The sequence below is a fragment of the Diadema setosum genome, chromosome 15 (genome assembly GCF_964275005.1).
Source record: "Diadema setosum chromosome 15, eeDiaSeto1, whole genome shotgun sequence".
In the NCBI taxonomy this organism is placed as follows: domain Eukaryota; kingdom Metazoa; phylum Echinodermata; class Echinoidea; order Diadematoida; family Diadematidae; genus Diadema; species Diadema setosum.
In genome coordinates this window covers 22,106,409-22,178,497 of record NC_092699.1, presented here as the reverse complement: position 1 = coordinate 22,178,497, position 72,089 = coordinate 22,106,409, and the positions used below count along the sequence as shown (strand labels likewise).

The 72,089-nt window shown below is 39.0% G+C and overlaps 2 protein-coding genes across 3 annotated transcripts; one reads left to right on the top strand and one right to left on the bottom strand.

The window, feature by feature from the left end:
* Positions 1-17,463: 17,463 nt before the first annotated feature.
* On the top strand, positions 17,464-30,164 carry LOC140239327 (succinate dehydrogenase [ubiquinone] iron-sulfur subunit, mitochondrial-like). Its single transcript, XM_072319199.1, has 9 exons — positions 17,464-17,584; positions 20,265-20,345; positions 22,612-22,670; positions 23,840-23,983; positions 24,664-24,742; positions 24,983-25,099; positions 25,931-26,032; positions 26,936-27,058; positions 27,750-30,164. The coding sequence occupies exons 1-9, from the start codon at positions 17,519-17,521 to the stop codon at positions 27,837-27,839; spliced, it is 861 nt and encodes a 286-aa protein (XP_072175300.1). The 5' UTR covers positions 17,464-17,518; the 3' UTR covers positions 27,840-30,164.
* A 6,694-nt stretch (positions 30,165-36,858) lies between these two features.
* On the bottom strand, positions 36,859-71,342 carry LOC140239237 (ubiquitin carboxyl-terminal hydrolase 48-like). 2 transcript variants are annotated; one of them, XM_072319115.1, is made up of 26 exons: positions 71,136-71,342; positions 68,648-68,768; positions 67,534-67,593; positions 66,678-66,765; positions 66,067-66,166; positions 64,999-65,056; positions 64,167-64,291; positions 61,311-61,419; positions 59,784-59,917; positions 56,919-57,001; positions 56,237-56,419; positions 55,485-55,589; positions 54,361-54,555; positions 53,712-53,881; positions 52,599-52,759; positions 51,664-51,854; positions 50,035-50,139; positions 48,976-49,100; positions 48,191-48,307; positions 47,590-47,765; positions 46,012-46,127; positions 44,887-45,083; positions 44,072-44,206; positions 39,824-40,001; positions 38,614-38,643; positions 36,859-37,828 (listed from the first exon to the last, which is right to left on the bottom strand). In XM_072319115.1, exons 1-26 carry the CDS (start codon positions 71,264-71,266, stop codon positions 37,806-37,808), a joined length of 3,216 nt encoding a protein of 1,071 aa, XP_072175216.1. In that variant the 5' UTR covers positions 71,267-71,342; the 3' UTR covers positions 36,859-37,805. The 2 variants fall into 2 exon arrangements, with proteins under 2 accessions (XP_072175216.1, XP_072175217.1); XM_072319116.1 differs by lacking the exon at positions 67,534-67,593.
* Between the last annotated feature and the right edge of the window lie 747 nt (positions 71,343-72,089).

The window sequence follows — 72,089 nt, the reverse complement described above, 5'->3', positions numbered from 1 at the left end:
AGGAGCAGGAGAGTACCAAAAGTGTGTACTTTCAAGCACGGTAGATCATTAGTGAATGATGTTTGTTGTGCAATGTGTGCCAGGGAGATGGTAACCAGACAACGCGCGAGCCAATCAAAATAGCACATTCTTGCGCACCTGCTTGCTGGGTCACAGGCGCAGGCGCAAAGCATTATTTCGTCATCAGCGCTATCTGTAGGTGCGCGCACCAAGTGCCAAGTTTCATGCGCGCTGGATTCTTGTCTGTAAAGAAGGCTCTCTACGTACACCTACTGTGTTAGCCAATACACATCGCCTGCATGCAAATGTATGTTTTATGCACCTGTTTTTGCTTCTTTGTTTTCAACTGTATGATAATCAGTGTTCACGTTTACACTTGAATTTGCAATTTGCAATACCTTTCAAATGTCATTTTGCCTATAATGTACGTAATTGTCTGGCTTCTTTTTGATCTTGCCAATCATTTTACTGTCAGTACTGATATTATAGCAATGTTCTGATACCAAATAATATTGCTCTCTAAGATCTCCAATAAGCGTTTCTTTTGATATTCTTTACAGTCACATCGATGTATTCAAATTTTTCCTTAAAATTCATATATCTTAGGTGTGAAAACAATATCTGTTTTTCATTATTAATACTCTTTCGATATATAGGTTGCATTTATTGCGATGAACTTTGGAGCTGCATAAAGAAAGAACAGTCTTCAATATCGATATTATAAAACAACCATCAGTTTTTCTATCAATTGTTTTATATACAATATTGTGAACGTACATATCCAGCGAGACGGTTTATAGATTAGAAAACCCATGTAATTTATGATTTGTTCCCGAATGCATATAATAAAGCTCCATTTATTCTTTTGCACCGCTTTAAACAATCTGCGAACACTATCTTCTACTTCTTCCACCAGTGCCTTCGATATCTTTTTCGAATTCCTTGTGGGTTGTTATTTTGTATACTTTTTTTTTTCGTCTGTGAAGGACTTCGTCCTTTATTTATTTTTCTGTTTTTAACACTTAACGCTTGATTCCAACAGATTACAAGCTTTCCTATAATCTATAAAATGCGGGAGAAAAAAAAAAGTGCAATTATTGTGGAAGTCATGCAGCGGCGCCGTTTTTTCATGACATGTGTGACTGTTTGCGTTCCTTTGGAAGATTGTTAGTAGTTTTTACATTTCTTCAAAATTATAAACGCCTTTCTCTTAGCTCTATTGTGATATACATGATTTGCTTCTCCATTCCAATCTCTCAGCTGCATTGTAATATTTCCCCCTCTCTCTTTGTCAGCCAAAGCCACCATACCTGCCTGTAATTATCTATCGTACTGCATTTTTTTTCTACTTTTTCAAGCAGAGTCCCCTTAATTGTCAGTCACGCCAAGTTCAAACACAGCACAGAATTCATTTACTTCTATTGTACAACGAATTTATTTCAAATCATAATGTTCCCATATCAGTGACACCTGGAGGTCGAGTATCGAGATCTCGAGTTCAAGATTTATGTGTTGTGCGTTGTGTCAGTCCAAGTGGGCTTTATTTTCCTAGGTCTTGGCTTTACCAGAAAGCACTGACTTGAATGTCTTACAAATATAGTGTCTCTCTTATCTGTGCAGACTGCTGAAAAGACGACTCCACAGTGAGATGTGTTTTCCCCCCATATTTCTGACTTTAATTCCTCGCAGGAATCTGCCAAAACTCCAGCAAGAAGAAGCTTTTCTTTCTCTGCTTGAAGAGCGGGCTATTATGAGAGAAGGGAATAGAAGAAAAGATCAGGGAAATTGAGCATTAATACAAAGGCGGTTGACTCTTGTTTCAAGTGCCTGGCATGCTCAATAACAGCAAGAGATTATATCAGATTCATCAATAATAATCATCCAGTTTACATTATTTTGTTTCGTTCGGGCAAGTCAGCTTTGAAGGCTTTCTTTTATGAAAACCACTGGCTATAATAGGAGATGGAAACGAATATTTTGTTTTGCATTTCATCAGGAACGGCTGACACTTCTTTCCTCATCATACACGTTAGAGACCTTTATCTTATGGAGACCCGATCAATGAAATTGATCAACAAAATCTGGAAAACTTAAAAACGAATTCCAAAATCATGAACCCAATCCCATGCAGAGAGATTCAGTATACCGCATGGCTTGCAAGGTAAAATAAGCTATACCTGAAGTCTTAGCAGCTTTCCTCATGACCCACTGATCATCAGAGTCGGCATGATTGCTCGCTGATGTAGCAGGTATGTTTTTATCATTGACTGGGTGTTGATTTGTCAGGGATTTATGACATTGTGACTCTGAAATTTGGGCGAGGTGGAGCTGGATGGCCTGCCTTATTGCATCGCCGTCCGGCGATTTTGGCTTGAGGTGCAATCTCTGACATCTTCTCTCCATCCAACGAACACGCCGCAGTCTCTGAGTCGACAAATCGGCCTGATCCTCCGCGTCATATTGAGGAACAGTTACTTTGTCACCCATTGCAGCGAAGGCCTGAATGGCTTGGGCGATTTCGGCTTGGTGGTCGGAGACCGGCCCGAGGGCAAGCCGTTCGTGTCGCAATGCCATCCTTTTAGCTCGGCGATCTCTTTGAGCTGACATCATGCAAGTGTTATCTGACTATACAGTTCAGAATCACTCGATGGAAGCACAAATCGCAAGGTTTCAAGATAATCTGCACTATGAAAGAACCGAGAGGAGCAGGAGAGTACCAAAAGTGTGTACTTTCAAGCACGGTAGATCATTAGTGAATGATGTTTGTTGTGCAATGTCTGCCAGGGAGATGGTAACCAGACAACGCGCGAGCCAATCAAAATAGCACATTCTTGCGCACCTGCTTGCTGGGTCACAGGCGCAGGCGCAAAGCATTATTTCGTCATCAGCGCTATCTGTAGGTGCGCGCACCAAGTGCCAAGTTTCATGCGCGCTGGATTCTTGTCTGTAAAGAAGGCCCTCTACTGTGTTAGCCAATACACATCGCCTGCATGCAAATGTATGTTTTATGCACCTGTTTTTGCTTCTTTGTTTTCAACTGTATGATAATCAGTGTTCACGTTTACACTTGAATTTGCAATTTGCAATACCTTTCAAATGTCATTTTGCCTATAATGTACGTAATTGTCTGGCTTCTTTTTGATCTTGCCAATCATTTTACTGTCAGTACTGATATTATAGCAATGTTCTGATACCAAAGAATATTGCTCTCTAAGATCTCCAATAAGCGTTTCTTTTGATATTCTTTACAGTCACATCGATGTATTCAAATTTTTCCTTAAAATTCATATATCTTAGGTGTGAAAACAATATCTGTTTTTCATTATTAATACTCTTTCGATATATAGGTTGCATTTATTGCGATGAACTTTGGAGCTGCATAAAGAAAGAACAGTCTTCAATATCGATATTATAAAACAACCATCAGTTTTTCTATCAATTGTTTTATATACAATATTGTGAACGTACATATCCAGCGAGACGGTTTATAGATTAGAAAACCCATGTAATTTATGATTTGTTCCCGAATGCATATAATAAAGCTCCATTTATTCTTTTGCACCGCTTTAAACAATCTGCGAACACTATCTTCTACTTCTTCCACCAGTGCCTTCGATATCTTTTTCGAATTCCTTGTGGGTTGTTATTTTGTATACTTTTTTTTTTCGTCTGTGAAGGACTTCGTCCTTTATTTATTTTTCTGTTTTTAACACTTAACGCTTGATTCCAACAGATTACAAGCTTTCCTATAATCTATAAAATGCGGGAGAAAAAAAAAAGTGCAATTATTGTGGAAGTCATGCAGCGGCGCCGTTTTTTCATGACATGTGTGACTGTTTGCGTTCCTTTGGAAGATTGTTAGTAGTTTTTACATTTCTTCAAAATTATAAACGCCTTTCTCTTAGCTCTATTGTGATATACATGATTTGCTTCTCCATTCCAATCTCTCAGCTGCATTGTAATATTTCCCCCTCTCTCTTTGTCAGCCAAAGCCACCATACCTGCCTGTAATTATCTATCGTACTGCATTTTTTTTTCTACTTTTTCAAGCAGAGTCCCCTTAATTGTCAGTCACGCCAGGTTTAAACACAGCACAGAATTCATTTACTTCTATTGTACAACGAATTTATTTCAAATCATAATGTTCCCATATCAGTGACACCTGGAGGTCGAGTATCGAGATCTCGAGTTCAAGATTTATGTGTTGTGCGTTGTGTCAGTCCAAGTGGGCTTTATTTTCCTAGGTCTTGGCTTTATTTTCCTAGGTCTTGGCTGGTACAATTTAAGTTGGTCGAGATAAACATGTCCGTTCTCCGTATAATTTCACGCCTATAAACTCGGGAACCTACAGTTTTTACAAGCATCTTTGCTTTTATGTAGGCCCCATCATATTTCTGACATTTATTTGTGATATCCTCAGATGAAAATGACCATTTATATTTGTGTGTAATGTTTGTTTGTCTTTTTTTTTCTTCAAACATAAGATATGGTTGTATATGTTTTGTACTTTTGTTTTATTGTCAATCATTTTGTAATCCCATCACTTAGAAATGGAAATATGAAATAAACTTGAAACTTGAAACTTGAAACTTGAAACTTTACCAGAAAGCACTGACTTGAATGTCTTACAAATATAGTGTCTCTCTTATCCGTGCAGACTGCTGAAAAGACGACTCCACAGTGAGATGTGTTTTCCCCCCATATTTCTGACTTTAATTCCTCGCAGGAATCTGCCAAAACTCCAGCAAGAAGAAGCTTTTCTTTCTCTGCTTGAAGAGCGGGCTATTATGAGAGAAGGGAATAGAAGAAAAGATCAGGGAAATTGAGCATTAATACAAAGGCGGTTGACTCTTGTTTCAAGTGCCTGGCATGCTCAATAACAGCAAGAGATTATATCAGATTCATCAATAATAATCATCCAGTTTACATTATTTTGTTTCGTTCGGGCAAGTCAGCTTTGAAGGCTTTCTTTTATGAAAACCACTGGCTATAATAGGAGATGGAAACGAATATTTTGTTTTGCATTTCATCAGGAACGGCTGACACTTCTTTCCTCATCATACACGTTAGAGACCTTTATCTTATGGAGACCCGATCAATGAAATTGATCAACAAAATCTGGAAAACTTAAAAACGAATTCCAAAATCATGAACCCAATCCCATGCAGAGAGATTCAGTATACCGCATGGCTTGCAAGGTAAAATAAGCTATACCTGAAGTCTTAGCAGCTTTCCTCATGACCCACTGATCATCAGAGTCGGCATGATTACTCGCTGATGTAGCAGGTATGTTTTTATCATTGACTGGGTGTTGATTTGTCAGGGATTTATGACATTGTGACTCTGAAATTTGGGCGAGGTGGAGCTGGATGGCCTGCCTTATTGCATCGCCGTCCGGCGATTTTGGCTTGAGGTGCAATCTCTGACATCTTCTCTCCATCCAACGAACACGCCGCAGTCTCTGAGTCGACAAATCGGCCTGATCCTCCGCGTCATATTGAGGAACAGTTACTTTGTCACCCATTGCAGCGAAGGCCTGAATGGCTTGGGCGATTTCGGCTTGGTGGTCGGAGACCGGCCCGAGGGCAAGCCGTTCGTGTCGCAATGCCATCCTTTTAGCTCGGCGATCTCTTTGAGCTGACATCATGCAAGTGTTATCTGACTATACAGTTCAGAATCACTCGATGGAAGCACAAATCGCAAGGTTTCAAGATAATCTGCACTATGAAAGAACCGAGAGGAGCAGGAGAGTACCAAAAGTGTGTACTTTCAAGCACGGTAGATCATTAGTGAATGATGTTTGTTGTGCAATGTGTGCCAGGGAGATGGTAACCAGACAACGCGCGAGCCAATCAAAATAGCACATTCTTGCGCACCTGCTTGCTGGGTCACAGGCGCAGGCGCAAAGCATTATTTCGTCATCAGCGCTATCTGTAGGTGCGCGCACCAAGTGCCAAGTTTCATGCGCGCTGGATTCTTGTCTGTAAAGAAGGCTCTCTACGTACACCTACTGTGTTAGCCAATACACATCGCCTGCATGCAAATGTATGTTTTATGCACCTGTTTTTGCTTCTTTGTTTTCAACTGTATGATAATCAGTGTTCACGTTTACACTTGAATTTGCAATTTGCAATACCTTTCAAATGTCATTTTGCCTATAATGTACGTAATTGTCTGGCTTCTTTTTGATCTTGCCAATCATTTTACTGTCAGTACTGATATTATAGCAATGTTCTGATACCAAATAATATTGCTCTCTAAGATCTCCAATAAGCGTTTCTTTTGATATTCTTTACAGTCACATCGATGTATTCAAATTTTTCCTTAAAATTCATATATCTTAGGTGTGAAAACAATATCTGTTTTTCATTATTAATACTCTTTCGATATATAGGTTGCATTTATTGCGATGAACTTTGGAGCTGCATAAAGAAAGAACAGTCTTCAATATCGATATTATAAAACAACCATCAGTTTTTCTATCAATTGTTTTATATACAATATTGTGAACGTACATATCCAGCGAGACGGTTTATAGATTAGAAAACCCATGTAATTTATGATTTGTTCCCGAATGCATATAATAAAGCTCCATTTATTCTTTTGCACCGCTTTAAACAATCTGCGAACACTATCTTCTACTTCTTCCACCAGTGCCTTCGATATCTTTTTCGAATTCCTTGTGGGTTGTTATTTTGTATACTTTTTTTTTTCGTCTGTGAAGGACTTCGTCCTTTATTTATTTTTCTGTTTTTAACACTTAACGCTTGATTCCAACAGATTACAAGCTTTCCTATAATCTATAAAATGCGGGAGAAAAAAAAAAAGTGCAATTATTGTGGAAGTCATGCAGCGGCGCCGTTTTTTCATGACATGTGTGACTGTTTGCGTTCCTTTGGAAGATTGTTAGTAGTTTTTACATTTCTTCAAAATTATAAACGCCTTTCTCTTAGCTCTATTGTGATATACATGATTTGCTTCTCCATTCCAATCTCTCAGCTGCATTGTAATATTTCCCCCTCTCTCTTTGTCAGCCAAAGCCACCATACCTGCCTGTAATTATCTATCGTACTGCATTTTTTTTCTACTTTTTCAAGCAGAGTCCCCTTAATTGTCAGTCACGCCAAGTTCAAACACAGCACAGAATTCATTTACTTCTATTGTACAACGAATTTATTTCAAATCATAATGTTCCCATATCAGTGACACCTGGAGGTCGAGTATCGAGATCTCGAGTTCAAGATTTATGTGTTGTGCGTTGTGTCAGTCCAAGTGGGCTTTATTTTCCTAGGTCTTGGCTTTACCAGAAAGCACTGACTTGAATGTCTTACAAATATAGTGTCTCTCTTATCTGTGCAGACTGCTGAAAAGACGACTCCACAGTGAGATGTGTTTTCCCCCCATATTTCTGACTTTAATTCCTCGCAGGAATCTGCCAAAACTCCAGCAAGAAGAAGCTTTTCTTTCTCTGCTTGAAGAGCGGGCTATTATGAGAGAAGGGAATAGAAGAAAAGATCAGGGAAATTGAGCATTAATACAAAGGCGGTTGACTCTTGTTTCAAGTGCCTGGCATGCTCAATAACAGCAAGAGATTATATCAGATTCATCAATAATAATCATCCAGTTTACATTATTTTGTTTCGTTCGGGCAAGTCAGCTTTGAAGGCTTTCTTTTATGAAAACCACTGGCTATAATAGGAGATGGAAACGAATATTTTGTTTTGCATTTCATCAGGAACGGCTGACACTTCTTTCCTCATCATACACGTTAGAGACCTTTATCTTATGGAGACCCGATCAATGAAATTGATCAACAAAATCTGGAAAACTTAAAAACGAATTCCAAAATCATGAACCCAATCCCATGCAGAGAGATTCAGTATACCGCATGGCTTGCAAGGTAAAATAAGCTATACCTGAAGTCTTAGCAGCTTTCCTCATGACCCACTGATCATCAGAGTCGGCATGATTGCTCGCTGATGTAGCAGGTATGTTTTTATCATTGACTGGGTGTTGATTTGTCAGGGATTTATGACATTGTGACTCTGAAATTTGGGCGAGGTGGAGCTGGATGGCCTGCCTTATTGCATCGCCGTCCGGCGATTTTGGCTTGAGGTGCAATCTCTGACATCTTCTCTCCATCCAACGAACACGCCGCAGTCTCTGAGTCGACAAATCGGCCTGATCCTCCGCGTCATATTGAGGAACAGTTACTTTGTCACCCATTGCAGCGAAGGCCTGAATGGCTTGGGCGATTTCGGCTTGGTGGTCGGAGACCGGCCCGAGGGCAAGCCGTTCGTGTCGCAATGCCATCCTTTTAGCTCGGCGATCTCTTTGAGCTGACATCATGCAAGTGTTATCTGACTATACAGTTCAGAATCACTCGATGGAAGCACAAATCGCAAGGTTTCAAGATAATCTGCACTATGAAAGAACCGAGAGGAGCAGGAGAGTACCAAAAGTGTGTACTTTCAAGCACGGTAGATCATTAGTGAATGATGTTTGTTGTGCAATGTCTGCCAGGGAGATGGTAACCAGACAACGCGCGAGCCAATCAAAATAGCACATTCTTGCGCACCTGCTTGCTGGGTCACAGGCGCAGGCGCGAAGCATTATTTCGTCATCAGCGCTATCTGTAGGTGCGCGCACCAAGTGCCAAGTTTCATGCGCGCTGGATTCTTGTCTGTAAAGAAGGCCCTCTACTGTGTTAGCCAGTACACATCGCCTGCATGCAAATGTATGTTTTATGCACCTGTTTTTGCTTCTTTGTTTTCAACTGTATGATAATCAGTGTTCACGTTTACACTTGAATTTGCAATTTGCAATACCTTTCAAATGTCATTTTGCCTATAATGTACGTAATTGTCTGGCTTCTTTTTGATCTTGCCAATCATTTTACTGTCAGTACTGATATTATAGCAATGTTCTGATACCAAATAATATTGCTCTCTAAGATCTCCAATAAGCGTTTCTTTTGATATTCTTTACAGTCACATCGATGTATTCAAATTTTTCCTTAAAATTCATATATCTTAGGTGTGAAAACAATATCTGTTTTTCATTATTAATACTCTTTCGATATATAGGTTGCATTTATTGCGATGAACTTTGGAGCTGCATAAAGAAAGAACAGTCTTCAATATCGATATTATAAAACAACCATCAGTTTTCTATCAATTGTTTTATATACAATATTGTGAACGTACATATCCAGCGAGACGGTTTATAGATTAGAAAACCCATGTAATATATGATTTGTTCCCGAATGCATATAATAAAGCTCCATTTATTCTTTTGCACCGCTTTAAACAATCTGCGAACACTATCTTCTACTTCTTCCACCAGTGCCTTCGATATCTTTTTCGAATTCCTTGTGGGTTGTTATTTTGTATACTTTTTTTTTTTCGTCTGTGAAGGACTTCGTCCTTTATTTATTTTTCTGTTTTTAACACTTAACGCTTGATTCCAAGTTCTTCAAGTATGTATTCCTATTTTCATACATGTACGGTTTCCCAGAAAATTCTGAATTCCACGCGAACGACCCCACTCCCCTCGTCTTGTTCAAGGGGCGGAGATGGTGGGGGGGGGGCATCTCCTCCCTTCTTATGGGTTGGGGCAGTGCTCATTTAAACAAATCGAGGTCATCACCAGATAGATACGCTATACGCTACGTGCCAAGCTTGGCGAATGTCTAATATAATATAAGGGTTTCAAGAAGAACCTGAATATGACATCTATTGTGAAAAATCCGCCTCCCCCGCCCTTGAAATAAATTCATGAATTTACTATTACAGCACTCTATTAGCTCCATCACTTTTTGGTAAAGAAGGCTTTTTTTAAAGCTTAAATGGAATTTATCACCCGAGGGATGCGTCTTGAGTTTTCAAGAAAAAGACGAAAATGTGAAAATTAAGCCTCCTTAATATCCCCTCCCCTTTTTAGGCATCCCTTAGTGAACCTACTCCATACATTAACTGCACTTACTAAAAAAGCGCACTAAAAAGCGCGGTACTATCTTTATATTTCACTTACGTATGATGAGAGAGATATTTATATACTTATACTCGCAATCCCTTAGGTTTGAGCCTTCGTCTCACCCCAACCACGCCCGTCCCCCCCCCCCCCCCCCACCCCGGTTTGTTGCCCCTTAGTGAGATTCTATTACACTAGTGATGCCACCTCTCACGTTTGCTGAAAATCTATCATAGATTTGTTTGAGGAGATGCTGAAAATACATTCTTCATCATCCATCCCGCAACACCCCTTATCCCACCCCCCCCCCCGCCCCCATCAGGGCATCACTGGATCCGGCATAATTAGGCATGAAAGTCTTCACAACACTAACTTAGCTCTATCTTCTTCTTTTTTCGGTTCGACAGATCAGAAAAATCCAGAGTTTAGCGAAGGGAGACTTCAACTCCCCCCCCCCCCCTTATCCCCATAACACCTCAATCTTCGGCGGAGGGGGATGCTATCTGCCAAGTTTGGTGAAAATTCGTCATAGAGTTTTCAAGAAGATGGAGAACATTTTGAAAATCCCCCTCCTCCCTCTCACCCCCATCTACCCCCGATCAGAGCACCCCTGGACCCGCCATAATCAAACGTGATATTTCTGTCATTGATGTCTTTATCGCATGAACTTTTTCGGTTCGACAGAAGTAAAAAAAAAAAAATAATAATAAAAAAAATAAATAAATAAATAAAAAAAAAATCAAGAGTATAGGGAAACTGAGGGTTCAACCCCCCTCCCCTTCGGCGGTGAGGGGGGGGGGGGGGGTCATTTTAACAAATTAAGATTGAATCACCATAAATATACTATCTGCCAAGTTTGATGAAAATCCGTCATAGATTTTACAAGACTATGCAGAAAATGTGGAAAATCCCCCTCCTCCCCCTCACACCCCTTATCAGGGCACTCCTGGACCAGTCATAATCAAACCTGAAATATTTTAGTAACTTTAGTATTTTCATATAACATAGTTCTATATTCTTCGGTTCAACAGAAGATTACAAATTCCAGAGTTTAGGGACCTGAAGCTTCAACTCTCCCCCCCCCCCCCCCCCCCCCGGCGGAGGGAGGGGGTGGGGCTCATTTTAACAATATTTAATAAAGATCATAATCACCGTAAAGATGCTATCTGCCAAGTTTGGTGAAAATCCTTCTTGAGATTTATCAAGAAGATGCTGTATAAATGTGGACAATCCCCCTCCTCTCCATCGCTTCCCCCTCCCCTCAAAATTGGGGCACCCCTGGATCCGCCATAATCAAACATGAGATTTCAGTCATTAATGTCTTCAAGGCACTAACTTTAAGGCACTTTATCTTTTTTGTTCGACAGAAGAAGATTTAAAAATCCAGAGTTAAGGGACTCTGAGACTTCAACCCATCCCCCCCCCCCTTCGACGGGGGGGGGGGGGTTATTTATACTTGGGGGCTAATTTCAACTTAAAGATCAGCCGTAATGAGGCTATCTGACAAGTTTGGTGAAAATATGTCGTTGACTTTTCAAGAAGATACTGAAAATGTAGAAAATCCCTCTCCTCCCCATCACCCCCCCCCCCCCCCACCCCGCGATCCGGGCACCCCTGAATCCGTCATAATCAAACATGCAATTTCAGTCATTAATGTCTTCATACCACTAGTTTAGGGACTCTGAGGCTTCAATTTGAAGCCTCCTCCCAACTTATGGCCGGTGCACTGCATCCCTGGATCTGCCATTAAACTTGAACTACTGTCATCAATGTCTTTATAGAACCAACCTAGCTCATTCTTATTTGGTTAGAGAATATAAGAATTTCGATAAAACCGTAGTTCTGGGAATTTGAGGCCCCCCTCCCCCTTTTTTCGGGAGGGGGGGGGGGGGTGGCTACTATAAACAAATCGAGATCCCATTGCCATAATCGTGCTACCTGCCACTTTTGTTGAAAATCTGTCAAGGATTTCATTAAAGTGTGGAAGTTCATGGGCAGTTTTGATATGGCGTTTATCTACTGTCTTTATATACACAATATCGCTAAAGTATATAATTTGCACATTTTCCGGCGAATTTTTGCACATTTCCCGGCGTCATGTTTGCACATTTCCCGTTGATGAAATTTGCACATTTCCTGGCAAGACGTTTACACATTAGCCTCTTAACCACTGGCTAAGAATAAAATTATTTTGTTTTGCATTTTTTGATCAGGAACGGCTGACATTCTTCCCTCATTATACACGTTAGAGACATTTACCTTATCGAGACCCGATCAATAAAATTGATCAACGAAATCTGGAAAACTTAAAAACGGATTCCAAAAATATGAAGACATGCAGAGATGAAAGTATACCACATGGCCTGCAAGGTAAAATAAGCTATACCTGAAGTCTTAGAAGCTTTCCTCATGACCCACTTATCATCAGAGTCGGCATGATTGGTCGCTGATGTAGCAGGTATGTTCTTATCTTTGACTGGGTGTTGATTTGTCAGGGATTTATGACATTGTGACTCTGAAATTTGGGTGAGGTGGAGCTGGATGGCCTGCCTTACCAGTATTGCATCGCCGTCCCGCGATTTTGGCTTGAGGTGCAATCTCTGACCTCTTCTCTCCATCCAACGAACACGCCGCAGTCTCTGAGTCGACATATTGAGGAACAGTTACTTTGTCACCCATTGCGGCGAAGGCCTGATTGCCAACTTGGGCGATTTCGACTTGGTGATCGGAGACCGGCCCGAGGGCAAGCCGTTCGTGTCGCAATGCCTTTCTTTTAGCTCGGCGATCTCTTTGCATGAGCTGATGTAGCGCCGAAACTTTTAGGGTGGGGGAGGATCTTTCATAAAACACAGATATTAATACGCAGCGGAAGAATTTTGTTGGGCAAGTATTGTTGTGTGTATGTGATATGTCTCGTACATACACCAACACTCAATAATAATACATTTCCCCACCTTTCGGTCTACTGGAAGGTTTCAAACATACGTATACAGCATGCAACAGGTAACATCAATATCACTCAGTCACAACTATACACATTCACACATAAGCACCAGATACTATCATTATCAGTAAAGGCGACTTTAATATAGTAACACTAAAAGCTATCAGTTTAAAGGAAATAGTACCCTTTAATCGTTGATTATAAAACACATTATGTACAATATTTACAAAACTTTATGCCAACGGCATTTCCAAACTCTTCACATTGGTTTATCTATGTGTGTATCTACACACCATAAATTAATCTTAATTCATATCTTATTCTATTTTGAGGGTTTCGTTATTATTGTGCTTCAACTAATTAGGTTTGTTGCAAGAGGGCCATCCTCCTCGTTGTTGGATTGGCTGAAAGCAGATGAAAGTTGAGAATCTTTCTAAAAAAATTGGAATCGCATCCTCTTCCTCCAAGAGGCAAAAGAAGAAAGAGCTAACTGAATTATTACCAATTATGGCAAATAAATCATGTAACTCATTTTAACACATTATAATTGCATAAAATCTAATTATCAAATCATCAATTCTTATCAATTAATCCAGTTAGTGTCATTTTGTAACATAGAACGCATGCAGAAGTAAATATGGTAAATGCACAATCTGTTCAGCAAAGCTTTCGAAATATACATTGCGAGCTTGATGTAGTATTGCTGCCACAGGTAGATAGCTCCAGTCTATCTGATCGTCCTGACAATACCACTTGATTTGATTTATCCAAAAAGTTATGAGACTTTCATTTTAAAGTCATGCAATTCCAGCATATTATTGTTGCATCACGCGCAGCATAACCAAGCTGAACAATAATGTACAAATGGCCATGTACATAATCTTGTGGTACTAGTATAATATACTAGTGGTAGTATATTCCAAATAATCTATTAAAATTGTTCACTCAATTTATCCATATGCATAGACATGTGGTAACTAAGTTGCGGTGGTTTACATCACCAAAATTCATCTAAAATCTTTTATATCCCTATGCAGAATAATCTAAACAGCATACGAATAATAATTCTTCAATTCGAATATCATAATGAGGCTGATTCAATATGATTTGCTTACCTGAAAGTATAGATGGAGTTGAGAAACTTTTCTAAAAAGGTTGGAATCGCATCCTCTTCCTCCAAGAGGCAAATTCAGAAAGAGGATGAGGAATGGCTTGGCTGATGCAAGATGGGGATGGCTGTACCATCTTGCTCGATAAATAGGGGTAATACTGTAACCTGATGGGTTATTGGTTGTTCAGGTAACGCAAACCAAGAACTCACTCGATCTCATATTGACATATAACATCATTCTTTATGCATTATCAATCATAGCAAAATGTATTTCCTGATTTCTTCATCATTAAAAATACTCAAATTGTATTGTTCTTCCGAACTTTTAACAAAAATGGAATATTCCAACTTCAGAGCTTAGTTCTCTCCCCTTTGTTTCTAGGAAACAGACAAAACAGTTTACTTGAGATGGAGAGAGAAAAGGGAAAGGGGCAGAGAGGGAGAGAGAGAAGGGGAGTGGTGCAGTGACTCACCATCCCATGGTCCAGTCTGGCATATATCATGTGTGCGTTGCCATGGGAACCGCACTGAGCACTCCAGTGTGCATGGTCCACTGTGGACTGACCATGACACGAGTGGCCAAAATGGAATGTCCATTCACTGCACAGTAGCTGACTTTCACTTTGGAGTTGGCACATTAATGCACATAGCTTTTGTATGGTTAAAGGTACAAACCATATCTTTAATGTTGCACCTAACTGGGGCTACACTGACATCATGCAAGTGTTATCTGACTATACAGTTCAGAATCACTCGACGGAAGCACAAATCGCAAGGTTTCAAGATAATCTGCACTATGAAAGAAAGAACCAATACCAAAAGTGTGTACTTTCAAGCACGGTAAATTATCAGTGAATGATGTTTGTTGTGCACTGTGTGCCAGGGAGATGGTATCCAGACAACGCGCGAGCCAATCAAAACAGCACATTCATGCGCACCTGCTTGCTGGGTCACAGGCGCAGGCGCAAAGCATTATTTCGTCATCAGCGCTATTCGTAGGTGCGCGCACCAAGTGCCAAGTTACATGCGCGCTGGAGTCTTGTCTGTAAAGAAGGCCCACTACTGTGTTAGCCACTTACACATCGCCTACAAATTTATGTTTCATGCACCTGTAAAAATTTAATGTCTGTGTGTTTTTGTCTTTGTATCTTTGTTTGTTTCTCTACTATATGATAATCAGTGTTCACGTTTACACTTGAATTTCCAATTTCCAATACATTTGTACCTTTCAAATGTCATTTTGCCTAAAATGTACATAATTCTCCGGCTTCTTTTTGATCTTGCCTATCATTTACTCTCAGTACTGATATTATGTATAGCAATGTTCTTATACCAAATGATATTGCTCTTGTTTTGATATTCTTTACAGTCACATCAATGTATTCAATTTTTGCCTTAAATTTCATACCTTAGGCTTGAAAACACTTTTGATATTTTTTTTCATATTCTTTCGATCATGCATGGGCTGCATTTATTTCGATGAACTTTGGAAAACAGCCATCAGTTTTTCTTAATATCAACTGTCTTACATACAATATTGTGAACGTGCATATCCAGCGAGACGGTTTATAGATTAGAAAAACCATGTAATATATGATTTGTTCCCGAATGCATATATAGCTCCATTTATTCTTTTGCAATGTTTTTAAACAATCTACATCTACTTCTTCCACCAGGGCCTTCGATATCTTTTTGAAAACCTTGTGGGTTGGTTTTTTTTATATATTTTTCTCCATGAAAGACTCCGTCCTTTATTTATTTTTTTTCTGTTTTTAATACTTAACGCTCGATTCCAAGAGATTACAAGCTTAATTCTATAATTTGCAAAATGTGGGAGAAAAAAACAAAATGCAATTATTGTGAAAGTCACCAGCGCCGTTTTTTCATGATATGTTTGACTGTTCATGTTCTTTGGAAGATAGTTAGTAATTTCACAATGTTTCAAAATGATAAACGCCTTTCTCTTAGCTCTATTCTGATATTAAATGATTTGCTTTTCCATTCCAATCTCTCAGCTGCATTAATATTTCCTCTCTCTCTCTCTTTGTCAGTCAAGCCGCCATACCTGCCTATATGTTATCTATCGCACTGCATTTTTTTTTTTTTTTTACTATTTCGAGCAGAGTATCCCTAATTGTAAATCACGCCAAATTCAAACATAGAACAGAATTCATTCACTTCTATTGTTGAACGAATTTATTTCAAATCATAATGTTCCCATATCAGTGACATCTGGAGGTTGAGTATCGAGATCTCGAGTTCAAGATTTATGTGTTGTGCGTTGTGTCAGTCCAAGTGGGCTTTATTTTCCTAGGTCTTGGCTTTACCAGACTTGAATGTCTTACAAATCTAGTGTCTTTCTTATCTGCGCTGACTGCTGAAAAGACGACTCCACAGTGAGCTGTGTTTTCCCCCCATATTTCTGACTTTAATTCCTCGTCGGAATCTGCCAAAACTCGCCAGCAAGAAGCTTTTCTTTCTCTTCTTGAAGAGCGGGCTATTATAAGAGAAGGGAATAGAAGAAAAGAGCGGGGAAATTGAGCATTAATACAAAGGCGGTTGACTCTTGTTTCAAGTGCCTGGCATGCTCAATAACAGCAAGAGATGATATCAGATTGATCAATATTAATTATCCAGTTTACATTATTTTGTTTCGTTCGGGCAAGTCAGCTTTGAAGGCATTCTTTTATCAAAACCACTGGCCAAGAATATTTTGTTTTGCATTTGATCAGGAACGGCTGACACTCTTCCCTCATTAAACACGTTAGAGACATTTACCTTATTGAGACCCGATCACTGAAATTGATCAACGAAATCTGGAAAACTTAAAAACGGATTCCAAAATCATGAAGACATGCAGAGAGATGAAAGTATACCGCATGGCCTGCAAAGTAAAATAAGCTATACCTGAAGTTTAGAAGCTTTCCTCATGACCCACTGATCATCAGAGTCGGCATGATTGGTCGCTGATGTAGCAGGTATGTTCTTATCATTGACTGGGTATTGATTTGTCAGGCCCATCGCAGTGTTTGATTCATTATTTTTTCTTCCATTTTTTGTATTGTATATTTCTATGTGTTTTTATCCGTGCACGAACATGTTGAACAACAGCCATTGGCTGAATCTTTGTTACATAAATGAAATGAAAGGTTGGATTTGGCTTTTCACAGCTTCTCCCAAAATCACAATCACAATCAGAACAGAGTTGAAGAGATTACATAACTTCAATTCAGTACGGATGTCACAACAGCTTCGGCGAGGTGCTAGCATAGACTCTTCCTCAGTCCCTCACATCAGATAGTAACATAAATAAGCTGAAAATATCATAAGAACTCCTGGTTATCACGCCTAACAGACTGTTACGTATCCTGAAATTAGCCGACAGAATTACGCATACGTACGTCCACCCACACATAACGCATAGATAAAAACCTCGCTGAATGTTCCGGTACAAGGTGCAAATTGTATAACTTTGTGACGAAGAAATCGAAATGGCGACAGCGTTGAGGAGTTCGCTTGCCCTTCTTCAAAGGCAAAATTTAGCGACATCTTGTCAAGTAAGTACTGTATTCGTTGAACTGTATCATAACCTGTGTTTGAGCTGATGCGATTGGTTTCAGCTTCGTGGTAAATTTTCACTTTGACTGTGTCATGTCTGTAGTCTACTAACTGCGACCAACTTATACAGCCAGCTAGTCCAGATACTGGACGATTTTTATCATCCGCAGTCCCCACACACTCGGCACCCACCCAATGCGCCCAACCGCTGATTGCGACACTCCACCAATTGGTACTCCCGAAAAAAATCAGGAGGGGTGAATTGTATAATACAGTGTACATACAGACACCATCAACGTACGTCCGTACACACGCGGGCACACTACGAATACAGTCCAGGAAGTGGACTAACAGCCAGCCAGCCCCAGCACGAAGTTCCCACAACAAGGAGCGCCCGGGCTTACAATGGTGCCTGGCCTTGGCTTGGCTAGCATCACTGCACTGTGTGTCTGTAAAGAAGGACTGATCATCGATCAGTGCCTTCAGTTTCTCAAAAGTCTTCATCGTCTTCTTGAAATCTGCTTCGTTTACTCCTCGAGTCATACCCTATTGTAATGTAGGCTAGTCCTGGCTTAAACAGAAAGATCTGTGTGTCCAGTAGCCCGACCAGACACTGTTACGCTATGCAGCCTCGAAGTGAGGAACCTCAACACAACTACAAAACTTAGGAACATGTATACTTTTCTCCTTTAAACAGAATACTTTACTCACGTTAAATGCATGTTTCTATTACAGAAGAATAGTTCGCCACACTGGGTCCATGGAGACCACTTGCGATAAGTCCGTGGAACAAATAAATGACACTTTCTGGCGCAATTCCTGACCGTCAGGCTTCGTCGTTGCAGGATTCAAAATGGCGCCTTGACTAATGCGCATGCGTGACCGGATGTGCTCCAGAGCGAGCACGTGTGCGTTGAAAGTGTCGAACAAACCTTGGCGTCTGCTACACAATAACCGTGGTATGGAGCTCAATGTTCCTCGTCCGACCAGACGCCAGCCGCCGCCAAGCCCAGTACAGTTTATAGCTCTATACTAGTAACCGTGCGTACGCTGCTTGAGTGTAGCAGCACGGTCGACAGCGCGACCTTTTGAAAGGGCATTCACATTACGTGACCACCCGATATCTAAACTTGGCCTGGCGTGAAAGATTGTGTACGGTGTGGACATGCTGGATATGATGATCAATTTCGGTAAGTTTCATTACGTACATTTGAATACTGATAGCATCAGATGTAGAGTAAATATTGAAGAGTATACTCGATGAGTTTGAGGTGAAAAAAATGATCGTAAGTATCAAAAGTCAAAGCTATCGTGATACGATTACGTCGCTCTCCTAGTGGTTGGTGGTCGCACTCATACAGCCCTGTCGCGACGTACCATGTACAGCGACTGGGCTGTGTATAGTTATGTGTCCAGTGACGTCCGGAGGAGTCTTATTTTTTTGATGTTATGACTCTCCTCTGCTCTGGAGGGGATCTGTGAAGCCAGACGCAGTCTCCGCAGAACATGATACATCCCCGGCGAGGACCAGATAAATTTACAGACTGATCTTTCGTTCAAGTCCTGGCTAATCTTGCAGATGAAAGTGGGTATGTGTGTAGCAGAGGAAGTAAGGTGCTGAGTTGAACGAAAGATTTGTCTATGTCGTCGGGGATGTATGTTCCGCAGAGACTGCATCTGGCATCACCGTTCACGGATGGTTTGGCGTATTATTGTCAGCTAGGTAAAAATGTCAGAGGTAGAAATGTCAGAAGTAAAAATTTTATTATTAGGTAAAAATGTCAGAAGTGAAAATGTCAGAGGTAAAAAAGTCAGAGGTAAAAATGTTAGAGGTAAAATTGTCAGGAGTAAAGGGTACTTTTGGTCTGTGCGCGACCACTGGCAGAGCATCACTACAGAGCCAGTATGATAACCTTCGGTCTGTATAGGAGGGGATCCGTGTGAGATACCAGGTAAAAATGACAGAGATGAAAATGTCAGAGGTAAAAATGTCAGAAGTAAAAATGTCAGAGGTGAAAATGTCAGAAGCAATTTTTTACCTCTGACATTTTTACCTCCGATATTTTTGCCTCCAACATTTTTACTTCTGACATTTTTACTACTGACATTTTTACCTCTGTAATTTTTCCCTGTACCTCACATGGATCCCCTCCTATACAGACCGAAGGTTATTATACTGGCTCTGTAGTGATGCTCTGCCAGTGGTCGCGCACAGACAAAATGTTACAATAAACCCAATTTCATACAGCGTTTTTACATTCAAACAAGTTTGACATGACATGACACATTATGCATCAATATTTGGGGTAACTTTCTCACATTGTTCAATCGAAATACAGTAACTAGGTTAGATTGCCGAAATTTGCATCCATATCGCAACATTGCTGTTCGCTAGCAGTAAGTCCCCATTTTGAATCCATTAGCCAGTCACATGCGAGGTACTTGTTTTAATAAAACTCGTAGAAATCTACCTCGCATGTGATTGGCTAACGGATTCATACGTTGAAGAGCTGTTACGTATATTGGATAATGCTGTAATGAAAGTAATCTCAAAGGCCACAAGTTTAATAAAAGTGTGGAGCTTTTCTCCAAATGTAGGGAAGTAGACCAAAAGCAGTCCAGTGGCATTGCCTGATTCAATGTGAAATGATGTGTCCCTACACTCTTCTTTCATTTCAGGTAGTGCGACTTGCACAGACTGCAGCCGCCCCTCACGATCAACAAGCTCAAAAGCTAAAGAAGTTCTCTATCTACAGATGGGTGAGTGATTTTGCTACATGTAAGCAGTCATACTATGTGTATAGAAGAAGGCTTGAACTTCATCCTTAGCAAAATGTGGTAGGGGATGTCTGCATACTCACATTTGCAGAGCATTGTTGTAATCAGTGATTCAGGAAAGTTGTGCTTCTAACAACCATATCCATCTACATGTACCTATAGTTACCTGATAAGAAGAGTTTGAATAGTTTTATTCAAATTTAAAAAAAAATGATGACAAGGAAAACTGATTGGGCAGCATGCATACATGCCCAACATGACCATAACATTAGTCTTTGTAATGTGAAATGAACAGTGATCAGGTATTTTGGTACCGGTACTTAAAAAAAAAAAAAAATGATGAATGGGTAGTAGTAGAAAATGTTTGTCTAATTGCCCTGCTAATATTTAAATGTGCAAAAGTTTCAACTGGCAGGTCAATTTTTGTAACATACATCTTGTGCATAATCAGAAAGAGATCAATATGCAGCTTCTAATCCTTCTAGGGTATGCCATTAATATTCATGTAAATCCCTTTATGAACACAAGTCTCCATTTCTCTAAAATTTTGTAAATCTCCTACGAAATAAAAACTTAGAATACAGATGTTTTTAAGAATTCTGTATCATTATGTATACAGTGCACTCCCATTATAGCAAACACGGTTATAACGAAATTCTGGTTACAACAAAGTATAAATTCAGACAGCAACATTATCCACTTCCTGTTTTTTATGCCTCCGCCATGAAGTGGTGCCGGAGGCATTATGTTTTCGGGTTGTCCGTCCGTCCGTCCGTCCGTCCGTCCGTCCCTCCGTCCGTCCGTCCCTCCGTCCGTCCGTCCTTCTGTCCGTCCGTAATGAATTTTGTGGACAAGGTAACTATCAAAACCTGTTGAGGTATCCTAATGAAACTTGGCATGTATGTGTATTAGGGGGTGAAGTTGTGCCTATCAACTTTTGGGTGCACATGCTCAAGGTCAAAGGTCAAAAGGTCAAGGTCAAATACATAAAATTTCACTATTTCCACCATATCTATTGAATGCCTGAAGATATTTTCTTGAAACTTAGTGTATACATGTATTACCCAATTAAGATTCTCTGGTGAAAGTTTGCGTCATGAGGTCAAAGGTCAAAGGTCAAAAGGTCAGGGTCAAATACATGAAATTTCACTATTTTCGCCATATCTATTGAATGCCTGAAGATATTTTCTTGAAACTTAGTGTATACATGTATTACCCAATTAAGATTTTCTGGTGAAAGTTTGGGTCATGAGGTCAAAGGTCAAAGGTCAAAAGGTCAAGTAAAAATATCAAAACTTCTTTTTTTTTCTCCGTGCCCTGGAAAATTGTTCAAGGTATCTTCATGGAACATAGTATATACATGTACTGACTGGAAGTGATTATCTAGAGAATGTAGGGTTCATGGGGTCAAAGGTCAGGGGTCAAAGGTCAAGTGCAACACTTCAAAATTTTGCCTCATATTTATGCAATGCCAGCAGGGTTATTATTTTTTTACACTTGGTGTATGCATGTGTAACCTAATAGAAATTCTCTGGAAAGTTTTTTTCTTCTTCTTTTTTTGCCTCAAAGGTCAAAAGGTCAAAGATTAAGTGAAAGTGCTGAACTAACTTTTTCCTCCATATCTCGAAGTGGCTCAAGTTATCTTGAAACTTAGTACATATTATGCATGTTCTACCTGAAAGTGATTATCTTATGAATTTTAGGGTCAAGGGCCAGATGAAAATGGTAACAATTTACTATTCAATTCAGAAATTGCACTTTTTCTCCACACCTGTACCTTGAAAATTACTCAATGCCTAAATGTATGAATGGGTCAAAGTCAAGTTAAAGTCCTTAAATCCCTAGATACATGCTTTCCTATTCATCCAATTAAACCTAGGTCAAGGAAGGTGAACATTCAACACATTTGTGACAAACTTGTCATTTCAATATTTTGCCAATTTTGTGAAAATGTAATCACTCATTGTCCACATGTACTATCTAGACCTATTGGGAAAATCATGCATTATGGCGGAGGCATACTAGTCGCCAAAGCGACATTTCTAGTTTTTTTCTGTTTATTTTGTATTGGTTCGGTTATAACAAAATTTCGATAAAACAAAAGAAAACTGCCTGTCCTAAGGACTTCGTTATAATGGGAGTCCACTGTAGACAAATAAAATTTTATCACTAGTGTACACACATGCACAAATAATCAGAGATTTTATCACACCGAAAGTTCTGTGCTTTATGTTTCTGTTTCATGCAGGACCCAGATAAGGATGGAGACAAGCCACACATGCAAACATATGACGTTGACCTCAACACGTAAGTATATACATGTTATTATCGACCCCTGTATTTCTATACTTACGTAGAATGAAGCATGAATTGTACTAGTATTTTGTGATACCCAGATATGAAAAATCAGGAAGAAAACAGAATGACGTGAGTTAAGAGTTGCAGATGAAAAAAAGAAAAGAAAGGAAGGTATCAACAAGTGTATCTGTAGGCAATTGGAGTGGAAAATTCCTTCAGAAGATAGGAAAGATGTTTAGATCTGTGTATGTGAATATCATTAGCCATGATATTTAGTGTGCAGAAGACAATGTGATATGAGATCATTTTAATATTGGAATTTGGAGTGCTATAAAAAATGTCTTACTTCTTATCTGAATATGGCCTTGTGTACCTGTTGGGTGAACCTTGAACATTGTTTTGCATTTAAAGAAGCATTTATGCAGCAACTGTAATTTATGTTAAACTTGACATAGGACTACTCCTGAGGAGCGGTTTTATGAAGAGCCATAAATTAGAGTAAATCCTTTAATCTTTGTTATATTTTCATATTGTATTACTTTGTTTGTATGAACTTAATTTATGTCAATAGTGCAACACTGCGCCCTTTAATCGTAAATGGGAGACTTGTTTGATAGCCTGGCAGAGTCAATGTTAAAAGCTGCCCGTGTATGTGGCACAAGTTTTCCCTTATCTCCTTGTAATTTTAACACAATGCTATTGGGGTCAAAGTGCAACTTCATCTGATTGCTGACATGATGTTATGATTTGACATACTGCTTTAGAAATAGAATTATAAACTTAAGATTATGAGTGGGTCTTTGAAATTTAGCTTTTAAACCTTTGTACAATATGAGACCATAATGTCAGGTGAAATTCATACAATTCTGGGCAGACAGGAGACCTTTCATGTCATCTATCTTTGAACGTAGAGTATGAACAATTTAAAAGCATCAGCAGTGCTAGTCAAATATCAAGTAAGATTGCAACCAAGCCCAGATTTTATGAATAGCGGACCCGAACTTCACATGTCTCCATTGAATCATCTGCAGCAGAATGAAATGTACATACACTATGGTGCTGTGTCTCCTGTACTAGTATGTGCAAGCTTCTAGTACACAGAGAGAGAATTAGCACACACATATAGATTAAATTGTCATTGGTTCTGTTCTGTTTTCTTTCCCCAATCCATGCTGTAGTTGCGGCCCCATGGTCCTCGATGCTCTCATCAAGATCAAGAATGAGATTGACCCCACCCTGACCTTTAGAAGGTCGTGTCGCGAGGGCATCTGTGGTTCCTGTGCAATGAACATCAATGGCACCAACACCCTTGCATGTATCAGGTGTGTAGCTTGCTTCTTAAAATTACTGTAGACAGGACAGTGAAAGATGGGGTTATTGTTATTATTCTTTTCATATTTTACTTTGTATATCTCACAGGACAGGAGCTCTACTACAAATATGTAACTACTGCCACACAAAGACCAAAGTGGCACCAAAATTAAATAATTGTCTTTCTTGTGTATTTGCATTAAGTATTTTTCTAATTGATAATCAAAATAAGTGCTCTTTCTTGCTGCTAGTTCAATGAGTCCATATCAGAAATTGATTTGTGATTGAGTCAGTGTCAGGTACAGTTATAGAAGACACAGGAGGTATTAGTTTTGAATAAAGAGAGAAGGTATATAAATGTCAGCAGAATTCCAAGTTGAATGAAAAATTGAAAGTCCGTGGTTGCATGTTGGAACTGCATGCATCGACATGTTGTTAATGCTACATATTTTCCTTCGTAATTTCCCCAAATTTTCCTTTCTTTGCCAAAGTTTGCCAGAGAATCAATTCTTTTTCCTTTGTGGGCATCAATGCTATGAAATGTCCAAAAGAAATGAAATTGTTCCTGAAAAATTATCCAAGAATTTTGGAAATTGTTAAAGTTTCAGACAGGTCACAGAAATTTGCAAAGCATTGTTTTTGTAAAATATGCCTCTCTATTCCTTTACCTCTGCATTTTTCCTGTTCACAGCCGAATTGACCGTGGTTCCAGTAAGGCCACCAAAATCTACCCACTTCCACACATGTATGTCATCAAGGATCTTGTACCAGTGAGTAAGAATCAAGCAATCCAACTTAAATGATTAGATGCTTTCTGTTCTATAGTGCGTTGTAATCAATGTCATACTTTCCATCAACTTAGTTGAATACACTGTTATTAATTGCTACCAGAGCCATAGGGACACCACTATGCCCTCATAATTTCAAATAAACCACAGATTTAATCTAATACTGATATTATAGAGGGCCTTTTACGTTCAGTTCTCTGTCTATTTGCCTCCATCCCTTAGGACATGAACAACTTCTATGCCCAATATAAGTCCATTGAGCCCTACCTGCAGAGGAAGGAGGACATCAAGTATGGTGAGCAGCAGTTCCTGCAGTCTGTGGAGGACAGAGCCAAGCTGGTAAGTCATCATCTTGCTTTCTTTCTCTCATCTTCCCTCTTCTCTTTCACACAGTCACCTGTGGGTTGTTGTTGGTTTTTTTTAATACCCTGTACATCTCACAATTAGGGGTCTTCCTGCATTGTTTCTTTGCCTTAAAGAAACAAAACAAAAAGAAGAAGAGTGAAGTGTATGTGTTATGTTGATAAAGGAAAATACAATGTGAATATAAATTGACTTAAATAGATTGTTGTGTGTATTTTATAAGCAAGCTCTCTTTGTTCACCTTGACCTCATTAACTGTCTGTAAGAACCATTCAGGAATGTCCTCTTAAAACCAATATCTGCCGCAAACCTGATGTGGATGTGCAAATTCATTTAATCTCATTTTGTAATCGGTATTAGTGGTATTCTGACACTTTTCCAGTACACACCGCATTCAGGTTGAAAATATTCTTTATCTTGCAGTTACTTATTACATAATCTCATATTCAAGAAGAAAGTTTTTATGATTTTGTTTTGATCACAAGCTGACTGAGCTTGCCCTGCGTTTCTTTAATACTATCTGAATAGGAAGGGTGCTAATGAGGATAAAACCAGAAGCTATGCTAGATATTGTTTGCTGCATTATTGTTTGTCAAATGTGATCAGTTGTCAAGTAGTAAATTTTTATCAGTAATATGCTCATACGCATGGAAATTTACATCTGGTTTTGTAAAGAGATACTGCAATTTGATATGTTATGTATCATCTTAGACTGTTGATTGTGCCTTGTGGTCACTGGAAGGTGAAAAATTTGATTTCAGCAAAAAAGTAATGTAATTTTATTTTGTATTGAATCTGTCCATGCAGGATGGTCTGTATGAATGCATTCTGTGTGCCTGCTGTAGTACCTCATGTCCCAGCTACTGGTGGAATGGAGACAAGTATCTTGGGCCAGCAGTTCTCATGCAGGTAGGGAGCCAGTCTGTGAATGATTGAAATGGCCAGGGGCAAGCACCCTTGACCTTTGATCCCTGACCCTGAAATTGTGATTCAATTACCTGTTGTTTGCTGCTCTTGTGCTCCCCATTGTGACTCTTTTAGTGTTTATGAGTTAGACCTGTGATTGAATTGATATGTTGGATGTGATTATTTTGTCATTTTGTGTGTATTCCTGTGCATAAGGCAGTTTGTCTTATTGAAGAGGACATGACTAATCAGAGTATGGTAAAACAGTCATAAGTCAATGATACTCTTAAGATGTGCTTTAAAATCTCTGCAATCTGATTGGTCAATTATCGTACACAGATTTTTACTGATCCACACTGAGCCATTCGTCTGGTAAAATCCAAATGCATGGCCATGCGCCTGTTTAAATCCAAATTCATGGCTGTAGCCACCTATAGTAACGTAGGTGTACCGGACACATTGGGAAAAAGGTTGAATTTCTTGAATTTTTGGGCCCATTTTATAAAACAAATGATGCATAGGCCTTTTTCATGGATCAGTGAGAACTGGATGCTCTCGTTTAACTTTGGAAACAGTTTAAAACCCACTCACTGTGCTTGTGAGTTTTAACAGTTCCAAAGTGAAACTCACGCATCCAGGGCCCTGTTTCATAAAGCTGTTCGTAAAGTTACGAACAACTTACGAGCGACTGGTGATCAGTTCTGATGTGCTACACTTAAAAGAATTTCCATAATTCAGCACAAGAACTGATCACCAGTCGCTCGTAAGTTGTTCGTAACTTTACGAACAGCTTTATGAAACACCCCCCAGGTCTCACCGATCCACTCTGTCCTGTGCATCGTTTGTATAATATCCTGGAACTAGCCTTTCCTCCAGACTGATTCATACCTGATATCATGTCTCCAGGCTTACCGATGGATGATTGACAGCCGAGACCAGCTACAGGTGGAGAGGCTGGCCAAGCTCCAGGACAAGTTCTCTGTCTACCGCTGCCACACCATTATGAATTGCACCAAGACATGTCCCAAGGTAGGTGTGGAAAGTGGAGAAATCCACTCCATTTGATGTTCATGCGAGAAGTACACATTCCCTCAACCAAGTTATGTTAAGGGTGATACTCTTGCCTCTGCCTTGAGAAAGATGTAAAGTCGAGTGCTTTCGTGATGCTGGAATAAACCAGTGTTTGAGGAATTTGCCTTACATATTTGTATCATCTGTCCACTTTAGTGATGTCGCAAATTGTTGTCGCCTTCTTATCCAGTGATGGTGGCACATATATTTCATCACAATTTTACAAATTCATAGTTTATGAATGGACTGTCTGACTTTGCTCAGACTTCACTCATGTGTTCTACTGATATTTATTAATTCATGAACTCCAAATATAAGTCTTTGCTCAATTTTCCTTTAAAATGGGCGATGTGATTTTGTAAATATGCATTTTGTAAGTAAAAGTTTGTGGGGCCCATATTTGTTTTATAATGAGAAACAAACTAATGGAATCACAGTAAAATCCTCATAACAACTTGCTAGTTGAAAATGAGATGAACAATATTGGCCTAGTATCATTGCTTTGAAAGGTGTAGTGAGTGGTCGATTTGTTTTGCTTTCCAGGTTATAGTCACAACTTTGTTGTGTTGTTTTTTACTTTTGTTGATTTGTTTTATCTCTATGACTTTATGTCACTCACCGGTACTTTGAATTCATTTTTTGTTTCCAGGGCCTCAATCCTGGACGAGCCATTGGTGAAATTAAGAAGCTTCTATCTGGCTTCAGCTCTGCAGATCTCAAGGCAGCAGCAGCATCATAAAATGCAACAAAGGAAACATACCCTGCAGGATTCTGTATGGATGGGACTGAGTTGTAGGTGGAATATTTTTCTTGTATAGACTCCATGACTATCTGTGCCAGACAGGCACTGGATGTCTCTAGCAACCCCTGTACCATGTTTGGGCCAAAACCAAACAGATTAAGTGTCCACATCATTGTGTACATTGTGTGAAATGTATTTAACCCAGGATTTCACTGTGACAGTGTTTTGATTGTGGCTGTCTTGCTAGGAAGGCCAATAATGCAAACTCTGACATCCTGTGAAGTTTTACCATTGTCCTGTGTTTTTTTTTTTTTATTAATTTTTAATCGTCTTGCAAAGATATCTTTGCAAATATTTGTGTGTTGAGGATCCATCTGATGTAGCATTCTACAGTACATACCGATTGTAAAGTCACCAAGCCATATCATGCTTCAGAGGACATAGCATCAGAGAGATCAAACAATATCTGTAGAAAGATCAAGGAGTTAGTGTCACCATCTTTATCAGCTACTGTTTTGATCATCTTTGAATTATACTCTTGTGAGCCAAGTCGAGAATGACAGATGAGAATGGAACTCTAGAAGAGCTCTACTGACTTAAAAAAAAACACAAAAAAAAACATTGACTGTTATATTTGTAAATCGGAGTGATGTATTTAGTGAAATGCCTCAGCTATAGGGAAATAGACTGTAATTACTGTTTTAGATTTCCAGACCTTTACGAAATTGAGACGTGAAGATTCGATTGGGAATTCACTGAACCAATTATTATGTATTTTCATCTGAGATGCACACTAAAAATGCAGTGCTGAAGTGTTAGATGTTGCTATGGGGTAGTGACAGTGATGGTTACAGATATGCGCAGTGTGTGAGAATGAGATGATTCTGGGAAGAGTCTGTATGGGTGCTTTCGTGTGGCACGGTTCTTCTAGCCCCTCCGCCAGAACAGTTCCCTTGCTGTGAAATTATCCCTCGAGTGGGTCAGAACTAATGGACTTTTGATAGCTTCGTGTTACAGATTAGGTAGAGATAGCAGAGTATACTGCTGTCTTAATAGCAAGGAGTCAGATTCAAACCAGGTAACCACAGGGCTTACATGAGAAACAAAAGCTACCAATATTAAACCAGTGTTGTTTGAGGAGAGACCCAACAGTTGTAGCTTCAGGTATTTTTGACTGCAATATGTGTGAAATCATAACCCTTTTCTCCAGAATACCCATGACACATTTGCCTGCCTTTGTGTATTGCAGATAAATAATTTGGCATTTCTCCCACATTACTTTTTGTAACACACTAAGAGCAGTGTGTGCACTTTTGGCATTGTATCAACTAACAAAAGTGAATGCATAGAGAACATCTTACTGAAGGTGATGTAAGTGAGAGAACTTTTGGAAGGCAGATGCATGTATATCGTATTTTCTTTTTAATACATATTTTAACAAATTTTGTCATTGTTTAAAAAGTTTATTTTATTTTCACAAATATACTGTGGTCATGGACTTTCTGTACCGAACCTTCTCTTTCCATATAAACTCTGCCTGAATATGGCAGGTTGTGCCCAATAGCAAGCATCAAATTTAAGCCTTATCTGCCTGTAGATGTGGCAGAGAGAAGGGAAAATGTACCTCAAAATTCATCTTCATTTTGTCTGAACGCTCTGGCATCTTTTGTCAAAGACAGAGACCATTTTAGTCTGCTTCATTTATGCAATTTTCATTACATATCAAGTTGAATTTGTGTAAAAAAAAAATAGCATCATGTACTCAGTTTGGTTAAGCTTGCCTTCAAGCATCCATCAAAAAATGAATGGATGATATGCAGTTTAGAGATACTGCCATGAAAGTATGGTATTTTGCCTTCCCGTGTCGTGCTTGTATCCTATGTGTTATAATTTCTTCCTGAGATTTGTGAAATTGAGGGGAGATTTTTTTTTTCTGTCCTGCATTATCAATTATTCTCTGTGCATTATAAGGTAATCAATATGCATGGCCAGCTTGTTGTGTGTTAGAGTAACTGCACAGTACGTATTCATACACTTTGATAGAATTGAGAAATTATACTACTGGTAGTGGACTTTTAATTCAGACCTACCTCAAGTTAATTTTGAAAGACTAAAGGAGGTCAGTAGCTTATCAGGAAACTTGTATGAAAAATTGGTTCTTCTGTCATATCATTGTATACATTTTCGCTTCTTTTTTTTTTAAATCACCAACCTCTTTTATCCTAGAGTCAATTGCACAAACTGATTGTCGTGCTAGACCAAGTAACATGTGAGAGATGGAGTGATAATAGACCTATGAAATAAATAACTCTTTAAAAACAATCAACAAGCAGTTGTGTATTATCTTTAGGAGAAATAGAAGAAGACAAGGTGACTGAGAATTCAATGAGCACCCAATGCAAAGTCTGTGATGATGTTGAAGTGTTTGTGGTGATTGTATTTGTAACTCTGCCGTCCTCAGGACAAGTTATTCTTAATTATACAGTCAACCTTGCTGAAGTTGACCTTACATAAGTCAAATAATCACCTCATTCAAAGGTCTTTTCAAGTCCACTTTACTTTCGATTGAATTTGATCTCTCATAAGTTGAATTTTCTCTAAATCTAAGCTATTTCTTTAGTCCAAATAGATTCAACTTTATAGGAAGGGTTGACTGCACATTGAGTGAATGCAGCGATATCAGTAGAACACATGAGTGAAAGTTTGAGGAAATTGGATAATCCAGTTGAAAAGTTAAAGGACAAGTTCACCTTCATTAACGTAAGGATTGAGAGAATGTAGCAATATTAGTAGAACACATCATTGAAAGTATGAGGAAAATCGGACCATCCGTTCAAGAGTTATGCATTTTTGAAGTTTTTGTGCAGTTGCCGCTGGATGAGAAGACCTCTGCAGTGTATGATGTCACATGCGTACAACAATATAAGGAAAATATAAAGAGAATTTCACAAAATGTCATCTTTTGAAAAAAGTACACATTCCCTTGACTCGTTACTGACATATGTTCTTGGTAATATTATTCCCATTGCCTTTAGAAAGAGGCAAGTCAAGAGCTCTTTTATTATGCGAAAAAAAGTGAAAATACATGTATGTTAAATTTTCTTTACATTTTCTTTATACTGTTATACTCATATGACATCACGAGCCTTAGTAGTCTCCTCATCCAGCGGTTCCAACACAAAAATTTAAAAATTCATAACTTTTGCATCGATTGTCCAATTTTCCTCAAACTTTCACTAATGTGTTCTACTAATATTGCTACATTCTCTCAATTCTTATGTTTATGAAGGTGAACTTATCCTTTAACATTTAAAGTTTCTGTGCAGTCACTGCTTAATGAAAAGACTACTACACTGTACTAAGTTGTCGCTAGGAAGCCATATATTAAAGGGATGGTATACCGGTAGTCTTAATTGAGATGGGGCTTCAGGTTTCCAACTTTTTTAGTGTGAGATTATGAGAAACCTCTCATGTAATGCGAAAGATCATACAATTCTAAGAGGAATTCAAGGTTTATTCAATGAAAATTAGTTTTGAAATGGCCGATATATCCAAAAGATCGGACCCACCTTTTATTAGCAACTCTTTGTTTTACTTTGTTTTTAGATATCTCAGCAATTTCAAAACCGATTTTCATCACATAAACTTTAAATTCCTCCTATGCTCTGTAATACATGTACATCCAGAGTTCATGAGTGGTTTCTATTATCTCACAAAAAAAAAAAAAGGTCAAAATCTGAATCCCCCATCTCAACCATTCCTTTAACAAATGTCAATATATCACAGTATCTGGGGGCTCCTGGCACATGAAGGACCATGCTCCCATTGCTTTTCCAAACCAGCAGCATCGCCTCCATTAACTAAATGTGATAGGATTCACTGCTGATCATGTTAAAATCACCACATCAAATGCTGATCAATATAGTTGTAGCCATGTCTGTTGCCATCGTTTATAAGACTCCAACCACACAAATTCTCACATGAAATGAAAGCAAACAGAACGACATGATTTCTTACAAAGAGCTTTGATAAACTTTTTTATTTTCACTCACCTTGCAACAAGAAACAAGCTCCCTATATGACACAAGAGCCTTTTTTGTCTTTTATTCTCTTTAGTAACATTACTAGCATCACATGCTCTACAGAAAGATCTGATTTCATACCTAGGCTTACACACATATCTGACATGATGGTGCTCTTGTAAGCCATGGACACACAGCCTACAAAAAGGAAGAAGCAACAACAATCTTTGAAGTCACTATGGTGTCAACATTCTATACCTTGGAGACACATGAGCTGCGGTCACATTGGCAAAACTTCCTGAAGTTTGACTTCGAGAATTCTTCATGAAGTAAACCATTCATACCGGCAGCCAGACTTCTCAAAGTTTCAGTTCTCGATTAGTTCTCAAAGTTTGGGTCACTGGTGTGCACGTGTAACGTAAGACATTGCATGCCATCTGACAGCTAATGATCATTCCTTTAACTATGCAAGCACATACATCCCAGTGAACTGACGCTTCAGAGAAGGACTGCAGGACTGGTCATGTGACAAACTTCATAAGTTTGAGTTTTGAGCTTTCAGACAGCACAAATTTTGAGAAGATTTGCAGGGTTCGGAAAATTTCCCTAGTTTGAGTGGGAAGTTAAGTGAGAAGTGGCTACATATGGTCGAATTCAGAGGTTAGTACATCAACAACACAGAAACAAAACCCGATAAGTTCATCAAATCTGCTTCACTAACAATACCAAGATTCAAGAAAGACACATGTTACTACTGTATTTGTGTAGAGAAGCATGTTTCAGTAGCTGCCGAGAAAAACATGAAAAGGTGCTAATAAGACCACAGGCTCCACAGATACCTTTCTCACAGAGAAAGATACAGGTGGCTGGTCTTCAAATTCTAAATGTTCCTTTGTAGAAACAAAACACAAACGAATAATACACCACAACACATATATCCAGCACAACCACATTAACAAAACCACTGTTCAATATTTTCTTTTTTCCATAAAATCACCCTGTGCATGATTTGAATTAATTCCTGACATAGCATTCTGCATTATGATCCCTTTCTTCTCCCTCCCCCTCCCCCAAAGCAAAAACATAACAAAATAAAAGAAAACAAATCGATCATCAAATATCATTAAACTGGAATGCTCCTAGCCCACTAGAATAAACAAAAGAGATTCATGGAAATCGGAATACTCCATTTAAGAATGGGAGTGACAAAGTTAGTGGGTCTATTGACAGTCACCGAGTCACCCTGTGTGTTTGGGAGTGTGTGTGTGGGGGGGGGGGGGGGGGGGGACAATCAATTAAACTTCAAATTCCACAGTAATTGCTTTGAAGGGATTATCATATTAGCAACTCCACTTTTACTTCATAATATTAATGTTTACACATATAATTCATTGTTCCTTTCATGTACCTTTATATCTCTATTATGCTATAGGCACTGATTTTGTCAAATCATTGTTTAATTGTTGTTGATCCATTACATTTTCTCAGTTGTACAAGTGGACAAATACATCAAACAGAAATAAACTGAAATTTAAATCATTTGAATAAAAGTAATTCAAAAATAAAACAAAACAAAACAAAACAAAACAAAATACTATTAGGTCCTACACACTTCATTTTGAGCTTCCACACTTGAAATTCAGATTATATAAGGGTTCTGTTAATCCACAACCATAAGTCAACCGAGTTGACCCAGAATGCAACTTCAGGCTTGCTGGAAAAGCTATCAGTATGACTGTGTGGGTTCTGTGATGACAAGTCACATACACTGACTACAGAGAAGTATGATGTATGGATTACAGGATATAGCCTATTAAAGCTGGTTATAGCAATTCACGTAATTGGCCAGTAACCTAGAGCAAACCAACTGGACATGACATTGCTGACCAACAGAATAGAGTGCTTCTGACTGTCTTAATACTAATGTCAATCAAGTGTTGAATGAACTAAAGGCTTACAATGTGCATGCAGCTTGTTGTTCTCAATGTGTGCAGGCATTTCATAATTTGGCACTGTTTAGACTTTTTAGTTCAGTTCTACATTTTAAACTATTCTTAGCATGGCATATTCCTCGTGCAGAATGCAATTGTACAAAGGAGACATCTTGTTTAGAGGCTACAGAGGAGAATTGATCTAGAGTCTAGCTTGATTTCTGTGATGTGACACAACCAATAGTAAACAAGAAAATGTTTGACAAAGAGGGAGTGCCTAGTCATTTGTAAGCACACTGGGGTGCTTTGGCATTGGTAGCTTGACCCATGGTCATCACCATTGTCTGGTTCTAGGCTTCATCACACCTTTTGACAGGCACTCCAGCGACTTGACTTTATTATCACCCTGCCATTCATACATGGCCTAGCCTAGACCTCTGCAAAGCTCGGACTGTCCCTCCCAGCTCCCCCCCCCCCCCCCCATCCCCAGCTTGGATCAGGTTGAATAATGGTGACACTGACATTAACACTATCATAGACCATCATATACAAACCCAAATGTCAACACAATGCATTGTGTGATTTCTCAGTCTACATCTTAATTTTAATTGATAACCATGACTACACACTGAATCAAACTGGACTTCACACTACTGAAGGAGAACAAAACTTGCTGGCAGTGCGGAGAACTATTACATTTGCAAGGCTTCCCATTACAACTTTACTTCAGACATAGCAACCGGAGTTAGAACAGAATCAAAGTCAGGAAAGATAGCAAGTAGGTTTCAGTGTGTTTCAAGATGATTAGTGTGTGCTGTAATATATTATAGTATATAACATAATCACGCATTACAGTGTACGTCTCGAAACAGAAACTGCGCGTGCTGCAAAAATGAAAGACACAGTGTGACTGTACAGTTTCACAATGCAGACAATTTACAATTCAATCCTGAAGTCGTAAACGTTTCACTCACATTGAATCATTTCTTCTGCTTATTGTTTCCTATGATGTAGTGATTAAACTTGGCTCTTTGTTACAAATGTTTACTTTTCACATAAAAAGTAATTGAGCAGACAGGAAAAGGAGGTACAATGAGCAAAAAACTTTGGTGAAACTTAAAAGGTTCACTGCCTTTAAAGCCATAACATGTAATACATGATGGATATATTTCAGCACTGAGGTTTGGACGGTGGAATGTTTTTCAGGCATGAAGTGAATTAGGAAAACTTTTATCCAACACCAGAGTGATGGGTACTCAAATAAACTTTGTTGCATTTAGTGTCAAAACCCTTTGCATAATTACATGATCAACTTCACTGCATAAGACTAACAGAGTCACCATGCTACTTTTACTTCTTTACAGCATGCAGTGTCTCTCTATTCAAAATACATTAATTTACTCCTTTTGAACAACTGGATTTTCAGAGGACCTTCAAGCAACACATAACTGCATTTTTATTGACCGACAACCATGAAATCGTGGGCATTTAGGTGACATACAAATGGGCTAATCAAAATATTCATGGATGATACAAACACAACGAGAAAGAAAGAATGAATGAATGAATGAATGAATGAATGAATGAATGAATGAATGAATGAATGAATGAATGAGAGAAAGAAAGGAGGAAAACACCTCTTTACAGTGACATGACTTTGAAAGTAATAGGGCACACACACAGATGACCTCACTGAAAAATAGGAGGAACTTTTTTTTTTTTTTTTGATCAGTAGGCAGACAAAGCAGTCAGAGCATTCTCGCATGGAAAGACAGCATAATACTGTTGAGTGTGATCCGATGGTGAGACCTGCATGATGACACCAGGTGGAGTCTTAACCCTTAGTGAGCTCTGAGTGACGATTGGCACAATAAACCCAAATAGAATTGTACGCACTGTCCAAAGTCCCTGGCACAGGAAGGGTTTAACCCCTTCCCTCTCAAGGTTCTGAAATCTCCATAGGCCTTGCACAGCACCAAAGAGGTTCTCTTTGGCATTGAATTAAGATACTTTATCCAGTGACTGCATGGGTAGCATCCCCATGCACAATCTTAATGTGACATTACAATCTCTTACGACTTCAGAATTATGGAGTGTTATGTTAGGAACATATAAAAGGATTTCAACAATGATATGAATATATTCTGGACCATCAACGGAACAAGATGAAGCTGAGATAAAGTATCAATATTTCTGAAGTAGTTCAAACTCAAATTAGGTCATGGCTTCATGTAAATGTCAAACAAAAATTCCCCAACCGAGAAATTTCTTACTTCTAGTCACAGGGTTAGCATATAGTATTTTCTTTTTGTGTACTTTGGCATTTTTGTGCTATGCTTGAATGCATAAGTATTACAATTCATATGAATAACAAAAATACACTGGGAAAACTGACAAACGATCAGCATTTTCCTTGTGAATGCTCAGCCACAAAATTAGAAAAGGCAAGAAATTGTATGAGAAAACAAGGTTGAGCAACATGAATCAAACACAATTGGAAAAAAAAAGATACATGCACCAGGAAACAAAATGACAGGCAAAAGTAAAGCATGTAGGAGAGTTTAGGCGGTTTGAAGCATAGATATCTTGGCACAGCTCCTAAATGTCGTGGAATGACAAAAAAGTCAGTCCAATGACAAACTCACACATAATAATGTGTTCACCTGCCTAGTCATTACCTGTAGAGACATTTTGACACCAGTTCATTGAAATAAAGACATTTCTAGAAATTCCCTGTGCTACCTCTGAAGATTGTGATTGTAATCGACAGACAACTCTTGTCTATGTTCAGCAAAGTGGGGATAGAAATGGCCTTGTGCTGAAACCTCGACTTCAATTATGAATTCCTTCCATTGAGATGTACTGTTGTTGCAGTTAGCATGGCAGAAGCAAGATATGTTTGCTTTAATGGTACGCATTTCAGTTGTTGCTATGGTGACTACGATCACTGTGACACAAAATGACTACAAATCAGTCCATACAACTGCTTTACATCTGTTGTTTAAGAGTTTCTGCTTCACACAGGCAAGCAAGCACTCCATATCAGAAACTTTCAGCTATGTTCAAGAAAACATAATTACTGTTAACATGACAGCACTGATGGGAAAATTTGCAACAAGAATGTGCTTGCACATATACCAACTTGTTTGAATAGATCACAAGTCACCATTCAGTATAACCATTTGTGATTTGTAAAATATGCTATCATGACTGACAGACTTTGTCACTTGTAGCTGCTACGACTTCACATAATAATTACATCACAGTTAACCGCTATAAAGATGATGAGATGAAATCATGCAAACTTTGCTCAGCATTTTATTCTCAATTTTTTTTTTTTCACAATATCACGATGATCTAATCTGATTATCTGACACAAGTTTTTAATCCAGTCTGTTGCATGCTTCCCACATTGCTACCCTACTATGGCTGAAATATGCAGAAAATAAAGAATTACTTCTTTAGTGATTGGCATTTCTCCACTTTCTCTGTATGACTTAGTCATTTCACAATTGCTGCTGTGACTAGTATTTTTGCTCTGGCTGCTGATGTTACATGTTTGTGTTTATGCAGCATCTCATTTTGGAAGGTTGGATCGAGTTGCTTTGCTATGGACCTGACTTCCAGGATGTGATGGAGTGGGCAAGAGCTATCCGGTTTTGATGCCCTTCAACACCATCTGGAATCTGACAGGGATGGGTCTCACAGCTCATCTTCCTGTCAGGAGGAATGCTAGCGACATGACATATAGGTTTGAATCTAATCTCAGCAGAGGAGTGGCAAGAAAAACAAACAAAGCAGCTTTCCACAACGACATACAATGGAATAATATATCCTCAGCTGATACATAAAATGCAAACTATTTGCATGCTTAGATGTATGAACATAGAGTCCAAAATAGATCAATCTCTCTATCTCTCTTTCAATATGTTCAAATCACTGTATCCTGGTTTCATGTACATCCCTGATCACCTGTTCCCACACTCTGGTAGAGCCTTGTGGGTCAAAGGTCAGCTGCTCAGAAGACCAGTGCCTGTTAATGATCGATAAAAAGCAATCAGATGCATTTTTTCAATAGCAGAAGATATGAAAATATTAAAAATTATCTCGCCACTTCTACACAATGAGAGTATATAATCTGGGTAGCTCAGAGATATGCCAGCAATGAGAGTTATCCTTAACTACAATGAAAGTTCACAGCCCATTTAAAGAGATTGTATTTAACAACATAAAATCATCTGCACAGAATAGAACTCTCATTTTATTTTGATACAGGCAAACACAAGGAAGATAAGAAATTTTGAATACCCTGCAAAATTTAAATATCTGTTACAGCCACATATGCAAATTAGATGAGGTCATCATGTCATGGCCTCAAGAGATTCACACTAATGACACACACATTTTCATCAAATTTTCTTCTGCCAAATCAAGTCAAAAGAAAAACTATTTTGTCCATGAATTTTTCTGGATTTCAATCATTTTAGCAATGATAACATTGTAAACTAAGTCAGCATTTGAACCTCACACTGTAAGAGGGATGTCTGGTTAGTGCATAATGACGTAGTTCGGACAAGCTACACAACAGTTCCTGAAACAAATCCCCTCTCCACCCCATTACAAACAAACAACAAAATCTGGTCAAGCCATTCGACTATGCTCATCCCTCGATTTGATGTGCACTACACACACTCGGGAATCTCAGTAACATTATTATGTTTTACAAAATATACTCTCACAACTTGTATTACAGACTAAAGTAATGAACACTCACATGAAAAAAACAACAGACAAACAAATGCAGAAAAGTACACTGACCTTTGAACCCTGCCTCTGGAACTGATGATGCTGAAATCAAAAGAGAGTACTGGGTCAGCACTAATGTACAATACTACATGATACTTTCAGTGTGTAGCATTTACACCCACATACTGTAAAAGTGGAAATTTTCGCGGTGTTGAAATTTTCGCGCATTTCGCGCAACCAGAAACTAGCGCGAAAATAAAATCCCGCGAATATTTTTGCTTGCCATATGTTCCTGTGCGTGATGTCTAGATTCCGCGGAATTAAAAACACACGAAACTCTTCTGACCCGGCAAAGCGCGAAAAATTAGTCGCGCGAAAATATCCACATTTACAGTATCTGATTTCAATTGATAAATCTTGCTAAATTTTCACAAAGCTATCTCAACAGACATGGCTTCACCCCACTTACTAATTCAGATTCATTACATGTCATTCTTATCAAATTTAGGTAAAAAACCCAAAATATTTCTAAACTAGCGAAGCACTCTGAGAGCGCAGACCTCCGCCAAGCAGCTATGATTTCCACCAATGATCTTGTTCTTCCACAGAGTATAGAGATCATTGATTTCCACCCATACATGATGCATGTTGAAAATCGCCCGATTTCCAAATACAATGTATAGAAGCCTTTTGTTACGTCATCAACCCTCAGCTGCGCGGAGCGCCTCGCCTTTGCAAAAATTAGAGCATGAACTTTAGTGCGCCCATGAAAACCTCAAAAATGCACAGCTTGAACTCCCATGTTCATTGACCCTACCTGCCAAAATATCGAACATTCTTCATAAAATCCATAAGAATTTCCAGATTGGTACCAAAATTCAATAATCTGTTTCTTGTGTCATTCTCGACCTTTCCAGCAAGTTGCATCAAAATCCGTCTGAAACTTTTTGACTTATTTTGCACATGGACAAACAAACCAACAGTAATGAAAACATAACCTCCTCCCTTGGCAGAGGTAATGATGGACATCACTTAATCTCATGACTTTGTGAAAAAGATGTAAAAAAAAAAATACATAGAAATATTTACATATATATGAACTGAACCGGAAGGGTAGATGAAGAAGAAATGCACATTAAAAAAAAAGAAAATGTATCTATCATTATAGTGTTTACTTCCAAAATGGGATAATAATGCCACATGTAGCTAAACTTAACTTCAATGCATATTGAGAATGTATTATGTTTCCATTGGCAGCAGGCCATCAATCATTTAGTCTCACCTCGGACGATTTCATCCATGGCAAGGGGGTCCTCACAGATGGGACTGTCCACAACGAGGGTGATGAGAGACTCGGGGGTGATGCCAAGGTGACCCAAGGTGGCCTCATTTTCTAGCAGGGCCTTCCCCCGGTACAGTAGGGTCTGGTCAAAGGGTGCTACACTGAAGGCATGCATCACCTTTGTGGAAAAATACAACATTTGATATCCATCAAGGGCTTCAGTGTGGGCAGCCTGATGAAGTGAAGGGAAATCTTGTTATAACAGGGTTGCCAGGAGTGCTAACTTTACCCCATTATAATATGTACCTCATTGTAAATGTCCTATTAAACAAGAAACTAACTAAATAGTGTGAGGTAAAAGTGGAAATTTTTGCGCATTTCACATGACAAGATACTTGTGCAAAAATGAAAGCATCTGAATATTTTGCTTGTTAGGAGTAACATTAATTTAGATTTTGATCCCGCAGAATTGATAATATGAAATTTATCTCATCCAAGAGGTGCAAAAAACTACTCACATGAACATTTCCACTTCTACAGTAAAGGAAAATTGGGACCACCAAATTTACCTTGTTTAAGGCAGTTTTGCCCTGTATGCAAGCTTGTTTTTAATAATTCTCTGTATTTATCATCTTATTATGCTAGAGAGGCGAGCAGTAAGGAGGCTAAGTTGGTAGCATGCTTGCTGTGTAATCAAGAGGCATACCTTCAAGCTCAGGACAGCAACATTGTGTGTAATCATGTTATCACTCTAGCAAGAGGTAAAAACACTATGTCCCTTGAATAGGACATAAAATGGTTGTCTGTGTGAGAAACACCAAGCTCATGGATATTAACCCTTTGTGTGCCATGTTCATTTCCTGTCCAGTGGTTTGTGAACATTTGACTCATTGGCAGAGAAAGGGTTCAGGATCCCACTTAATTTCTTCATGATACACTCTTAACAGCCAGGATGAATTACTGGTCACATGGTCCATTGTTTGATGTCACATGATCATCTCATCATCAATGATACTATAATGGTAAGCTTACAACAATGCATACGATAGCACATTCCTGTTTGGTCTCCTATCACTGGAAATCGACATATTCAATCAAAATTAATTCATCTTCTCAATATAGGTTCTAACTCTTAACCTGTTTCAAATCATCCCTAATTGTAAGATTCATTATGTCTATAGCGATCCAGTGGGGTTAAGGTACAGGTATCATAATGAAACTAAGATGAAAACAAGGAAAAGTAGAAATTACGCGGTGCGTAATATATGTCCCCGCCGGAAGTAGCATTTTGTAGCAAAATGTGCAATATAGGTCAAAAATCAAGGTCAAAGGTCAAGGAAGTCAAAGGTCAAAATTCTGTGTAGAGGTTTTGAAGCCCTCACCTAGTGCCATCACATAAAGCAAACGAAATCAAAATCGGGTTAGAAATGGCGAAGGAGTAGCATTTTGTAGCCAATGTACAAGACAGGTCAAAAATCAAGGTCAAAGGTCAAAGAAGGCAAAGGTCAAAATTCTGTGTAAAGTTTTGAAGCCCTCACCTAGTGCCATCACATAAAGCAAATGGAATCGAAATCGGGTTAGAAATGGCGAAGGAGTAGCATTTTGTAGCAAAATGTGCAATATAGGTCAAAGGTCAAAGAAGTCAAAGGTCAAAATTCTGTGTAGAAGTTTTGAAGCCCTCACCTAGTGCCATCACATAAAGCAAACGGAATCGAAATCGGGTTAGAAATGGCGAAGGAGTAGCATTTTGTAGCAAAATGTACAATATAGGTCAAAGGTCAAGGTCACAACTGAAATTCTGTGTAGAAGTTTCAAAGCTCCCATGTAGTGCTATCATATAAAGCAAACAGAATCAAAATTGGCTCATAAATGACAGAGAAGTAGCAAATTGAACATTTTGATCACACACGGACGCACACACGGACGGACGCACGGACGGACGGACGCACGGACGGACGCACAGACACACACACGTACCACTGGCGTAGCCGGGGGGGGCGATGGGGGCGGTCGCCCCCCCTAAGATTTGGACCGGGGATTTGGGAGGCGAAAAAAAAAATGCGTGTATACTGTATGCATGCACATGAAGCGGGTCTCCTTTGCAACCTTTCATCAAATAAGATATTTTTTTTTAATATTTCACTCAAAGTGTGCACCAGATCGTTGAATTTCAATTCAAAATATGCAAAATCTCTCATGCTTGGGAGGGGGTCCCCTCCCAAACCCTCCCCCTCTGTGCCTCTTTCCCTAGCTTAATACACTTTTTAGATTTACACACACAAAAAAAAACTATGAATAATTCTGAGTGCACAAGACTTATCACTTATATTCCGAAAACTCAAGGTTCCCTCATGTATAAGGGGAATTTCCCCTTTTAATCGACCCTTTCCTCCCTCAGTCCCCCCCCCCCCCCATCCGTTTTTTTTTTTCTTTGGTGATTTTCCAATAATGTTGATTCCATCAAATATGCGTAAACGAGATATCTCAATTTCAACCTTAAAAAGGCAAAAGCTCCATCGGAAGGGAAGGGTGGAGATAACACTCGCCCACGCCTTCTCCCTTCTCGCCCGCCCCTCCCCCCCCCCCTTCCGCAATGCATAGAAGTAGACTGTGGCTATACCCAGATCGCTTTATTTCAATTCTAAAAACGCAAAAGCTCCGCGAGCGGGAGGGGGAATCCCCCTTCCCCTAAGCTCTACCTCACTAGACTTTATACATACACACAGATGGTGCACATTCGGAATAAAAGCTAAATTCCTTGATTTTAACACTTATGAAAAAGTATTGCACCAAAAATTTGCACCAGATCGCTGAATTTCAGGTCTGAAAACGCAAAATTACCTTCGTGTGGGAGGGGATATGCCCCTATCTACACCCTCGTGTGCATGCTTTTTCTGTTTGATTGCTGAACTGCAGACAGCGTTCATGATATTCAGTGTAAGAATTAATACAACAAGATTATTTAAATGATACCATTTTATAGGCAAATTGTTCAATAATACTAGTAATCTACACTAAAATATACTGCAACCTTAAACAAGTGGGACTGTTTCAACTCGTTAAAACACGCAAAAACATGCATCAAATTGCACCATCTGCGACATCAAAATGCAAAAAGTTCTCACCGCGGGAGGGGGGACACCCCCTCCCACACCCTCCCCTCCCCCTTCGCTCGCTCGGCTCACTCGGGTTCAGTCGCGTTCATGATATTCAGTGAAAAGAATCAATACAAGAAGATCATTTAAATGATACCATTTTGTAGGCAAATTGTTCAATAATAATCTACATCAAAATATACTGCTACCTTAAACAAGTGGGACTGTTTCACGTCGATAAAACGTGCAAAAACATGCATCAAATTGCACCATTTACAACATCAAAATGCAAATAGTTCTCACCGCGGGAGGGGGGACACCCCCCTCCCACACCCTCCCCTCCCCCCTCGCTCGCTCCGCTCGCTCGGGTTCAGTCGCATTAATGATATTCAGTGAAAAGAATTGATACAAGAAGTATATTTGAATTATACCATTTTATAGGCAAATTGTTCAATAATAATCTACACTCAAATATACTGCTATACCTTAAACAAGTGGGACTGTTTCACGTCGATAAAACGCGCAAAAACATGCATCAAATTGCACCATTTGCAACATCAAAATGCAAAAAAAAACTTACCGTGGGAGGGGGGACACCCCCCTCCCACACCCTCCCCTCCCCCCTCGCTCGCTCCGCTTGCTCGGGTTCAGTCACGTTCATGATATTCAGTGAGAAGAATTAATACATGAAGTGTATTTAAATGATACCATTTTATAGGCAAAGTGTTCAATAATAATCTACACTCAAATATACTGCTATACCTTAAACAAGTGGGACTGTTTCACGTCGATAAAACGCGCAAAAACATGCATCAAATTGCACCATTTGCAACATCAAAATGCACAAAGTTCTTACCGTGGGAGGGGGCACACCCCCCCTCCCACACCCTCCCCCCCTCGCTCGCTCCGCTCGCTCGGGCTCGGTCGCTTTGCTCCCTCGCAGACTAACCGCCCCCCCAAAGATGAAATCCTGGCTACGCCGTTGTCACGTACGGAGCCCGTTTCATAGTCCCCTGATCGAACTCGTTCGGCGGGGACAATTAATGAACATGCTGACAGGCTCACCCCTGCTTGCCTAAATCTGGTAGTCTGTGGCCAACAAGAGAGGGGTATGTTTGATATGAGACCCTTGGTTGAGGGAATCCCTTCTCACCTTAATCTTGAGTTCCTTGAGGGTGTTAGTGGAGGAGACAATGATCTCCTTCTCACCCCTCACCCTCCGGTGTCTGGTACTCCTCCTGGATGAGGCTGAACCATCTAGCTCCATCCTCTGCCTCTTGGCAGACACCTGCTCAAAATGATCACGGGGAGGTGAAGACAATATTCATGAATACCAGTGCCTCCATTGCATGCCTGACTCAGTTAATGGCTTGCCAACTTCTTTAATATGACTATATATTCCTCTATAACGCAAAACCGATCAATAAAGCACAATATGCAACATCACATTGAAAGCGTCATATGCAATTCCATTCCTCAATATATTTACATCTCAGTAGAACTTGCAATTCTCTCTACAATTTTGCTGTGCTGCATTTCTAGCATAAATGCTTCTGCAAAAGGTTACACGGCTTTCAAAAAACAAAGATTTTTTTAAAAGCGCTCATGCATTGTGGTCTCACAGGGGATTTGCACCATTGTCATTGTGCACAAAAGAATTCATTGGTGATTTTCTCCATGATGAGGAAAAAACTGACAAATGTGACAGGCTCATGTCTCACGTAAGTCACTTGACCTTTGACCAACCCTGGAAGCTTTCCTACATCTTATCACCTAAATCCTTTTGTCATATTTAGCTCTCTCACCAAATTTGATGCAAGTAAAAGCCACAACTTTTAGATTTTGTGATAGCAAAAATGTATACACAAAGACACACAAGAACAAGACAAATACAGATAGGCAACCCCCAAAGTGTAATGCCTACAGCACTCGCGCGTTAAGATGTAAAGACTGAAAGTGAGAACTCGCCTCATTGAAATCTGGATCTTTGTTCTCCTGGTCACTGGTGGCTCCGATAGCTGCCTCCGTTAACAGGTTGAGCGTGGCCTTGGGGCTGTCCCCAAAGTCTGGGGCAAGTTTGCGAATGTACACCTTGACTCCAGAGTACATGAACCTCGCCTCGTGCTCCGCTTCTTGCCTCTCTCGGGAGCACGTTTGGCAAACCTCTGTGACACACATCGAGATACCAAGCAATCAATATCTGTGGTTACTAAGCCCCTTCTTGCTACAATAACAAACACAATAAGGTCCATGTACTTACAACTTGCTACACACCAGAGTAAAAGAGGACATCAACTCAAAATTCAGAAGCAACATGAGTCAACTTCAGGAAGAACTCATTCAGCCAAAGGGTCATCCAAGATTTGAATATTCTCCCTCCTTCAGCAGTATATGCAATATCACTCAACAATTTTACAGAGCTACAGTTATTTCTGGGTTAATAAGGGCAAATAGCCATCCTCATCCTTGCCGCACTACATTCTTCCTGGTACACTACCAAGATGAATGTGTGGCACTTCAGTAAGTTCAGGAAGATACATCATGTGAACCATGCTTTCCACTACATCTCTACCAGTCTTCCAGCAAAACTTTGTGAAGCACTGTTATGTAACATGACCACTCCTTGATGAAGGATGATGTCTATCAAGACTGAATAAAAACCACTATTTGAACACTGATTAATTCAGTGCTTATTTATGTCGATTCAGGGCAATTTGTCAATCAGTTGCAATAAAAGGTCCGATTATACTTTTATTCACGAGGTCGTCATATATGAGCAGGTAGTCAATGCAATCAATTACTGTAAAAGTGGTTTCTTTCGTGGTGGTTTTATTTTCGCGCTTTTCCTGCTTTGATGTTGAATCGTGAATTTAACATCACGTGAAAATGTTTTGAACTCGTCGCTTGTTACAACGCTATTATTACCGACCGCGAATTTAAACACACGCAAAAAAGTCGGCACCGACGGAAACCGCGAAAGTTTCTTTACGCGAAAGAAACCACTTTTACAGGATTTCGCCGAAATGCTTCTGACTTCATCCATGGAAGCGAAGTAATTCTGACCAAACTGAAAATAAAGATTGCAGTGAATACCTGGTTCTGAGATGAAGCATGGTCCGTCAGCAACTACCTTCCATATCCTGATTGGCTGGTCAACAACGAAGGTTGTACTAAGGACTGTCCACTCCACAGGCCATACCAAGGCAACACTAGTATGTGTAGAGACAGATAGCACCTGTCAGTCAATGCGCTCCACTATGACTCATATTCATTTCTCCCAGGAACTCAATAATTGGTACATATACTTGGTATTAAATCTCACATACAAAACACCAAGATAAAAGTATGTACATGTATGTACATGTACATGTATGACTGAGCCAACACCGATGTGTTGGCTCAGTGAGTAGAGTGGCTGCCCTCACAATCGGGAGGTCGTGGGTTCAAACCCCGGCCGTGTCATACCAAAAGACATTAAAAGATGGGAGTTGCTGCTACCTTGTTTGCCGTTCAACAGTTGAAAAGGTTAGAGCAACGTCAATCTGGCGCTGCTCAGTGGCTGCCGGGCCCACGATCAATTGGGCAAAAAGAATTTTCATTCTTGGACAATAAAATTTGGAGTTTATATCCAAAACAATTCTTATTATTAATTATTATTATTATGATCAAAATCTCTTCAACTGTATGGTTGTAAAGAACTTCTCATGACAACAGCAAACATGTCACATCACCAAAGCTTAATCATGGTTGAATGAGCTTTTCATCTGCCTAACATGTAAATGAAAGGGGACAGTGATTTGAAATTCACTATTACAGTAAACTTGATAGGTCATGTACATGCACATTATCTCACATACGAACACACAAAGTAAATAAGCCCATTTAGTATCGCCTTATTGATTCATATCATTAACTTAATTGCAAATTATTGCCGACTGGTTTTGCACGCAGTGTTTGAGAACAATGTACACTGAACAAATGCTCAGCTTTTGCAATCATAAAGAGTAGTGATTTCCTTTCCACCATGTAATAGGAAGGGATAGGTATTATTGACATGATATTGGCTGCTTTTGAAGAGGAACATTGGAATATATTGCTCAGGCTAGGATTGCACTGTACAAATCAAAGATGAGTGCCATATGGTTCTAAAGAGGGCAAAACAATTCTGGCCCGGTGTATCAACTAACAATGCTGGCCAATATCATCATCCTTTTACACATTATTTATTCCTAAGATGATTTTTTATTAGTCTAACTCCTTGTTGCAGAAGGGAAAACTTTCAGCTGTTGGTGATTACAAGTTATTGGCAGTGCTGTACAAACACAGTAACGTCATTCAGGTCACGCAGTAAGTTTGCACATTTTACACAGGATTATATGTAATTGCAAATGGTAATTAACTAATTAAATTAATTTGCCCTCCTGACAAGTTGATTACATGTGCACCAAGGTCTGTTAAGGGTGGGATGTATAGAGTATAGTGGCCCTCTGTTTTTGTAAAGTTTGATACTAGAAAAACGACAAATTTTCACAGAAGAAAGGCATTCTCGGTATGGCCTGTGTGTAATCTATCCAATTCTAGAAATAACCAAAATGGTTGGTGAACAAAGTATGCATTAGCATTTCACTGCTTGGATGCCTCAAATGAATAGAAATCCTTTATGTCTTTTACCCCGATGTTTCGTCCACCGGTGTGATCATGCTGGGATCAAATGTCAGACCGCCATGTGAACAGAGGAAAGCGCTATTGTTGATACTAGTGAGTATTTCAGACTTGACCGGATGACGGAGGAAGCTCCTCCAGGCTTCTACGAAAGCGTGTGGTACAACGTACGCCTCGGTTGATTCCTGTATCAAACACATTCAGAGAGTAGCTTTACAGTATGGATATGTGTGGGTAACCATCACACTTCCTAGTTGCGCTATGAAGAAGAAAGTGAAGTACACCTGAATCAAAGTTTCTAGGCAGTCAGATCAGTAACTAATTTTTAGTTTTCTCTTATTGTTAAACATTCATAGAGGCAAAAACAAGTACTTATTCAAATAAATGCTGAATGACAATGCTTGTGAAAGAAAGTTTTATACTCTCACACATTTGCTATCATAGTTTATCCTCATGCTCTATTGACATCACCTTCTTGCTGTAAACCCCTGCCCCCCCCCCCCAAAAAAAAACCCAACAACAAACAAACGAACAAACACATACACGTACACACACAGACACTCACAAAACAGTTCAGCGAAGGAGTGAAGCACAAATGTGTGAGACTTACCCCTTTCTTCCACGTGGGACGACCTCGACCATGAAAGAGTTGTGGGAGGGACCTTTTCTGCTCCGTCGCCAACTCACACTTCCTCCGTGCCTGCTCAGCATCCTCTGCATCTGCCATCTGATGATGATAAAAATGATAATGATGACAAAGCAGATATACATGATAACAACGAGAGATTATGTTGTCATGGATGTTGATCATAAACAATCAAAATGACCAAATTTTACAGTTAAGCTAAATTTTAATTTATGTAATCAGCTGCACACTGCCCACTCCTGATTATCAAAGTAAAACAAGCAGAAACAAAATGGGGGGGGGGGGGGAGTTTTCATAAGTACAGCAAAGAGCTAGTCCTTAAAATTACAATAACTCAACAAAATTACTGTGAATCAAGCTCATCTTGCAGTAATTTTTTTTTCCCCCCAAATATTGTTGACCTGAAATGACACATTATCAAACATTTTCACCTGACACAAAACACACACACAATCAAATATTTGATACAGACAAGTTTTGGGCAAAGAAGGAAAGCAAATTGTACGATGAAGACCTGCAGTGATGAATACAGTCCGAGAGGTTCAAGAGCTGGAGTTCCAACTGGCTATGATTATTCAAAGAGCTGTCAATTTTCCATGGATGGACTAAAGAATTCCACACATGCATTTGTGCCTTTGTTGATCAGGATTTGATGCCAGCATTTTTCTAAACAATCTGAAGATCAAATATAAATAGAAAATAATTCTATTTGAAATGATACAAAAAGTATAACTATAGAATATCTTCACCTGACACTGCATACATGGCTGAACATGAGCCTGGAACTCAGCGCAGTCAGGAAAGTACTTGCGTAGGACATTCCATACAGCCTTTGGGACCAGCCGTCTAAAAGCCACATCAGTACTCAGATTCCCTAAGTGTGAGGAACAAAATGATTACAATGATTTAATTTAAAAAAAGATAAATAAAATGAATCACTATTCATCTGTCAGCATACACAAAACCAGTTCATCCAGGACATTTGACTTCCCACTTATATGTGGTGATTTGGTGGCGAGATCAGAATCCTTCAGACGCAGTGTTTGTTTGCATGTATCATAATCTTCCTATTTCTTGCTCCTCCACTGTAGAAGCAAGGTTACATAACGTCGCTGGGGCGATAAGACCTCGTATCTACAAAATGTCAAATGTTCAGGAGAGCCAAAAAACATGGCGGCCAAAGCACTGTGGCGAATGGAATAGCCTTTCCTTTGACATGCCATGGTGGCTTCATTTTTGGAGTAAGACAGTTGGGATTTGGATAGGACATCACTTAAACCATTATTTGACCATTAATCCAAAAAACTCATTTTCACCAAAATTGCAGATACAAGGTCTTATCACCCCAGCGACGATAAACTGTTGCCCACACACACACACACAAAATAATTCAATATGAATCAAAATCAAATGATTACACATTTAGTCTCCAATGAACATGAAAGGTTTGTATATTTTCTGTGAAAATGTCACGTTGTGATTGACAAACCATTACTGTAAAGTAAGTCTCTGCTGAAAATGAAAGGTTTGTACGTTTTCTGTCTAGCTGTGAAGTTGAGATTGACATACCATGACTGCACAGTATTACCACTGAAGATGAAAGATTTGTTATGTTTTCTATGTAGCAATCAAGTTGTAATTGACATACCATGACTGCACAGTAAGTCTCTGCTGAAAATGAAAGGTTTGTATGTTTTCTGTCTAGCTGTCAAGTTGTGAATGGCATACCATGACTGCACATTTAGTCTCTGTTGAAGATGAGTGGTTTGTATGTTTTCTATGTCACAATCATGTTGTGATTGACATACCATGACTGCACAGTAAGTCTCCGTTGAAGATGAGAGGTTTGTCATCTTCTTCTTCTTCTTCTTCACCTCTTCCTCCATGGTTTGACTCATTCAGGTTTACACCATCTAATTGGACACAGAGTGAATTTGTGAAGGAAACATGAGTGTAATGGGATTTAAAAGCTTTAAAATGATAGGAATGTTTGTATCATTACACTAACGGAACACAAGCTTAACTCATTGAAGACTAGTCTTGAGTATACGAGGGCAAGTGTCTACAGTAAATGTGTGTTATATCATAATCAGCTCATCTTTAATGGTTTCAGAAAGGCTGTAAATGTTGGAGGGTTGATATGTCACGTTGGGATGAAATGTGACAGTAAGCCTTTATGGAATGACATAATGAAACAACCAGGTTACAGTGTTACATTTAAAGGGAACGTAAACCCAAACCCAAACAGCAATGTGGATTGAGTGAAAGCAGCAACATCAGTAGAACACACCAGTGAAAGTTTGAGGAAAATCGGACAATCGATGCAAAAGTTATGAATTTTTAAATTTTGGTGTTGGAACAGCTGGATGAGGAGACTACTCGAGGTTATGACGTATGAGAGGACAACAATTCAAAGAAAATATAAAGAAAATTCAACAAAAATTCACTTTTTTAGCATTATGAAAGAGCACTTGACTAACCGCTTTCAGAAAGCAATGGGGATAATTGCTTCCCTTAACATATGTCAGTATCAAGTTGATGGAATTTGTAATTTTCATGAAAAATGAATTCTTGTGGAATTTTCTTTATATTTTCTTTATATTGTTGTCCACTCATACGTCATAACCTCTAGTAGTCTCCTCATCCAGCGGTTCCAACACCAAAACTTTAAAAATGCATAACTTTTGCATCGATTGTCTGATTTTCCTCAAACTTTCACTGATATGTTCTACCAATGTTGCTGCTTTCACTCAATCCACATTGCACTTTGGGTTTACGTTCCCTTTAACTTTACATATAAGATACACTACATACATCCTGCAATGGAGAGGACAACACATAAATGTTTTGATAATCATTGCGGAAATACCTAGTAACAGTTACAACATCCCAAGTGGAAAACTTAGTTTCATAAAAAGGATTACTTGCTTCATTATTTTCATTCACTAAAAGAGAGTAGGTTGTTCCGTTTGTCTTTAATGCCCTGCCTTCTGTTTCTGTACATCATTTTTTGTTTTTTTTTCAATCCTAGCCCTCTCAGTTACTGAATTACCATCAATCAGCATTTGTTTTTTATTTTTCCTTTACTGTATTTTTTTTAAGCAGTGAGGTTTGTTGCTGTCTGATAAGACCATGTATCTCAAATTTTGGTGAAAAATCACTTTTTTGGATCAATTGTCAGATAATAAGTTATGTTCTGTCCACATCCTTGCCGTCTTACCCCCAAAATACAGTCACTACTGCATGCCAAAAGAAAAGTGATCCCATTTATTATAGTGCTTTGGCTGCCATGTTTTTTCGCTCTCTTGAACATTTGACATTTTTGAGACATGAGGTTTGTCGCCCCAACAGCAATATACAGATTTTTGACGTGTACGACAGCATGATGAAGAAATCAACACAGCACGACATTATAAAACCAGCACATTACTTTGTACCTTTTGTGTCTGTCTCCCCATTCTGTACAGCACAGTGATGATTGCCAGTGTCCGTCTCATTCTTTCCTTCGTTCTTTCTATCCTCTCCACCACCTCCTCCTCCTCCTCCATCAAACTGAGACTCTTCCCTCTCTAGAACCATCCTCTTCCACTGCCTCAGAGAGTCCTTGCCAACCCAGAAGCCATCCTCACTGTGATGTGGTACAAGATCCAGGAAAGAAAGGAAAGCAGGGTCAGAAATCTGACAGAAAGCTTTGAAGAAGACCTGGGTCCCATTTCATAAAAGATGTTTAGGATAACAACTCTTGCTGGAACGGCAACTTCCAATAGCAGCAGCCAATCAGGAAGCTGGATTCTTGTCATTACTATGACAATTGCCGTTCCAGCAAGAGTTGCTATCATATCAACTTTTCATGAAATGGGGCCCTGATCATTGATCCTGATTTTATCTTATACAGTTGCAAAAATCAGAGAACATTATAAGACTTATTGACTGAGTCTAATCGGTTAAAAAAAATAAAGTAGAAAAATTCTTCTTACTCGTAGGAAAAGGAGACCAGAGGTGTTCAAATGAAGCACCTGTTCTACTGCTCATATGAGAAAAAAAAAGAAAAGATAGAAAGAAATGAAATCAATAAACTGATTTGATATTCTGGCATGCACACTACTATGGAGAAAGTCATGAAGATTGTTTCACGGTACAGCATCTCTGAAAACATTGCGATGTTCCCTGAACAAAAATTAGAGAGGTACTTTGTCTACATAAATTACCTACTCTTTATCAATTGTACTTTGTTGATGAAACAATACATAAAGGCAACCAACTTTCGACAATTGACAACTGATGAAAGGACATATATGCAGGCAACTAAAATCTGACTTTTGACCATACTGTCTGATGAAGCTGGTAAAAGGGTGCAAATCTGGCAGCTAACCTTTGACATTTGACCTTGGTGACATCTGTGACAAACTTGTGGTCGGTGGCAAGCTGGGCCTGGATGCGCATGACACGACACCGCTGCTTGATACAGGTCAGACACAGGCTGGTCTGGGTCAGCCTCGGTCCTCCACCGTACTTCATGAAGAGAAGGTTTGCCTGAAATATGTAGTCAATTAGGAAACAGGTCTATTTGAATTCATAATCATACTGCCTACGTAGAACTACTGTATAGACTAACAAAATGATGATGTCACAGTCTTTTGTTATAGCTTGGGTTGGAGCCATGTGTGCGCATAAACACACAGGCCAGATGAGGTTGTTTTGAATCAGTTTCCATGGCAATGAATGGCTATGACATAACAGTTTAGTATCCTATGAGATCATGATGTCATGGTTGAGAGAAGTTTGAATGCTGACTTGCTACGAAGATTTTTATGAAATTAAAAACTTCAGTAAGATTTTTGAGTAAATGATAAGGAAATTGCTAGATTATGAAAAAGCAGAATGTCGTCAAAGATTATAATATGGGCTTTACAATCTCTGCAATCCCTTTGGTCAATTATCATGCATTGATTTTTACTGATCATCACTGAGCCATGCGTCCGTTGAAATCAAAACAGCTTAAGCCTTGTATAGTGTTGTATGTGTACTGGATGCATGATGGGGAAAAAGGTTAAATTTCATTCTATTTCGTGAATCAGTGTGAATTGGATGCTATCGTTTAACTTTGGAAACAGACTAAAACCCACTTGCTACGCTTGTGGGTTTGAGCAGTTCCAAAGTTAAACTCCGCTATCCAATTCTCACCAACACACTCTGTCCTGTGCATTTATTTGTATACTAGTTAGCCTAAACTGGACTTCATTGAATGAGAGATGGATTATCATGGATTTGCACATCAGAGGACCTCTTTCATTTGCTAGCTGGTAGTTAAAATGTATCTAAACAGTTTATGTCATCCATTACTTCAGGCAGAGTAGGAGAGAGACAACCTATGAATACATAAAGAGGACTATCAACATGTGGTCATTCTTATGCAGTCCACTAACGGTCACTGCATGAGTCTAGAGAGAGCCCCTTACAGTGCCCAGACCACCCCAAGACTCACGGCCTGAGAACTGATCCTCTTCAGGTGTTTGACCTGGTCAGGGTCCAGCCGGCCGTGCCTGCAGCAGAACCTGGTGTTGTCGATGGAGTGCTGCTTGGCTGTGGAGGAATGACTCTCCTCACTCAGCCATTTCTTCAGCCACTCTGTCGCTATCCACTCAAAGCCATCCCCTGACCACGGACAAGGCAAAGAAGGGGAAGGAAAATATTGACTCTAACGTAAACAACAAATATTCTCTGCAGAGGAAAACTCGTCAAAGGGTGTTTTATCATAACTGCAGGATAGAACAGTAAATGTAATTTCAACATACTGTGAAAGAGTAGATATTCATGGCATTTATTTATTTCTTTCTTTTTCATGCAAGGTCAGTTTTAGTGAAATCCAACTATGTATAACTGGATGAATCATTTTTTTTTTTAACATCTCATATAAAATATTTGAGGTCTTTTTTCCCCCTCTAGCTCAGTGAAGTGCAAACTTGGTGAAATCTCCTCACCAGTAAATATTTCTCATATATTGAAAATTGTAGTTTGCTCCAAAAGGCCACTTTAATATGAAGTTACTTCAAAAGAACAAGTGAAAAAGATGTCAGTTTCGATATATTGCCAGCAGAGAAGCAGCCGTCACTGTGAAGGAGTCCTAGGCTCACCGTCCGTAGGAGGCATCTGCTGGTAAATGTTCCTGATCTCCTGCTGTGTGGATCTCCCACAATTCACACTCTCAGTCCGCATGGCTGTCATCTCCTCCAGCCAGCCCTCGAAGCGGACGTTGTCACGGTTGATGAGCTCCCGCAGGTACCTCGGCAGGCTCCCCAGATCCAACTTGGGCTGGTCCACACCATTCTCTATGTGGGAGAGATCAATGCCATGAGAAATATGCGACAAGCAACATGAATTTTGTCTGTTCTCTCTGTACTTCCCAACCAACTGTATAAGCCGAATATTTCGCGAGGATTTTATTTTCGAAAATTTCGCGAGTAAGGTGCTATTCACGAAAATAAAGACACACGAAAATATTGACTCTGATCCTGATGTGAATGTGACGTACGTGTATACACTTCTCCGTTCAGTACAGGACTACACAATCGCGAATTTAACCACTCGCGAAATCGTCAGGAATTCCCGATTCATGAAAATTTAGACTCGTGAAATATATGGCGCATACAGTTTTCATGATTTAAAGTGACTTCATGCTCTCCTGAAGTCTAAAAACCATGCAAGTGATTATGTCACACCCTATACAACAACTTGTTTCAGAAGCAAAGATTGCATGAATATTCCATCACCTACAGCAGACCTCCTAACCTTTCTGACTGAAATGCTTTGTGTCAAAAGTAGGAAAGAAAGAGCAGTTCCCACAGGAGTGAAAAATTATAGTAACACCTATAGTAAAATTACCAAGAAAAATAGGAAACTCCTACTGAAACAAGAGCTAGCAATGGTCAACGTTCAGATTCTTTCCTCCAAAATCAAAATGGTTGGGAGGTCTGCCTATACGACTCATCATGCTGAATGAATATACAGTGTCTCCTTCACAAGAAGAGAAATAACTGATACTAAATTGGATCCATGAGGCTCCATCTGGACAACATACCATCATGGACAATAAAGAAATTTTCTATCCAAACACCATCTGCAACATCTACTGATATTGAGGCAAGTATAAGTCAATAGTCATGGGATGGACAGTGTGTAGACTTTTGTGATGAGTCTTTGGCTTTGAATAGGGGAGGATGAAAAAGGTAATATCATGGAGCTAGCTAGATGTCCTTACCTTGCTGTGGTCCTGGTCTGAGTGTATAGACCAGCATATACGCATTCTTTGACGCATGGCTTCCTTTGGGTACCTTGGGACGTCTCCCCTCCTTCTGACCTGCGGCTGTCAAACAGATCATGTATCATTGGGAAGATGTGAATCAGTGGTCACTAGCTGACAGGGTGAGCTCATTGATGATACAGTAGTTTATGGCATCTGTTGTCTAGATACCTGCACCCTGACAAGAGGGGTCGGAAGCCGAGCATCTACAGCAGCCAAAAGTGCAAAACTTGCGGGCACTGCTGGATTTTTTTCAGGTCGATAAGAACCAGAAGTGCTGAACAAAATGGTATCTTGGTATGTACAATAAACAATATCACATATGACATGTCAGATATCAAATGCCTCATGCATTTTCTGTAGAAGAGAACAGACCGCAGACAAGTAGCTTTATGGGGAAGTTGGTGAGCTCCATCAATAATTACACCATCATCCTAGATACCATTAATACAACATCTACAAAGAGTGGTCAAAGTGTATACTCATATGAATCTGTGAAAATTCTGTAAATCATTCTCAGAAACTGCAGCTTGTGTGTTGGTTCATTCCATGATTGCATTTGTTTATCCTACTATTTCTATACAATATGAAGTGTTGCAGTTTTTGGTATGACAGCATATGATATACTGACTGCTCCAAAACAATATACAAAATCCCATCAAGTATAAATAGAAATACCCGATCTTTCTCTTTCATTCCTGACGACTTACCAAGCTCATCCTCTGAGCCAAGCTTCAGATTCTTCCCCTCCATCTTCTGGATCTCCTCGTCATTAAACTTGAACCACGCCCCACTGTCGCCATGACTACGGATGTGGGCAATGTAGTGTCCAGAGTAGGCAGTAGGGCCTCGGTGTATTAACACAGCCTGCAGGTCATAGACTGTCTGCTTCTCTGAGAATGTTAAGCAATGCATAGGTGGCTTTATATTTGGTTTTCTGCTAAATAATGTATCCATCTGAGACTTGCCTATTCATCAAATACAAGTTTGACTTTAAATCTTCACTCTCAGAGGATGTAAAATAAAAATGTTGTTCAAGAGAAGTAGTGCTATATTGGCAAGACATATGATAATCACACACATAGAAATGCCAGCTCCTTAATAACAAGACAAATGTGAAAAATTTATTTCACCTGACAAAAGACACACTGATCAGTTACAGAGGAAAATGAAGTAGATGCAATATGATGTTGCAGGTTGTATGATTTTAAGACTTGAAATATTAGGGAACATGGCATGGATTTCAATGATTACTCTGTACCCTACTTCAGCCACTGTAACGTTGTCCATGAAAATTCTCATAACCTAGTCCAATTCTCTTGTCACATAACTCTCATGGGAAATAAGTTTAAAGATATAGATCTCCAGAAAGAAAGTGGTCCTGACCGATACCTCTTCTGGGCAGATGTTTGGACATGTCCAGCTCCTCAGGGAATTGGAGGAAATTATTGAGTTTCTTCTTGGTCCCACTGTGCCTGCCATGACCAATCAAAGAACATGCAATACCAAGGATCACATCAGAAAGTAGGAACAGAAATACTACAAACATTCTTCACCTTGAATTTTGGGTATTTCCTCTCAAGACCTTGCATGTAATACAGCTACAAATGTTGCCACTTTTGTAATCAAGTACTTTACGTATTCTATTTACATGCATTGTAATTTACTATCGTTTTCTCAATTTTTCGAGGCCAATAGGTACATGAAGAAACTTCGTACAGAAGCAGTTGCATTGCAGAGCCAAGTGCAAGAACTTTGTTACATTCTCCCTTATCACAAGAGAAAGGGGATAAATCACTACAGTTGTTGTAGATCATGTGGCTTTTTCAAACCTGTAAAATAAGTATGATTCCAACAGATTTGGGAGCAAATCATGCACAAAATTTAGGGTGGGGCAAAAACAGGAATGATCACAGTCCAGGTATAGTCACACATAAATTATAACACTTTATGGTACATATATATGGCATGTTATGCATACAATGAAGCAAAATAAACTGTTAAGAAATTCTTCTGTTCCTCTAAGTTGTTTTAATAGGTGATACGCTATCAGCGTATCACCTATTGTGTTTGCTAAAATCTTCCCTTATTTTTTTTTTTATGCTTCTTTCTTTCTGGACAATTTTGCGTCGTCTATATCTCACCAATGACATGACGGAATAACATGAAATTTTCAGTCAACATATCTCATGACAATATCTCGCCACAATAACACTTTCATGACAACAACATATCTCTGACGTCATCTAGGCGCCATTTTGTGATTTTCAGACGTCACATGATCGAACATAACTTCATAACTAAAAGTCATTTCTGTATCATTTTCTGTGGATATAAAGTTTAGGTCATGACTGATCGTCCACTACTATGCTAATTACCCAGGTCATCATGACGTGCGCATATGCGCGCGTCAAAAATTTAAAATGCTCAAAACGACTTCCCAATGGGAGATCTCGAAGTTTCAGACAATTTTAAGCGTATTAAAAAATTCCGCACGTACACGTCCGTCCGCGCGTTTTTGCGCACACAGGGCGTCAGCAACATGAAAATGCACTTTTTTCAAATGATTTGGATATCCATTGATTTCCGATTGGTTTTGACCTATAACAAACGAATGCACTGGCGTCAAAGTGAAAAATCCGCGCGCGCGTCTATGTGCAAATATAGTGAAAAAACATGTCTTTGTTTATTTCGCCATAGCTCTTTAAAATGTCTGGTGACCCTAAGTTTTTATTGCATATTACAAAAACATATGAATTGTAAATAACATTTCAAGCATCGATATTTCCATAAATACTCTATGATGTCATCATATCATCATCTTAAATCAAAAAAAGTGGAATTAAATTTGTTGAGATACTGTTTCTGACATTCATTTGCTGGTATCTCTGTTGTTTAAGCTCAATATTATTCCAAATTCAGATATGTTGTACTTTGGACATTTCTCTTTCAAGTCCATGTCATTGTTTTGCAATTTGATGACATCATTATACTAGAAATTGTGATTAAAGGCAAGGTATCAAAATCAGCCAAGTTTACGTGTTATGTCTATGGGAGGTGATTTTTTTTTAAACCATGCATTGACTTGATAACGCTCAAGCACCTTTACCTCAGCTGATTTTGCTCCATTTCCTCTGAAACTTAAGTATGTTGTAGCTGAGACAATAAGCTGCAGTAATCATGCGTTTTATTTTTCTAATCTCCTCATCAGGTTGAAAATTTTGCAGCTGAAAACTGAAAAAGAGAATGGAATGTGGACGAAACGATTCCCTAATTATCTTTCAAATATAAGCTTACGTTCCACTCACTTTTCTTGTCGAGATGTATGGCTGAGAGGTTAAAGGCGGCATCTCTGGCGCCAGATACGTGAGGTTGCACACGTACGGGTTCGAGCCCCACAAGAACACGAAACAAAATACATGTACTCCTATCTTTTACTTTTTTTTCTTCAATGGAGTAATTACACCTTCGTCCATGTAGAAATCACGTTCTCATGTAAACGCACCCATACGCGCACACATACACACACACACAATATCCCTTTGTTTTGTGTTGGAGACCACATTGCTTCAACTGCTGCAAAATTTTGCAGGCTGAGTTTGTCAAACTGATCGTAGTATATAATGCCGACGACTGATATGTTGTACTTTGAATAATTGTCTTTCAAGTCCATGTCGTTGTTTTGTAATTTGATGACGTCATCACACTGAAAATTGTGATTAAAGGTAAGGTATCAAAATCAGCTGTTTTTACGTGTTATGTCTACGGGACGTATTTTTCCCCAGTTGCCAGAAATGGCACAGCGCCATCAGTCGTTACAAGGCCGCATTGCTGTTTAGCAATACAATACATGTTCAAGCAGCCACGTTTGTTGAGCAGGCATTGACTTTTTTCCCCTGTTATATCTATACATTGTTTTTTTGTCTTTTATTTACATGGATGTTCCGTTGCCAAGTGGTTAGAGTAACGGTTTCGCATGCACGCATTTGAGGGATCGATGCTCGCAGGACACTTTTGTTTTTGATTATTTTTTTTACTCTTTTTAGATAACGTTTCATATTCACATTCTTTTCATTGTCGACCATGGATGACCGATATCTAATATACCCCAGCGTATCACCAACTCGTCTTCAGTGACGAGTTTCATGTCTCGTTTATTCTGATAAGCTCTCTTTCATCACAAACATGACCTTCACGATTATGTCATCATGAAAAATTGGATGAGAATATATGAATGCACATATTATAGACACTAACCTGTCAAACACAAATCTAAGGAGTTGGATATTCAGCACAGGTGGTAGTGTCTTTAGCTTGATGCAGCGTGTGGCGTTTCGCTTGCAGTTACACCTCTCGCACAAGTACTGATTAGCGCCCTCAAGTTTTTCTTCCTGCCAAGGATATGTTTTGAAGAGAGAGAAAAAAAAAAATATTGTGACATTACACATTGCAGTATCTAACATCATTAAAGCAAGCATTGTGTAATTTGAGAAGTATGAATTCCTTAGTGCTCTATGTGCTCTGAAATGAAAGGTTTTTTGTCTTGTTTCTTGAAAAAGTCTTGAAATCTGGGATAATATCATAGAGTGAGAAAAGTTAATCACGGACGAGCATTTCCATCTAAATCCATAGTGGAGTGCAGCACATCCCCCCCCCCCCCCCCCACCCTCAATCTAATCTGGTAAATCAGTGTCATTCCACTGCATGTCACCTTCCCCTCATGATTCTGATTAGATGGATCCAACAGCATCTTGATGATTTTTTTTTTCCTTCACACCAGCACATTATGAAAGTAAATCAACAAGATGATCACGTTTATTATATATTCAATGTCTTCAAGGATAGTTCTAAAACAGTTTTGACTTCATGATATTTGTAATCAATGTTCACTAAAATTTGATGCACTGTACATTATCAAAGCGGTACCCGAGCACTTACACAAAAACAAAAACAAAAACATTATATCGTAGCTGGGGCGACAAGACCTCGTATCTACAAAATGTCAAATGTTCAGGAGAGCCGAAAAACATGGCTGCCAAAGCACTATAGCGAATGGGATAGCCTTTCCTTTGACATGCCGTGGTGGCTTTGTTATATTGAGTAAGACAGGACATCACTTACCCCATTATTTGGCCATTAATCCAAAAAAGTCATTTTCACCAAAATTTCAGACACAAGGTCTTGTCACCCCAGCGATGATATGTCTGCAGCCTCCTTTTTGCTTTTCAATCCTGTATCTGTTGATTACTTGATGCCCAGAGAAACAGCACAGTAATAAAGAATGACTGTCTCTTGTTCCAATATTGCTTTCTCCTGTGACTTTGCAGTGTCTTTGCATGCACATAAATTCCTTGTGATACAAAGCGTGACATAATCTCCATTACATGAAAAAATCAAAATCTACTGATTACTTGAGAATAAATTACCGGCCACTACCTTTTCAACAATGCAAAGAGTACTGAATTTAAGTCATCATATTGATAGCAGACCTCCGAGTCAAGCTAATCCACACACCAAGTCATATCATTGCTAATAGTAGTTGGACAAGTTCACATGCTATATTTAATTCTCAGGCATTCAGTGCTGAGGTCACAATACTCTTCATCCATTTCATTCTGTCATGAAATGATAGATCGCCTATCTCTTTAAAAAAACAGGATAGGACTCTTGAATACTAAAGGTCCTAAAACCTGTATTGCTACAATCAATTTCCAGTGACAAAAGACCTTTATACAGAGGCAGATATAGTCTTGTAATCAGTGTTTTGTTTATTTGATTTCTTACCTTCAGAAACTCTGTTAGACTGTCTTCTAAATGCTTATGACCTTTGATGTTGAGGTCAAGTTCATAGAACTGTGACGGTCTCTCGGAGCTGTTGCCGCAGCTGTTACACCTGGGAGTTCAAAATACACAAATGGTATAAATGCCCTGTGATTTCAAATTGTAAGAATGACCTTCCTTGCTGACAGTGATAACCTTGTATCCACTTGAAATGCTCTAAAATATGAGCCAACGACCTCAGCAAACAGACAAATGCAGTTTGCCAAAACAGGAAAATTTCAAGTAGTTGAAGCTTGTATGAGCTGCTGTGAAGTTTTCAAATCTATGCAACTGACGCAACCTTACAAAGCTGCAATTGATTGCACATATGAAATCTAGCACAAGCCCCCCCCCCCCCACACACACACACACACACACAATCTGATTGGCAAATAGCTTGGTTCTGTTGATGTTTCTGCCATGCAGTTGATCCCAAAGTTATATGAAACAGACAGTGTCTGGCAGCAGACTAACACATTTACAAAACCAGGATAGGAACAAACAGAAAAAGAAATCATGTGAGAGTATTCTTGGTCATAGATGAAAAACAGGGATTTCACACTCATATAGTGGGCCATCAACATCAGCAGTACTTTCAGCAAACATGGACAGAACACACACAAATGGCTTCACATCTTCTCAAATCATGCTTAATCACACTAATAAGTGTATCTGTAAACAGTGGGTTATCTTAAGCTCTGTGTCTTCACATAATTTTTGTATTGAGGAAATTGACTGCCAGACTTGTTCACACTGTCCTATAGAACAGAAGTGAAATCTCACTGTCTAATTAAGAATTCTCTGAATACTAACAAAGGTGAGAAATATCTGCCCTGTCATTCTCGCATGCTCCAATAGTCTGGATATTTTGTATCACATATATTTAAGTATAAATTCCATTCATGCTCAAGACAACTTCAATAAACAGTCAAAGTGATCTCAACAAAAGCAGAGCAGTGAGAGCTTTAGGCAAATTGACAGAAAACTGTGATGGAATTTCACATTTTCACACATTTTCCCTGACCAGTGATACCTGCCAGAGTCATACATTAAAACATGATACTGTGATGATGTTGTGACCATACAAAATCCAATTTGCTTGCACGAAAGACATTTCACTTCAATATCTTCTATCCCATGAAGTCACAAAGAAAGTGTATCCATCATATCAAATCATTCTACAGAGGTAGCAATTTGATCACATTGCAAAGGGGAGAGTTGTTTGGGTGTTGGTGCTGAGTTACTGAAACAAGGCAAGTGCCAAAATGTGTCTTGCCCATTCGTGAAGAAAATATTTTCTAACTCCAGGAAGTTCATTGACCCTGACTATGACCTCTGACCTTGTGATGACCTTCAACTCCCCATGGGACATTTACTATCCAAGTTTGGTCACAAACGGACACAGGGAACAAAAGTTATGAGCCATAATCGAAACGTGCCGTAAAAACTTAACATTGTGCCCTAAAAGTTCGTTGACCCCTGCCAGTGACCTTTAACCTTATGGTGACTTTCAATTCCCCAAGGATCATCTACCATCCAAGATTGGTCACAAGCAGACATAATCATCAAAAGTTACGAGCCATAATCAAAACGCGCTGTAAAAACTTAACATTACATTGGGCCCTAAAGTTCATTGATCCCTGCCTGTGACCTTTGACCTTGAGGTGTACTTCATGTTCGGTAAAATGTGCAACTTTGCATAACCACTCTTCCCTCCAAGTTTGATTGAAATTGAAGTCCTCAGTAGAGAGTTATTCAAGTTTTTGTGGCGTTTGTAGCACAATCCTATAGGGCATTAATGAAAAGAGAAATGTGAACGTGCATCACAAAACAAACAAAAAGTCACACACACTGTTTTTGTGTGAGGACTGAAAATAGGACTGGTGTAATGGGTCAACCTAGCCAATCTTGACTTTTTCATATTTTCTGAAAGAGCAAGTCTTCTTCTACATTATGCTGAAATTTGATATCATAAAATGGGCAGTAAAGTGTGATTTTTAGCAGTTTATCTCGAACATTATTTTGTAGAATAGTGTGATTAGGTGTGTCTTTAGAGTCCCCTTTTTATTTCTTAAAAACCTTGTACACACTCTTCACTTTCAACTCGAACTTTTGAAAGGATAATGCTACTACTTAGAAAGTTGGTATTAATTATGGACAGAATGTGTTGATACGGTATGCTCAATTTCAGGTTAATCTGATAATCCCTTCATTGTGTTACTCCGGTGGTTTACAAGCTGATTTTTGCCCCGTTCATTGCACTGCCAGCACGGCTTGGTAAAGAGCGCTTGAATAGACACTATACTTTGGAGCCTCTTTTCTCAGTTCACACTTTTCCTGAGTGTGTGCTTTCTTTCCAATATTAAGATAGGTTAGGAAAGTCCATTTGATGTGAGCTATGCATCATTTTAAAGCTTAAAGTCTGCTCTTTCAGAATATGCTCTTAACTCAAATTCATGTCTGGCGACTTTCTGTTTGTGTTGTGATGCAGGGTCACAAATGTACATGTGCAAGTCACTTTCATGTCGGGATCAGAGATAGTATTTTTGTGTTTGGTTATATTCGCAAATAGCACCAGACAAATTTGCAAAAAAATTAAATCTTGCGAAATATACGGCATATAAAGTATGTGGGGGGGGGGGGGAATGACATCACTGCCTACTCTGGTAAAGAGTGACTAATATCACTGTTTCACTATAACACATTCTACAATCGGTGATTAGGGATTTGGTAAAATTCTAACGGCTCTCTTTGCACAGCTATACTCTTCTCCATCGAGTCCAAGCCGAGAACAATGAGGACCCTGTGACGGTTTCTTACCTTGTCACATATGAGTACTGCCCACTGAACTGCTGCTCAATGACATTGCCAACGAGTGGGTTGGGCTGCTCCCTCAGTGTACTCTCCAGCAGGGAAATGAAGAGTTTGCTAAATTCCTGGGCATCCTGAGAGTTGGGGTCAAAGGGCACAAACGGCATGGATCATTACAGCACACCAAAAATCAATAATATTAGTTACCCCCTGCTTGTTCACGAAATACGGGCAAATATCTACGGTCTGGTGCCATATTTCGTAAGAACGAGCAGGGGGTAACGATTTTATCTTCTAGTGTAAGTGCTAACCTTCTTCTCGCTGATTTCCCCTCGTGAATCAGTAAAAATGCAATTACAACTACATGTTCTCCTTGATTTTCATCACCAGGTATCTAGCTGTGTGTTCCATCATACATAAATAAATGGTCAATTCAGGATGACTGCCATCATAAAACTAGATCTGAACATGTAGCATCTATCCACATGCCATGACTTTCTGAGAATCAAGACATGACTCCTATCATGGGATTATATTAACCAATCCCTGACTGGCACTGTATAAGCTGTTATATTTAAAGAGGGTTTAATTTTTGTGAATACTGCGAATCACTGTTGGAGTGCGAACTTAACAACATGTGAAAATGTTGCCATGTGCTAGGCTGATAGTACAATTACAATAGCCTCAGTGTCAATACGCGAAAAAAACATCTCACGAAAATGTCTGTGACCTCATTGTTCACGAAAATATCTGTACAGGAAAATAAACAGCTTATGCAGTATTTGTCCAGCCCATGAAACATTTTGTTGCATTTTTTTTTTCAACTGCTGCTGAAACTTGCCTGTTGCAGAGCTGCATCCAGTCCCAAGCAGTTGATGAAATTCGCTGGATCAATGTACCTAATATTAATGAATCAAGACATAAGCATTTTTAAAAACTAGAGCACTAGCACAGGAGACCCGTTCGAGCACATGTATCCCCCGAACCCATCTTTCATACCCCATCTAGTGGCCAAAAACAACATTGGAATCTTTATTTTACTATAATACACCTTTTTGCCCAATTTGAAGAAAATCTGATAAGAAATGTGGCTGATAGAGCATATACAAGAAATGTGCATTGGCATCCAAGTCGGAACACTGAGGGTGCCATCACCACAAAATGTTGTGTCCTTCATGTAGAATGACCACCAATACACCTCCTTAGCAAGTCTGAATAAAATCTGTTGAGTAACAATCAAGTTATTGCATAAATAAGCACTTTTGCAAGTTTTGACATGATCAGGGTGACCTTTGACCCCGTAAAAGGTGGAACAGTGAGGGCAGCATTATCAATAGGTATAGGTGTCTAGACCATGATACATTTACATACCAAATTTGAAATAAATCGGTCAAGAAGCAAGGCCAGCGTCGCACACACAAGCAGACCCTGTTAAATTTATCTTTTCATGTACAAAGACGGAACAAGCGAGGGTGCCATCAATAAAAACAATAGGCATCTTCATTTTACCATAATACACCTTCATGCCAAATTTGAAGATGATCGAAGAAGAACTGCAGCCAGTAGAGCGCTCACAAGAAAATCGCAACGAGACCAAATCCATAGTATCCTCCGAACTCTGTTCGGGGGATACAATGAGTAATGTTTGAATACTTGTAAATGACAGGGGGGAAAATATCACACCAAATATTCAATTATTGATTTTTACAATGAAAAAAAAATATTACTGTGAATTTACAGAGAAAAAAAATCATAATCTTGTTGATCTTCATGGCAATTTGGACAGTAGAAAATTGACAAATGAAAACATCTGCTCAAGGCGTCGGCACATCTTCAAAAGGGATTGTGATATTGAAATGGACATCACCTAATGATGACTGCATCACTCACTATCTGAAGCGCATCTTACCTTCTCCTACTGAACTGGAGGAGGGCAAAGAGCAGCTGGAGGTGACCACAGATAGTGGACGGCTGGAGTTCAGCCTCTGGCAGGGCAGCTATGATCCTCTCTGGACATGCACAAAATGGTCAAACACACAGACAATAATACAGCGGTCATCAGGACCTTCGCTCACATTCTACTGCGAATGCTTACCACTACATGCTGTAGGAAGAAAAATAGCACATACTGCTATAAAACATCAGAAAGATAGATTTTCATTTTTCAATCATCTCAAGATTTTTGAAGTTTACACTATCAATTCTAGGTTTGATTTTAATGTGCTCTGCAAATAATTTGCATGACAATCTCCCATCAGGCAGACTGTCAGACTTTAGCCTTACACAAACTGTACATCAAGATAATAATCTTTCATAAATTATCAGACTTTTCACTGTTCACACAGTGCATATCAGCACTATTCTTCTGTGTTTGTAACTTTTTGTTCTCCTTCTCCCGATTAGGCCAGACAAAATGACCAGAATGATTTTGTACACTAGCTGTGCAATGTTTTGATGAAATGTTTTCCAAGCAGGCAAGAAGAGTCAAGACTGGGACTAGTATCTATCAAAGTATCTCACCATCAGCTGACTCATCCCTGGCCCATTCTCTATCCAGGGGTCTCCACTGGTACAGCGCTTCCCTGAATCTCTGATTGTGAAACCAAACCTGAAGGAAAGCAACAACACATGACAGAGACATTTGATGACTGAACATAACATTTGAAGCATGACATTTAATCAGCACATCATATGGACCATACTGATTCCAAAATGTGTACCCAACTGCTCTCAGTTTGCAACACAAATGTAAATGCTCCATTTTCTACCATGTAATGCCCATCCACCAATGCCTTTTGCCTCAACTCTAGTTGCCAAATTAAGGATTATATTATTCATTTCTAAAAATATTGTGGCAGAGGCAAAAAAAGAAACGCACAAAATCATCACAATGAAGTGAAAGACTGATCCATTTTCTTATCTTCTCAATCGACAAATAATTAATTTACAGCACTTAAGGGTCATGTGAATGGTTCAATTATCATAAAAGAAAAAGAGACCTCAGGTGATTTTTGTTTTCCCTCTCAAAAGAGAATGAATTCACAACACTGACATAAAGCAAAAAGTCTATGAAAATTATATCAAAACTTGGACAAATGAGACAACTTGCTGTAAAACCAAATATTTTCATATGCATATTAATTTTTGCGAGCCAAGATTCGTGAAATCAAAATGCACGTAAAAGTTCTTGCCCACACCATATGCACTGACTGCCATTAGTTAGTAATTTGCAAAATTTCATGCCATTAAAAAGGCAGTCAGCTCGAAATTGCGAAAATTTCATGCTGCAAATATATCTGGTTTTACGGTAAATGGTCAATATTTCGGGTTTTGCAGTAATGGTGACACATTGATTCATTCAACATTAATGTCTTACCTGCAGGAAAGTGTTAACATAGCATGTCGCACCAAGGTTTTTCAGGCCAACCAACTCATCCTGTATGCCATTCAAGAATACACACAGACAAAAAGGAGTAGTTGTATGGATCATCTCACACCACCATGAATATGTTCATCATATCAAACAGGATGAGAAAAAATGTCAAGAATTGACAGAAAACAGAGTGAATCAGATATCACATTGGATTCATTGTAATTTTCAGATTTTTGTATCTAAAACAAATATATAAAATGACTATTGCCCTGCATTATCCCTTGGCACCTTGTACAAAGTATTGAGGTCACTGAATTTTGCACTCAACATACACTGTTACTGTGACGTCACTAGAATAAGCATGCAACAGAAAAGGTACTCTTGGCTAACTTGATGGTACACATTCTGAATCAGTGAATCAGTAATTAACATCATGATCATCATATCACAAGGTGCTCACATACCTCCAACATTTCAAGATGAAATATCTTACTCGTGGATGGCAAAAATCTTATTTTATATGCAAACTGAAGTTAAAAATCTTACTTTCAGTCAAATCTTCAGAAAATACACATGAAAGGTATATCTAAATATTTTTTAAAAATCTGATTTCTCTGACAGAAAATCTGATTTTGCTATTTTTAACGTAAAAAAATCTTACTGAATCTGATAAAATCTTACTAGTTGGCAAATATGTGCTCATCTATGAGCAGAGAAAAGATGAAAAATGACTACTAGAGCATAACACTTCTCAATGATTCAGTGTCCAGAAATTGGCCATAATGGTTGTACATGTGCTAATAGTAGGTTTCTCATACACCCTTTATGATACAGAGTACAGCTGAGAAGCATTCATGTTCAGCACCACAAACACACAATACTATGCAGAAACCTTGACGTTGCACTGGAATACTGGGTATTACCACCTTAATAAGACCTCTGACCGACTTCTGACCTACATGTGTTGCAGCACATCAATTACAAGTGCCAAAATTATACAAAATTGTAATTTGTATTCTAATTTTCACAAAGCAATAGGAGCTTTTGCATATAATATGTAAAAATCAAGGTAATAATTCTGATGTCTTTGTTTATGGGAGGTAGAATCAGTGCTTACCTCCTTTCTCTTTTCCTCTTCTGGGTCGTCGATTTGATGCCAGTGGTCATCACTGATCTCCTTCAGCCAATCTTTCTCTCCGAGGTTCACGAGGCAATTTGGGTTGCCTCGACAGTTTCGCCTGGTAAATCAGTAAGAGAGAGAGAAAAGTTCAGTTTGAGTAGATGTCTACCACCAGAAAAAACTGACAGTGACATCCTTATGCCATCCCTTCAAAGTATAGTTGCATGGACCTACTATCCATCATCCACTTCTTGATTAAATACAGTGTACCTTGTATCTAGAAAATATCCCTCAGTTTCACCTTAATTTCATTTCACTCGAGAAGACAAACACAATTCACATTTTTTACTGTACACCGGCGCAAGCTCACCATTCTAATTGATGGCCCGTTTTCCCATTGAAAAGCATGTAAATCCAATGAATGGGCAAATATGTGTTAACAATAATTATGTTAATTACTCAAGAGGATTTTCTTTAATTCTTCTTCCTCCTGTTTCCTAAGGTTATTTACCTGCATCTCCCTAATTTCTTTTGATTTGCATTCATGTTTGAAAGTTCCAGCGTATTGCGCCCCGTCCCACATGTACTTTTGATTTTATGTGCAAGAAAGCCATTGCGCGATGGTGGTCGATCTAGAAATAGGTAGGACCTAGTCGATGAGTAGCAGACTTACTATACTGGTACTCCTGTTTTATAGTGAAGTCCTCGGGACCAGTGATTTTTTTTCGCCATTACAGTACAATATTGTGCACACAGATATAAAGATGATCATTTGGGGACCTGAATTCTAATTTCGTTGTCACAAGAATTTCACTAACCAAGTTTGTCATTACGAATTAGTGATAATGGGAGTGCACTGTTGGTAGCTGGGTCCTGGGGCCCCGTTTCATAAAACTTGTCATCAGTGACAACTGCCACATTTCTATGACAAATTTGCTCTAAGCCAATCAGATGCAAGGATTTCAGTAGCTTGCTTGTTACATCTACGAGTATGACAACTTGTCACTGATGACAAGTTTTATGAAACGGGCCCCTGCTCATCCTTGCTTCCTTGGTCATCTGGATCTGGATCACTTCCAAAATCACTTTTTTCTGCTCGTCAATAATTTTACAAATAAACTAACGTTACAATTTAGAAATCTAACTAACGTTAGATCTAACTTGTTAGGTGCGAGTTTCAATTTGTCTCCCTCTAACATTACTAATAAAATTTGTTAAGATCTCAACTGCTGACCTGTAAATTAACAAACATGTCGGGGGGAAAAAGGAACCAGAGGGACTTGGTCTAACGTTAGTACAGTAAGGGTACCGGTTTTCGACACTTTAGCACATTTCCTTGTTTACCATCAATACTGCACCGTCTTACCTCGGAATTTCGATATGTAGTTGAGCTACAAAGGCCAATAATAATATGCCTTAAACGAATTCCCATTTGAATGCACTCGCGTTCAATTTTTAAGCGATTTCCGTCACGCCGTCGCTGGCATCAGATTTCGACACCCAGCATCATTTTTCGACACAATCACAGCGCGCATTACACAGAAATCACATGGCGCGTACAGTACGCGTACACTGCATTGTAGACGCAAACTAGCAATCATACCGGCGCAAGAACTTGTTGTTTCCTCTATAACGTGTCTTGATATGGGAATGTCGAAATCTGGTGCCACATTCTCAAAGCCAACTCTTTCTACAAGTTTGCTCATTTATCACGAATTCAGCCATGAAATTACTAAAGACGATTATGAAATCAAACATCAAGATTTGGCAAAACAAACTGATACTAAAGCAAGATAACCGGCACGGGTGAATTTAATTTTACGGCGATGTATACAAAATGCATCATATTGTTTTGAACCCCTGAAAATGGCTGACATTAACATTTCTGCTGACACTGTGTTGCTTTTCTCCTAAATATTCTGCCGTCGGATTATGATGACAAGTGACAAACGGTGTTTATATAAGACTAGAAATGTGATTGATAACTTGGTTGATTGCTGAAGTCAGACGTTTGTAATGAGTATAAAATTTTATAAGAATTATCTGCTGGGTGTCGAAATCTGGGTCCTGTTGAAAACTGGTGCACTAACGGTAATAGTATTACTATTGGTGAATCTGTCATCTATAAACCAAGTTAAAGTTTACATCTCATCAGGGTGCCTATAATATTAGGTCTAGAAAGTGATAGTAAATTAATTGTAAGTTTAGTCTGCGTCTGAGAGAGAGAAATTGAGGAAACTCGCACCTTCCACTCTGAATATCTTGCTTTCAAACTAAATCTTATAACAACAAACGAGAGAAAAAAACAAACGCAAAAAACGAAATCTCCTTGGCGGAGGTATATGGTGATACAGCCTTTGTAAATTAAATTTAAAGGGCATGGCAAGTGCAGTTGGTTATGTTATGCAAGCTTCAACTCGATTTATTTCGACCATTGACTGTAGTGATAATGTCAACATGGTCAATGACTGTCATGACTGTTTACCTGCATGACGAGGAACATGAAGGAAGATTAATACGATAAACCGTCTTAACGTGTCCATCATTTACATCTTCAGGAGCCGTCGTCTCCGTCCATCTCCAAATTTCTTTATCAAGAGTTGGCTTGCTGGGCATTTCTGAAATGGTGTTAACAGTATTCCAGCGAACAAAAATTTCCCGGTATTCACAGATGGACCACCACTCAACTCTTGAGTCGCGTGCATTCGCAAGTGAAGTCAAGTCGCATCGCAAGTATGTATACAACAGTGCAGTAGTGGTGCAGTTGCGTTGTGTGTATTTGTACACTGTTCTTCAAGCTGCATACCTCAGTACGTAGGTAGGTGTACAATCGTACATCCAATTAACCATAGCCCACTTGCGTCGTAGCTTAGCTTAGCTGGGGCATTGCATTGGTTCTTCGCGCGAGAAATTTCGATGGATATTGAAAGATGAGCAGAGGAATGGTTCATGGGGAACGTTGAGGGCCGTACACCAGTAACAATCCGGAATCAGACCGCACAATCAGACCACTGATCTCCCCTCTAAAGGGGAGATCAGTGAATCAGACGCACTCGGCAGGTTGCTTCACCCACTTTTTTTTTTTGTTTTTTTTCCGGGGATGTTGGAACAATAATATTATGAATAACACAGTCCTACTAAAATCACGCAAACTAATGCAAACTAATGCAAACTAATGCAAAGTAATGCAAACTGTGCAAACTGATGCAAACTGACGCAAATTAATGCAACTTCAATGCAAACTCAACGCTAACCATTAATTAAAAGTTCATATGTTATAAATGTATATGTTCATATATGATATAAATGTTTTTTAATGCTCTTTAATGTTATAACTAGCTGTTATAAATGTTAAAATCTTATGAGTGCTACTGAATGTTGTAAATGTTTTTTTATGTTATAACTGTTTATATGTTGTATATGTTACAGAAGGCCCCAC

Coding starts and splice junctions, on each gene's coding strand:
- LOC140239327 (XM_072319199.1), top strand. CDS start 17,519: ATGGCGACAGCGTTGAGGAGTTCGCTTGCCCTTCTTCAAAGGCAAAAT. Junction 23,984..24,663: donor AACACCCTTGCATGTATCAG/GTGTGTAGCTTG, acceptor TCCTGTTCACAG/CCGAATTGACCGTGGTTCCA. Junction 26,033..26,935: donor GGCCAGCAGTTCTCATGCAG/GTAGGGAGCCAG, acceptor TCATGTCTCCAG/GCTTACCGATGGATGATTGA.
- LOC140239237 (XM_072319115.1), bottom strand. CDS start 71,266: ATGCCCAGCAAGCCAACTCTTGATAAAGAAATTTGGAGATGGACGGAG. Junction 49,101..50,034: donor AGACTTACTGTGCAGTCATG/GTATGTCAATCA, acceptor CCTCACACTTAG/GGAATCTGAGTACTGATGTG. Junction 45,084..46,011: donor ATGCTTCATCTCAGAACCAG/GTATTCACTGCA, acceptor TGTGTGTCACAG/AGGTTTGCCAAACGTGCTCC.